This window comes from Euphorbia lathyris, chromosome 5 (genome assembly GCF_963576675.1).
Source record: "Euphorbia lathyris chromosome 5, ddEupLath1.1, whole genome shotgun sequence".
In the NCBI taxonomy this organism is placed as follows: domain Eukaryota; kingdom Viridiplantae; phylum Streptophyta; class Magnoliopsida; order Malpighiales; family Euphorbiaceae; genus Euphorbia; species Euphorbia lathyris.
In genome coordinates this window covers 10,112,450-10,184,538 of record NC_088914.1, presented here as the reverse complement: position 1 = coordinate 10,184,538, position 72,089 = coordinate 10,112,450, and the positions used below count along the sequence as shown (strand labels likewise).

Below are 72,089 nucleotides of genomic sequence, written 5' to 3'. Positions count from 1 at the left end.
AAAAAGTTCAATCCATAAAGACAGGGCCTCAGAATGGCAGAGAACCACATGCTTTACTAATAAAGATTTTCACATGGAGCATAGTTGAGCATATATGAGCAGTAGACCTTCTCAAACACCAATTTATTTTGACAGAGATCAAACATACTATGTCTTATAAGAAATATCAAATAACTTAACAAATACTAAGATTCTGTTCAGCATGTATATGAATATGACTCAGAAAAGGCAATAAGGAAGAAATTACCAATCCCTAATAATGTACACAACAAGGATCAGAATTAAGATGTGGCAATCATGTATACCTTAAACAGTAGCAGATCAGAAGCAATGGCTGATAGAAACACTCAAAACATTTGAAATGACTAATTCATGCGGTATAAGTTGATATTAAAGCTGTAGACAAAGTGCCCTATCATTGAAATACATCAGCATGTACTGCTAAGCTCAAACAAAGCACATATCAGCAGATGAAATAAAAGGTTGAGTAAGGACATATCAAAGCTTTATATATAAGAGAGATGGCAGAGAAACTATGTTTGATAGTTACGAAAGCTTGTGTAAGATCAGAGCATCTTATATAAATAGCAGAGCTATGAAACAGTGAAAAACCAAAAACAACTGATTTTAAAACACTCAGGTTTTTTCTTCAAAAAAAAAAAAAAAAAAAAAACATTCAGGTTTTATTAAACGGATTTGATGAACAGAAATCAAATTGTTTTACGATTTGAAACACCGTATGTGTAGTGCTGGAAAGACATAGCAGTCAGATGAATACCAAAACTTAGATGCCCTAACAGAGTATAGTGAATAAATCAGCACAGAGCATGGAAGCAAGGCATCGTTTTGCTACTTAAACCATATCAGTAGATGCACGAATGTCAATTTTGAGATTTGCATCCAAAACTCAGTCATGAAAACATAGACAGAGAAACCAGAGTAGAGCAGATATGACTGTGATACTGATAACTGCAGTTTTTGCTATTCAGTCCCGGAACTTTTTAACTTACGCAAACCGATCAAAAAACACATCAGTACATGTACACCAATTTTCTACAAATTGAACTTTGGAAAGCATGAATGAAAAGTCATAGAAAGAAATGATAGAAAAATCAGGAACCAGACTCTCATAACCACAGAATATATATTCAAAGTTCTAAACAGAGGTTATAAGCTTTATACCTAGACCCTGTAACACAATTCCAAGAACATGAGTTTTAAGAGCACAGAAAATTGGCCAGTCTTTTAGGTAACTCAAGATCAGAAAATGAAGCATAAGAAAATTGTAAAAGTAAAAACCACTTCAAAATTTTGTATTAGTCATTCAGCTATAATAATGAGAAAGAGAGACCTATACAGACTGAAGAGACCAACACTTGAGATGGACAGACATAGAGAGTGAGGGAGAAGAAAAAAAGAAAAAGAAAACTGTCTCCGGAACCTTACTTGTGTATCAATGGCAGAGGAATTAATCCTTCGGAATGGCTAACAATTGACGCCAAATGCACTTCCTGACATCAAATAATTTTGGCATAAAGTCCATTTATCCCCTTCAACTTTACACCCAAAATCAATTGGATCCCTATTATCCTTAAATCAGCAACTTAGTCCCTAAACTTTACCAAATCCACCTATTAGGCACAAGTTAACAGAAGTAAAAGAAACAGCAAAGTTAACGTTAAATGGCAGAAAGCCCGGAAGAGAAACAACAAACTATACAACAGAAACACACACATTGTGGCCAAGAAGCATGAAACAAAGGCAATCACAATCTCATTAGCAAAGGAACAACAGAAAAACAGATGAGGATGAACTGTTTCATCACTTATACAATCAAAGCAACAAGTTGAAACGGAAATAAATCTCAAATGGATGATAAAGCTAAATCCCAATCAAAAGATACAGTGAGAAATAAAATGACCCAATAATTACAAAAATCAGGAAGCAAATAAGCCTCACCATGATCAATAAAGAAATTATTAGTTAATTCTAACTGAAAACTTTTTATTTCCGTAGGGACTGCTCATCAATTAAACAAAAATATGCTACTTATGCTCTTCGATTAATCCATCAATTTCTCTAAAAAATTTAAATCTTGCCTGAGAAAAGTGCATCAAAACGGAAATTTCTTGCTCATGGCTCCTCTTTTGAATTTCCGCTCTTTGAATTGTGCTATCCATCATTAACTCTAGACTTTTTGTTTTGTTTTTTTCGAGTTTATTTGCCCTATCTATCAGAAATTTCTAGAAATCGCCAGATTTCCTGAAAGAAAATTGATGTGGACTGTTAATCTTGCAGCACTAAGTTCATCTAAACATAAAAATGACAACAGAGATGACACTGAGGTAGGAATTAGAGATTTCATCGGGTTTGGGTGGAGAAGAAAGAAACAATATCGAATTAGGGCTGAGGAAAGAAGGAAGATATCATTAAAGCTGAGAAATATTTACATGAAACTCAAGAATCGATTTTCAACTGTGAGCATATCGTCGAGCATAAAATGGGAAAGGTGAGAATTCAATCTAGTGGAAGAGTGGAAGAAATCTCAACGGTATCGGTTGAAAAGTCTGACACCCATAACGTTAATATCTGCTGTTTCTTTCAATTCCGTTAACTTGTGCCTAATTGGTGGTTTGGTAAAAGTTAGGGACTGATTTGATGATTTAAAGAGAATGAGGACCTAATTGATTTTAGATGTAAAGTTGGAGGGGATAAATGGGACTTATGCCAACAATTTTACAAGCATGTTAAGTGGTGTTCCATTCCTCTCCATCCATCAGAAAAACTGAATTTATAGATATATAGTAAACAAACCTGTCTCATGAGCACCATTCTCTGGCATTCTGGAACATCTTCAACCATGGGCTAGGGCCTTTCTTATCCACATTCCAGTGCATGGGATACCACGGGAATTGCCACATCAAGAAGCAACGTTCTGGATGAGGCATCATAGCAAGATGCCTGCCATCAGGGGAACAAATTGCTGCTACTCCTAAGGCAGAACCATTTAGATTGAAGGGGTAAGCTTCTGTTGGATACCCATCATCATCACAATATCTAACTGGGGCCAAATTCGAATGAATCACGCGATCAAGAACTCCATCATCAGGGAAGTATACTCTCCCCTCACCATGGGCAGCCCACACACCCAAAGTGCTACCTTCCATTCCTTTGAACATTAAGGCAGGCGAATCTTTTATTGTGACACTAGCAAAGCGGCATTCAAATCGACCAGACTCATTGTGGATAAACCTTGGTTGTGATGGGTCCCCTCCAGCCCCGTGCACCCCCCCAACTTGAGGGCCTGGCACCCATCCCAATAGTGCCATAAGCTGGCACCCATTGCAAACGCCAAGACTAAACGTGTCAGGCCGCCTGTAGAACTCCTGAAATTGATTTAGAAGGGGCTGATTGAATCTTGTGGAAGCAGCCCAGCCTTTTGCAGAACCAAGCACATCGGCATAGCTAAAACCTCCCACAAACACAATTCCACGGAATTCATGAAGAGAGAGAACTCCATTCATAAGGTCTGACATTGCGACATCCCATGGTTCAAAACCAGCAGCATGAAGTGCTGCAGCCATCTCTCTGTCTCCGTTGCTACCTTCCTCTCGAATCACTGCCACTTTTGGTTTCAGAGTTGCATTCATATATTTCTCATCTGTAATGGACGGAGTAAAGGATAGTTTCCACAAAGGTTCATGCCTAGACTTCAAACCTTCTTTCTCTAAGTCGACACATGAAGCCACTCTTTGGCGCTTTTCGAGCTCAAAACTAGTTTCCTCCCACATATCTCTAAGGACTGAAGTTTCCTCACTCACACGAGTTATCCCATCAACTCTTAATTCAGTTAGGGGTTCCGAAGTCACGTGTCCAACTATATCAGCAAAAACCCCTTCACCCTTGAGCTTATGTATGACAGTATCCAAGTTCTTTCTGCTAACCTCAAGAACAAGGCCAAGCTCTTCTGCAAAAAGTGTTTGGAAGAGGCTCTTCCCTTGTGATGCCAAATCCAAAACAATGCCACAGTTCCCAGCAAATGCCATCTCCAAAGCACAGACCAATAGTCCACCATCACTTATATCATGGCCAGAAGATATTAATTCATCACCAATTAGATTTTGTACACCATCAAAAACTCTTTTAAGGTAAGGAACATCCTCAAGATCTGGACAATCATCCCCAACCTGGCCAAAAGCCTGAGCAAGAGCAGATGCACCTAACCGTCTCTTCCCTTTTGCCAAATCAATGTGAAGCAATACACCGTCATCTCCCAACTTCAAATCTGGGGTTACTGTTTTTGTTATGTCAGGACAAGTGACGTAGACACTGATAACAAGATTGCCTGGGGCCTTGACAACTTCACCACCAGCATGAGCTGCCATTGAGAGACTATCCTTCCCTCCATCAATGGCAATGCCAAGTTCAATCATAGATTCAGAAAGAGCTATGGCAGCATCATACATGTCTGCCCCTTCCCCATCAAGCTTCGCAGCATACATCCAATTCCCACTAGCTTTTACATCAGAGAGCGAAGTAACCTTAGCCCAAACAAGGTTTGTCAACGCTTCTCCAACAGCCAATCTTGCCATTGCCTTGGGATTAAGCAGACCTTTGATAGGCTGCTCCCCAATAGCAGATGCACCACCGGTCAAGTCTGTATAAGTCTGAGCAATGACAGCAACATCAGCAAGTGGAATCTGAATAGGACCAACAGTTTGCTGCTGTGCTACAAGACCTGTAACACACCGATCCACTTTTGTTGTCAAGAAGCGTTTTGAACCTACAGATGTAAGTCTTAATACTCTCTTTAAAGCCTCCATCACTGTAATTCCTGGAGCAATGTCAAGTGGCTCTCGTGAATGAACCAAATGTTGGAATTCAAAGGTCTTCTGAGGCATATCCCCAAGTACTTTCTCTAGCTCAAGATCCACAATAGGAGGAGGAGTAGGAAGTCCACTTGAATGGCACTTGTCAATAGCTAAGCTATCAATCAAGACAATACGCCCTTCACCATCAATTGCCCCAATAACAGCCATTGACACCCTTTCTCTGTCACAAAGAGATTGCAATAGTTCACGGCTCTCAGGCTTCACCAAGATAGCATCTTGCTCCTGATATTCTGCACCCCAAATCTCCAAAGAAGACATTGTAGGATCACCAACTACAATTTTCCGGATATCAATCTCAGCTCCCTTTGGGTATATAATTTCCTTGACAACATTACAGTTCCCGCCAGCTCCTTGATCATGGATGCTAATGATTGGGTTTTTTTCTCCCATCTCAATGCAGGCACGGATAACACGGTAGAGTTTCTGGGCCATCTCAGCATCTCCACGTTGTACAGCATTAAAATCAAGCTCTGCATCATTCTGACCACTCACCATACTTGAGGCAGCCCCGCCACCCATTCCGATACGATATGCAGGACCCCCAATCTTCACAACTAACATACCAATGTCAGGTTCTCCTTTAGTTATATGGGTGTGATCAATCTGTCCAATACCTGCACTGAACATAATAGGCTTCAACCACTCCCGCCTTTCCCCACTTGGAAGTCGCATTCCAAAAGTTCTAGTATAACCCTGAATTAAGGGCTCCCCAAATTTGTTCCCATAATCTGATGCACCATTGCTAGCATCAATAAGAATCTGCAAAGGTGATGCCAAATTTGATGGATACGTGAAAGAATGATCTTCCCATGGAGCATAAGACCCCTCTATATTCAAATTTCCAACACAGTAACCAGCTGTAGCTGCAATGACAAATGAACCCCTACCTGTTGCATGGGTATCCCTAATTCTACCTCCAGCACCTGTCTCTGCCCCAGGATAAGGCGCCACAGCACATGGAAAATTATGGGTCTCCGCTGTAAATAAAATGTCGAGGTCACGACTCGCAACATTGAGAGGACATGTCAAACCAGGCTGAATTGGACGCAACTGATTTACAGGGAAGCCCTTGATTGCGCTAGAATTATCCTTAAATCCAATCACAGAATTATTTGGATTTGCCTGCAAAGTGCTTTTTACAATCTGCATCAGAGTTCTATTGACAGGCTTTCCATCAATAACAATTTTCCCAGTAAAAAACCAATGCCTACTATGCTCACTGTTGGATTGTGCAATGTCAAACAATTCCACAGTTGTTGGATTCCTCTTGATATCCTCCTTAAATAGCCTAGTGTAGTACTGAAAATCTTGTTCATCAAAAGCCAATCCCATCTCCTGATTAATCTCTTCCAAAGCTTTCCTCCCCCTTTCCATGACAGGTATATGCCGAACTTCCTCAGGAACCATACTAGTCTTGAAAGATGTCAGCTTGTGAATATAGACACACTCTGTCATTCTATCATGAACCATGGCAGCAAACTCTTTAATTTGATCTTCTTGTAGTGCTCCCTTACTATACAACAAGTATCTCCTAGACCGTTCCATCCGAGTCACTTCTGTTAACCCACAAGCAGAACAAATTGAGACAGCATTAGAGGACCAAGCTGTAGTAAAAGACAACCTTGGGCCAACTTCAACTATCACAGTCTCCATTCCTTCTTTTCTCTTCTTTTCAAGGAAGCTCTCAGTCCCCAAATTCTCAGGTTCATATGTTTCCTGCAAAAGCCATCTAAGAACTCCAAGTTTCTCATTTGGAATTTCTGATTGAAGCCCAATATTGAAACACTGCTCAGTCTGCAATCCAGCAATCTCATTTGAGATTTTGGTTTGAATAGACTTGAGTAGTTCAAGAGTTGCATTCTCTTGTATCAACGGCACACGATAAAAATGGACAATTTCTTGAGCAGGCTCTTCAATCAAACTAGGTTGTTCATGAACAGAGCTTGTCACACCCCCAGAAACAACAGCTCTAGGCTTTGATTGACAACTCAATGCAACACCTCTTCCAGCAGATACACCCAGTGGAGACCTATGATTTTGAAGTGTCCCCCATAGCAACTGATTTCTCCGAGTAGCTGGAAAATCTCTCCGTAAAAACAAACTTTGCCTAGGGGTGCCCTGTTCAAATGAAAATTCCAATTACAACTTACACACACATATAACATAAAATCTACAAGTTATAAACCAAATGGAAGCAATATGAAGGTCATAAGAAGAGGAATTTCATAGCACTGTTAACGGAAACACTCACTTGCAAGAATTGAGTGGCAGCTGAGAGTTCCAGGGTACCAGCCATTACTTGAACTTCTGCGATTCAGACTGAAATCAAAAACCAAAACATGTTAAAAGAGAGCTGAATGCAGATTGAAGGATGAACACAACAGAATAAAAAAAAAACGAAGACTTCAGTTCAGCCGGTTTTCAGTTATGTATATACAACAAAAGGTATGGCCCCGCTAAAAGCTTGGAGAGTGAGAGATCAATCGAAAATCAAAAGAAAGAAAACTTGTTTCCTCGTTATTGAATCAAAATGCAGATAATATATGAAATTAAATGCAAAAAACAACAGTAGTCACGGGGCAAAAGTTTAAATCCATAGTATCCACTTCAGTGAGTTCGATGACTACTTAAAAGGCTTAAAAAATCAGAAATATGAAATATGCAACAGCAAGCCACAGCCAATGTGAAGTTTCTAAGATTTTTAGCATGCCACTGATATTAGACCAAAGCACCAACTACGAAATTCAACTAACCATTTCTTTTGTGTGTGTAACTGAACATTTTAAAAGCAACACAATTTTAAAAATGAAGTATATCACGTTTCAAAAGGAATCAAAACTAGGAATGAGGAGAAACTTAAATACTAAATTAGAATTGAAATTCAAGAATTAAATTAACATAGTTGAATTGACAAACCGTGAGAGGATGAGATTGAGATTGTCGCCGTTGAGAGAGATGATCTGCTATGAACTATCTGCTATTCTGCTGCCAAGATGAGGAGGTGAGACAGTAAGAAATTTGATAAATTAAACCCCCTTATAATTCTGATTTTGGTAAAAAAAAATGTTGAAAAAAAAAAGAACTAACAGGTTAAACCAACGAAAAGATGGTTATTTCACGAAACGATCTCAAATGTTATTTCACAAAACAATTAATTCAACATATCAGAGATCAGTAAGCAACTTAGAAAAGAATGAAATAACTCCTATTCAAAGAACAGACTGTATATAGCACAGCAAGGCAAAGCAATACACCAAAAATTCAAGCAAACCAAGACGAATTTAACGATAAAATCAAAGAAAAAAAATTGAGCATAATAGGGCGAGCTTACTGGAGGACGAACAGCAAGAAGGACTGAAGGAGTTTGAAGTTTCAATTCGCTTTGGACGAGGCGAGCATAGCGTTTGGAAGAAGAACTTGCAAGCTTCAACAGTTCAACTCGTTTCGATGAGGGAATTTTGAAAAAAAAAATCTAGAATTAAAGAGGGAGATGGACTGCTGCAGACCGTCGGAGGTTATTGGCGCCGGCGAATTGGTGGCGTGAAGGAAAGAGTGGGGGTTTAGCAGTGTAGCTTGCGGAACAAAACCCTGCTCTTGGGTTTAGCTGTTTGCAGAGGTTAATTACATCCATGGTCCTCCAAGTATAAGTAATAGAATACTACTACCACAAAACTTATTTTTCTTAATATCAAATCATTTAATTTTGACTTAATGCATATTTACACCCTTAAACTTGACAAGTTTTGCCTATTGACAATTAAAAAAATATATGTCACCAAACTTAATATAATCAATTTATTCATCTAATCTCTTTTGAATTCTCACATTCGGTGTTTATACTAATATTTTTTATGGCAGTATATTATAGAATTTTAAAATAAAAAGTAGAATATTAGAATTTGAGTAATGAGAAAAAAGAAGGTTATGGTAAACTGCAAATTTTGATGATTTAAAGTAGAATTTATAAAATTACATATCAATATTGAAAGTTCATAACGCATATATAAACGATTACAAATACAGATTATCAAGTTACCTCTGCTAACACGGAAACTTGTTGAGTTGCTTGTAGTGGAAGAACGGAAACCACGATTTTTATATTACCGATCACGAATCAACTACGCTGAAGTGAGTTGGGAGAAGACACGATGGATCTACGAACTAAGAGCAATCGTTGAGAGAGAGGAAGATGGAGGCACAGAGGGGGGAGAAGGATGCTACTAAGTTTCTCCATTAGGATTATATTAAGAGGTGTGACTATCTATTTATATCCACCAATTAGGCCTTAATCCTAAATACTCATTTAACCTATATCTGCCATTTTTCTTACAGACGGATTATATTTGACCTATATATCAAATATTTCAAACATATATCACTCGCACGTAATGAAACATATTCCTTATCTCTTCTCATTCTCAATCTCATTCGCACTTGCTAATAGTTCGTGCGACCAGCATACACTCGAGAGCTCTAACGCTATACACTCGTTGGAGATATATAGCTACTTGATGGACATGTATCAAATCTATAATTATACACTCATGAGAGGTATATAGCCTTTTGATTGAACATTCATTGTTACATGTGTTGGTATGTCCTAGTTCTTAGGCTTTAGTTATAGACTATGTATTAAACATTATGTATATTGTTGGAATACATTGTATAAGTGTTATCTGAATAAAAAAAACATTAATTCATTCTATATATATCTTGTGCTGTAAACATGAATGAAGTATTTGTTGATTGTTAATCATAAACTTGTATGATGCATGTTCTATTAGTGGGAATGAATAAAAACAAATGTTTATACGCCCAGTGTCTGTGCAGTAGTGTTGAACATACAACTGCAATACAAGTAATGAATAAAATTAATAAATGGTTAGATCTGTCATCTGAGTTGATTATTTGTTAAATAGAATTGATGATCGATTGATTATTAAATTTAGGGATCGATTTTTCACAATAGATGTTAGTTTTGACTATTTTTACCAAAATCAGTTGATTGATATTTATTATGACATACTGAAGTTAATTCTAATAATCAGTTAGTCATTAATTATTAAAATTAATTATAGTTAGTGGCATTCCCCGTAGCACTCCCCGCACCATATATTCATATTTATCCTATTTAAGTTTGTACATTAGTTCTATAGTGTCGAGTCTAATGTCTCAAGTAAACTGAAGACAAACCCAAAGGCCCGCAACCCTAACTATTATTATTTTGTAGGTTTAATATATATATATATATATATATATATATATATATTAGGAATGTTCTCATGTTGTATATCCCAATTTGGTATTTTGTATCCCTCGTTTATCATTTTATTGTAAATACGTAATTAATTCGTTTGTTTGCTACTTTCTATTGTATTAACATACACATTAATCAATCAATCATAGTATCATATAAAATAAACCAAGTATAAAAGTGTGAGACATTTTTAATATTAGAGATGAGTGAGTGTCCCGAATCTATCTCTAGAGGATATAGTAGACGAGCGCTCTATCTATTATACTGATTTTCCTAGTATAGTAGATCGAGCAATGACTCATACAATTTAGCTATATGTTAATAACAACGATCATTTGTCTCACTCATGATATGATGCATTTTTTTGAAGGGTAGTGGATTCCATTCGAAAGTATTATGCGCTCACAGTTATTGGCAGTGGCCGATAATCTAAAGGTTTCTACATGTTGGATATTCATGTTAGATGGTATATTGTTTGCTCTAGTGCATCCATTCCGTTTAATGAGCACTATCGGTTAGAACATCCATCTCTACCTATTTTGAAGAAGTTATTTCCTCAGTTTCAAAGTTTAGTTAGGTTAGATTATGAATCTTGTTAGTTTTCTAAACATCATCACATGTATTTCTCTCTAAGAGTCAACATATCAGAGATCAGTAAGCAACTTAAAAAGAATGAAATAACTCCTATTCAAAGAACAGACTGAATATAGCACAACAAGGCAAAGCAATACACCAAAAATTCAAGCAAACCAAGACGAATTTAACGATAAAATCAAAGGAAAAAAATCGAGCATAATAGGGCGAGCTTACTGGAGGACGAACAACAAGAAGGACTGAAGGAGTTTGAAGTTTCAATTCCCTTTGGGCGAGGCGAGCATAGCGTTTGGAAGAAGAACTTGTAAGCTTCAACAGTTCAACTCGTTTCGATGAGGGAATTTTGAAAAAAAAAATCTAGAATTAAAGAGGGAGATGGACTGCTGCAGGCCGTCGGAGGTTATTAGCACCGACGAATTGGTGGCGTGAAGGAAAGAGTGGGGGTTTAGCAGTGTAGCTTGCAGAACAAAACCTTGCTCTTAGGTTTTGTTGTTTGCAGAGGTTAATTACATCCATGGTCCTCCAAGTATAAGTAATAGAACACTACTACCACACAACTTATTTTTCTTAATATCAAATCATTTAATTTTGGCTTAATACATATTTACATTCTTAAACTTAACAAGTTTTACCTATTGGCGATTAAAAAAATAATTAAAAAAAATATGTCACCAAACTCAATATAATCAATTTATTCATCTAATCTCTTTTGAATTCTCACATTCGGTGTTTATACTAATATTTTTTATGGCAGTATATTATAGAATTTTAAAATAAAAAATAGAATATTAGAATTTGAGTAATGAGAAAAAGGAAGGTTATGGTAAACTACAAATTTTGATGATTTAAAGTAGAATTTACAAAATTACATATCAATATTGAAGGTTCATAACACATATATAAACGATTACAAATACAGATTATCAAGTTACCTTTGTTAACATAGAAACTTGTTGAGTTGCTTGTAGTGGAAAAACGGAAACCACGATTTTTATATTACTGGTCACGAATCAACTACGCTAAGGTGAGTTGGGAGAAGACATGATAGATCCACGAACTAAGAGCAGTCGTTGAGAGAGAGGAAGATGGAGATACAGAGGGGGGAGAAGGATGCTACTGAGCCTCTTTCTGTAAGTTTCTCCATTAGGATTAGGTTAAGGGGTGTGGCTATCTATTTATATCCACCAATTAGGCCTTAATCCTAAATACTCATTTAACCTATATCTGCCCATTTTCCTTACGGATGGATTATATTTGACCTATATATCAAATATTTTCAACATATCTTACTCGCACGTAATAAAACATATTCCTTATCTCTTCTCATTCTCATTCTCATTCGCACTGGCTAATAGTTCATGCGACCAACATACACTCGAGAGCTCTAACGCTATACACTCGTTGGAGATATATAGCTACTTGATGGACATGTATCAAATCTATAAGTATACACTCGTGAGAGGTATATAGCCTTTTTATTGAACATTCATCGTTACATGTGTTAGTGTGTCCTAGTTCTTAGGCATTAGTTCTAGACTATGTATTAAACATTATGTATATTGTTGTAATACATTGTATAAGTGTTATTTGAATAAAGGCCATTAATTCATTCTATGTATATCTTGTGCTGTAAACATGAATGAAGTATCTGTTGATTGTTAATCATAAACTTGTCTGATGCATGTTCTATTAGTGGGAATGAATAAAAACAAATGTCTATACGTCCAGTGTCTGTGTAGTAGTGTTGAACATACAACTGCAATACGAGTAATGAATAAAATTAATAAATGGTTAGATCTGTCATCTGAGTTGATTATTTGTTAAATAGAATTGATGATCGATTGATTATTAAATTTAGGGATCGATTTTTCATAATAGATGTTAATTTTGACTATTTTTTACCAAAATCAGTTGATCGATATTTATTATGACATATTGAAGTTAATTCTAATAATCAGTTAGTCATTAATTATTAAAATTAATTATAGTTAGTGGCATTCCCCGTAGCACTCCCCACACCATATATTCATATTTATCCTATTTAAGTTTGTACATTAGTTCTATAGTGTCGAGTCTAATGTCTCAAGTAAACTGAAGACAGACCCAAAGGCCCGCAACCCTAACTATTATTATTTTGTAGGTTTAATATATACAGATGTGTAAGAAGATCTTAAAATAGGGGACAAATTTTCTAGTGTCGACGATTTTCTAAATTTTTTTCAAGATCATGCAAAATTGAAGGGTTTTGGAGTTGCAAAAAGATCAGCTCATAAAGGAAAAAAAAATGAAGAATACAATTATATAACAATTGCTTGTGACGAGGGCGAAATACACATGTTGAGAAGCACTCAAAGAGGATTAACTGTCATGTTCGAATAAATGCAATCAAGAGAGATTTAGGATATTGGGAGGTCTCAAAAGTAGTATCAACCCATAACCATGATTTGCATCCTGAGATGTCTTGCCTAATGGCTACTTATAGAAATGTGGGTATTCATTTGAGGAGGCAATTAGAAGCTAATGATATTGCAGGCATTCGGCCATGCAAGAATGTAAGAATGCTACAAATACAAGTTAGAGGACCATAAAATTTAGGATGTTTGAGTAAAGATTGTCGAAATGTTATTAAAAGCAGAAGAAGGTTGAGATTAGGCATAGGAGATTATGATGCAATTCGAAAACTATTTGTCATGATGCAATAAAAAGATAAAGATTTTTTCCATCTAATGGATGTTGATGATGATGGCAGTCTAACAAATGTTATGTGGATTCATCCTCGCGGCAGAGCTGCGTACGAAGAATTTCATGATGTGGTTAGTTTCGACACCACTTACTCGTTAACAGGTACAATATGCCATTTGCTACTTTTGTAGGAGTAAATCATCATGGCTAGTCTATTTTATTAGGATGTGCTTTGGTTACACATAAGGATATGAGATCATTTAAATGGATTTTTATGAACTGGCTTGAAGCAATAGGAAATGTGCATCCTTATGCTATTTTAATAGATCAATGTGAAAGTATTAAATCTGTTGTGAGGGAAGTCATGCCTAACACTATTCATAAATTTTGCTTATTGCATATTATGTCCAAAGTGAAACAAAAATTTGCCAATATTGCTCAATTTGATAAGGTGGTCAATGAGTTTAAGAATGTCGTTTATAGATATGTTTGAGAATAATTGGGATGAGTTCATAATAAGACATGGATTGGAAAATCATGATTGGTTGATATGTTTGTATAATTAGAGAGAAATTTGGGTCCCGGTGTATTTAAATAATCATTTTTGAGCGGGAATGGTGTCTACTCAAAGGAGTGAGGGAATGCATGCATTTTTTATGGTTATATTAATTGTATGAGTACCTTGAAACAGTTTGTTTAGCAATATGAGATATTTGTTGTTGGAACTAGAACTGGAAAAACAGCAAAAGATCGAACAAAAAGGAAATGGGCAGAGTCACGGACAATGTCGCTTTCTTTAAGACGTTCGCGGAACTTCTGGAAAATTGCAAGCAATGTAATTTCCGGTCGCCTCCAGGATAAAACAGGCCTCTGTAATACGAATTTGTATTGCAACCATACAATTTCATTTTTGTCTATACTCAGTAATTTGCTCAGTTTGCTCAGTATCGAAAAAATGAATGAATGAATGAATTCTGTAAGTAAGCCAGTCTCTCACACCTATTTATACTGGAGAAAAGAGCTGTTGAGCTCTGATTCAGTGGAGAAGAAGGTGGGAGAAAAATCAGGGAAGGTGGGTGAGACTGGGTTTGAGAGAGACACGTTCAGAAAATAGACGTTAAGAAAATAAACGTTAAGGAAAGACTAATTCAGAGATAGTATTTAATTAAATAAAAATTAAATACGAAATCAATAAAAAGAATAATAAAAAATATTATTAGTTTTTTCAATCAAAAATTATAGATTTTACACCACACCACACCAACCCAACCCGGCCCGGACGGACGGCGGAGGCGGCGCGTGTGTGGTGGTCAAGCAAGAGGTAGGTCCTCACCCTTTCACAAAAGTGGATACCCCTTGGGGCATACCCCAAGTGTGTGAGGACCTCCTTAATAAGTATCTCCACCAAGTGCTTTGAAAGCAATGTGGGATACTTTCCATCCTAAAACATAAAGACATGGGCTCATTTTCATAAATTAAAAATTGGGCCAAGCCTAACATTTGTTACTGACTAGATTCAGAAAGAGTTTATTGCAGATTTTGAGTCAAACGGTAAAGTGGTAAAATGCATATCACATTTTGATTGGGAAAGACAATTTCAGCATGCTTACATAAACTCAATTTTTAATCTAGTTCAATATGAGATCAAGCGTATTTGGTATTGTCATTTTACCATCTGATGAGGAGGAAGTGAGAACCCAAGTAAATGTTGATGATGTTGAGAAACTGACAATCTTATAAAGGTGCATCATTAGTAATTGGTATGAAAAGGAGTTTGTATATACCGTTGAATATAGAGCACGTGGACAATATTTGAGTTGTAACTGCAAGAAATTTGAGTTTAAAGGTATACTTTGTTGTCATATATTCAAAATAATGTCAATGAAAGAATTAAAAAGGTCAAGGAAAGATATATTCTTAAGAGGTGGAGAACATATGTTTTTAGAAGGCATTCAATAATTTTTTTAGATGAGGTTATCTACATATGATTATGGAATACAAGAAATATCAAGAAGTGGAGCTTGTTGTTCATGGTTGTATGGACTTATGTATGAACAATGTGCCGAAAAATGTAATATGTAAAAAGACGTTTGCAAGTCATGGTAAATGATTTGAAGAACTAGAATGATGATGGCAGATAATAATGAGGTTCGTGAGAATATATTAGAACATTCAAGTATAAACGAAAATATTGGTATTGAAGGAACTCCGATATTGGATCCAAGTGTTATTTGTCCTCGTGGAAGGCCAAGGACTAATCGCATTAGATCAATTGGTGAAAGAAGGTCTAGAAGAAGAAACACTAGAACAAATAGTGGTAGGATGCAAACACCACGTGGAAGCGATCGTGGTAGTGGTCATGAATGTTTTAAGATATGTTCGATTATCCTATCATTTAGAGACGTTCCAGTTTAATTATTTATTTATATATGTATATATAAATCTTCATTCCCTTAGCTGTCCTATTTATGACATTTTATATGATTTTTATATTTTCAGGAAATAGATTTGAATGTTCCAATTATAGAGACTTAAGACAGTCTAGCATATACAATTGTTCTAAAATGGGTGGAAGAATTCTAAGTTAGTTATTCATTGTTTATGTTCAATTGTTTCTTTATATAAATATTTGGTTATTTATCCAATATTGGCACTGAATTTTTGAGTATTGTATAACTTGCAGAATAATATTTCATCTACTACCGAAGAATCTGATACTACATTGGTGCTCCAAACTTAATTTGGCTCATTGTGTTTCATTTTATTTTGTTACAGAGGCTTTCACAAAATATGTTTTGCATACATAATGTTTAACATAAATATATTCAGTGTATGGATGATATTTTATGTTTGACATGACCAAATGTTTATGATTTATTTTGATGTACTAACCTTTTAGGGTCTTTATGAAAATTTAATCATCTTATAGGTCTTGGTTTAACATGATTGTAATTTTTTCTGATCTAAAATGAATATGTTATTTTTGTTTTGCTTTGTTATAACAAATTGAATAAACATAGTAGATATGTTGTTGGTAGTTGGTGTTTGTTCTTAGAAAGTTGAGTGTTTTGGATGAATGTCTTTTCTTTGTTGATAGTCTTGGACATAAACATTTTGTGGATGAAATTTTTGTGAACCTAGTTTTTATTGAATGTTTATATTGTTATTACTGATTTTTGTAAATTTATTATTTTATCCGTATATTTTGCCTCCACTAGCTGAAAATCTTGGATCCGTCCATGTTTTCTACCGGATTTATTTTGTAAAGAAATCGGTTTCATAATAAAAAGAAATAATTACTTTTAAAATAATTATAACTAGTAGACTAGCTACCGATTCCACTTTAAACTCTATTAAAAAGTATACAAACAATGATAGGTTTAAGTTTGTGTATGCATAGTATTTGGTTAAGTTTATGGAAAACTTGAAATGTTAAACGAAGCGATTGGCAAGGGACGCAAGGATTGAAAAGTCTCTCTTGGATCTCTAGCGCCGTTATAGAAATTTTGCTAGATAATTAATTTTATTTAAGCTAATGTGAATAAGTGAAAGACAGATTTCTGATTATTGGGGCAGATTTGACATTTACTTTGGAGGGACCGTACGAGAGCTTACGAACACGAAATCGAGCAAAGTAAAAGGCTAAAATCAAGTTGAGGGGGTTAGAATTAGTTCATATAAAAATCTGGGACAAAATGAGCAATAGGTGCTTCGAAACATAAAAATGAAAAACGGGAAAGATTGTAAGAAAAGCTGGAAACAGAAATTGCAAAAAAAATGATGTGCAAAGATTGGCTTGTAAAACGAGTTTTCGGATACAGAATCAGACGAATCAAAAGGTTAAATTCTTCAGAACGTCAACAAATGTCTAGAAGGTATGAATTAACAATTAAATAACAAGCAAAATATTATTTTTAAATTTTTGGTGAGAGTAGATTTAAAATTGATTTTGCTTAGAAATGTTAGGTTTAAATTTATATTATTTCGTACATTAGAGCTAAATTACAACTTTCAAAAATTAAATAGTGAAGTTTAAATTAAAATTATCAAAATATAAGGACTAGTTTTTTTAATTTTTTCATTGTATTAAAATTAAATTAAAGTCATCACAGTATTAGTACAATGATTATGGAATTCAATCTTGTTTACTTCAAACTTCTAACTAAGTGGTAGCTAATTTGGACGAATGAGAGAATACCAAAAAAAAAACAAAAAAAAGACAGAAGGTCTAATTCCAAATATGTGGCTCTGCATACATTAGGCTACAAACAATGTTTGTTTTTTGAGATTAGAAAAGTGTTTTAATTACTTGAAATATTAAATGAAAAATATACATACAGAAAGATTAAAAGATAAAAATTGTACCCACAAATTTGTGTAAACAACAAATTATTAGTATCAATTTTTTTCCTGCACAATCTATATATAATATAAAACAACAACGATATAGTTGAGGTGTTGACTCCTTGATTTTTATTGATTAATTATCATTAAATATCTAATTCAATTTTTGGACATGATCAAATATATAGATGTGATAAGTCTATATGATTTTTTTTATTATAATATAGATCCATATGATTTTTTTTATTATAACCAAATTTTTAATGTAATAAGCCCATAAAAACTAATAATCAAATTATTCTTAAATATCTAATCCAATGTTTTGGGCGTGAATCAAATTTTTAATATGATAGACCTCTTTTAATTGGGACTCTAATCTAATAATCAAATTATCATTAAATATCTAATTGAATGTTTTGGGCGTGAATCAAATTTTTAATATGATAAGCCTCTTTTAATTGGGACTCTAACTTCACAAGTTCTTCTCTAATTGGGACTCTAACTCCTCATCTTTTAATTAGTTTTTTTTCAATTTGCACATTCCGGTTCAACCTTTCTTTGAGGTAAACTCTAAATTTTCTCTCACCATAATCAAACTAAGTATGAACAGTTTGCTCGAATCAACTTGAATATATAGCTTTGTAATTTCTTGGCAATTTAATGTGACTATTATTTTGCGTTGTTAATTTTATGTGTTTTATTCTCTTTCAGATAAACTCTAGCTTTTCTCTCGGTCTCTCTCTTCCTTTCTAGTACACGGTATGTATAACAATATTGTATTTGATTTGTTATAATATTTAGCATGTAGTTTTTTAATTCTGATTTGTTATAATATTCAGTATATCGAACATATTAGAAAAACTTCAGAATCTATTTTTTTATTATGTTTCTTTATTTTGTTCAATTAATAAATTATTCTTACTTTTATTTTATAATTGTTAGATGGCTAGAACATACGATTTCCTTGAAAATATTACGGATACCAAAGATAAATGGAAAATAAAAGTTAGAATCATGAGACTATGGAAAGTGCCACCGAGATTCACCAATAAATATCATTCTATCGAGATGATATTATTAGATAAAAAGGTATTGAAATTTTATATTTTATATTTAATTTTTCATTTTAATTCATGAATTTTGATTCTTATTTTATTGAATATTTTGTAGGATACAACAATTGAGGCAAAAACTAAACCAGACTTATTTATGAAATTTGACAAAGTATTGGAAGAGCACAAACCATATGTTTTTTAGTACTTCAATGTTGTAAAAAATAATGGAGACTACAAAGCAACCAAACATTCATTTAAATTGAATTTTTTGTACAGGACATGTGTCGTGAACATGAGTGTACAACCATGAAAAAGAATTTGTTTGATTTCACGCAATTATGAATATTATGTCCAATTGTACCAATCAAGCATTTTTAGTTGGTAAATATGCAATTTATTAATATTATCTAATTATAGCTTTTGAAAACATTTATATTTTGGTGTAGATGTAATAGGAGAGGTAAAACAAATTCAAGATATTGTAGAAACTAAAGGAGATGAAAAGATCGGCTATAGACTGTCTTTTACATTGTTAGATGTTGGGTGAGTTAAAATATATATTTATCTCTTATATTTAATATTCTTTTTTGTTAATTCTATCATAAATATATTTTTCTCTACATGTAGAGAAAATCGAATCAATTGTACTATATGAGATGACTATGCTCTAGACTTAAAAGTCTATCTTACTACAGTTAATCCTCCATATGTGATCATTCTCCAGCATGCCAATATTAAAAAGTTTGGAGTTAAAATAATTTTATTATAGCTTATTAGTATAATTTTTGCGTTATATATGTTTCTATATATATATTTCGAAACCTAATTAAATAAGTTTGTTCTTAGATGTAGTAAATTCAATACTCTTTATCAGACAAGACTTCTACACATTGACCATATTGATGAGATTGTCATATTTAAACAAAGGTGGTTTTTTAGTTTTTCCAATTTAAATGTTTATTTTTATTCCCTTCCCATTTAACATTATCACTAACAAAATTTATTCGAAATTATTTTTTGAACATATTGAACAGCTTAAAGGCGGACAAATATGACTCATCCACAATAAGTCATTTTTCTACCAGCAATATCAGCACTACAATCAATGATTTCCAATTGTCCGGTGTAAGAAAAACTTTGAGCAATATATTGGATTCGACTGAGGTACACACCATAAATTAAATTTGTTTAGTTTTTATTTCAAACTATTATAGTTTTAATAATATATTTATAAATTTAAAAATGATAATTAAAAGTTCAATGTATTGATATATTAAAAAATTGTAGAAATTTTATCAAAAATTGACAGAAAATTGATAGACAAAAATTGATACCTGTCTAATTTACAAAAATTGATAATAAACACTTTCTCAATATAGATAAAACATTTCTTATTTAAACTAAATTATTATTGATTTTGCACCTAATTAATTTTAGGTTTTTCTGTGCAATTCATAAAAGAACAAATAAATATAATAATTCCTATTATAACAAGTGCATTAAATCTATGAGGAAAAATATCAATTAATATATAACAATTTAAATTTTGTTTTCATTACATGTAGGAGTGCGTTTGTTTTGTAGTGGCAACTGTGCATAACATTGAGACAACATACAGTTGGTATTATATATCATGCAGTAAATGCAGAAAGAAAGTTAAGGTAGAAGATGACAAATATTGGTGCGACAAATGCGGAACAGTCGTTAAATTCGTTATCCCGAGGTAAATTGGATATAAAAATACAAACAATTGAATTCTCTCTTAAAAATCTAATTTCTTTGCTAAGAAAAAAAGTAGAAATTAGACAAAAGCTACTATAATTTGTGCTATGCATATCTAATATCAAATAAATAAATTTATAGGTACAAGATTCAATTTCGTGTTGTTGATGATAGTTCAAGTGCTAGCTTTGTTTTGTTTGATCATGAGGCTGCCCAATTGATTGGAAAAAAAGTGCTTTAGATCTCATTTCGAGCCAAACAAATGAATTACGTATTATATTAGATTCTACTTTGAATAATCTATACTATATATAATTATAGAAGCAGAGAGAAAATTAGGAGAAAATTTTAAATGAGGTTTTGCTGATGTGGCAACATCCTATAGAAGCTCAACCTAAAATAAGTCTCACAAATGAGCAAAAAAAATAAAATAAATAACTTGCGTGTAAAATTTTAAATGAGGGTTTTGTTCATTTAATTACTTTATATATCTTAATTAATCTTAAATTTCTAAACGTTTCACCCAGTATCTGACTCTTAACTTTCTTCATCCTCTCTATAAAAACCCTTCACTAATGTGTCCCTCAAGTAGCCAGACAACAATATTCATCCTGCAATTTTGAGTTATGGTAAATCTTTTCTCTCTCTTGCTGCTCTCTCTTTTTTTTACTTTTTAGTTGAATTGGTTTTCTGCAGCAAATAAATTTTTATTTTAGTTTGTCTCCTCAAGCCAGTTCTAACCTACCTTATTCTCCATTTGCTAAATCAACGTGTAACTTATAATTCAATTGTTTTGATTTTTGGGATTGTTTGATTAATTGGGTTGGGTTTCTTTGATTTCATTAATTGCAATTAAAATTTTGAATATTGGGGATTGGATTTGCAGGTGAGAGTTATGATAAGCATTCTGCCCGCGATTCTGATAAGCATCTAGAGATCGAGTAGAGGTATAATCGTGACTTGCCATATTGTTGTGCTTATTTTTCAGAAATTGGATTAATTTGATTAGAGTAGTATGCAAACTAAAGATTAGGTTTGCTGACAAAGTTCTTTTTAATCCATGTCTATGAAACTATTTTTTTTTGTGGTAATGAATACTAGGGAGTGTTATATCAGATGGTGAATTTTTGTGAAATATTTGGTGTTGTCATAAATATTCAAACCTATTTGAGATATGAAAATGTAAAAAATCAAAATAAGGTTGTGGGGAAGTCAGAATAAGATAGCAATCATCTTGAGGTGGGTACTTAAATGCTTTCGGTAGTTATCCGCTCCACACTTGGCTACCCAACATTTATTGTGGGCACGATAATTGGTACATCAGAGGTGCGTCCTTCCGATAGGATCGTACTAAAATAACAATATAAATTTTTTAATTATGAATTATAAAATCAATCAAACAGTATTATATATCTCGCGCAACGCGCGGGTTTTCATCTAGTATAATCTAATTTTTGCTTCTCAATGGATTTAGGATGATGATCCTAAAATTTATCCGGAAGCCTTGAATATATTTTTTTGGGTAACAAATATGTTTTCAAGATTGAAGTCGCTAAATTCAATCTCAAAGAAGTATTCTCAACATATAGCATTGTTAAAATGTTCAACGACACTGGAATAATACAAGCATTCACCATAGATGGTGATGATAATATTGTGAGTCTAATCATCTATTCTATACTTTAAAGTTGAATGCTGATAACAGTGAAATTGGAACCTTTTAGCCAATTTTTTCCAATTGAGCCCTTATCATCTTCACTGTGTTTTCTATTTAATTGGTTTTATTGTCTATTTGGCATTTTTTTTCCTTATTTTCCAATTGAGTCCTCATAATCTTCCAATCTCATTTCAGTCAACTGGTTTTATGGTCTTTTTAAAAAAAAATTCAATTCAACAAACAACCTTTCCCCATGTTGTCCCTAGAGTTTCTAGAGAAATACTTCCCCAGTAATCTAAACGACATCGTTTTTCAAAGCCTCTTTCAGTAAATCAGAAGTTGGTGGGGTTTCATACTCTCTAATCCACTCATTCCCTATCAATTTAGAACGACTTCTCTGTCTTCTTTTCTCTACAAACCCTAAACTGTCGGTGCTCTATCTCTCTTTTCCCATTTTTTTCATCTGCCACCCACACTAGCTTTCATCATATATCTTCTTTGGTTTTCAATCAGATCTTATAACTGATGAAAAAGATGAAAAAGCAACTCCAAATATCAACGATGAAATCGTTTTGTATCAGGCATCGTTTCGGATCGCTTCCTTCTTCGTAACAGTAAGTTTTCTTCTTCTTCGATTAGAGTTGCTGTTTTTTCCAGGCGGTTTCTACATCCAGGAAGAGAACCCTGAGTTTCTAAAGGGTATGTGTGATATATATGCTTCTGATTTGTTGTAAAACTGTAAATGACTATTCACACATAAATGATGAGATGTTACTATGTAATGGCAGCTGCGGAATCAGATGTAGATAAAAATGCAAAAATAATAGTCGCCTGCTCATCTGGGAACTATGAAACCAACTCAAAAGCTACCAAAAGGTCATCAGTCAAGGTATTTACACTATTCGGTTTCAGTTAAATGTTTTCTTCAACATATTAACTTCATTACCTAGGCGTTACACAACCCAATATTTATTTAGACAACATTCATTTTCAATGAATCTTCTGTTTAGGCAGTTGCTAAATTTAGAGGTTTTTATTACTGTCATCGGTTGCTCATATTCAGATTGCTCATATTCGAAGAACGGGTATTTACGGTTCATGTATGGTTTTTTTTTCCTGATTTCATTTTCGTCTGTTACAGCTTACTTTCCTGATTTCATTTTCTTCTGTTTAGGCAGTTGCTAAATTTAGAGGTTTTTATTACTGTCATCGCTTGCTCATATTAGAAGAACGGGTATTTACGGTTCATGTATTGTTTTTTTTTTGCTGATTTCATTTTCGTCTGTTGCAGCTTACTTTCCAATAGCTTTCAATCGAAATCTATAAATGAAGAAGAAGATGCAGCAGTAACTCTGATTTGATGTCGAAAGCTTTGTTTTGATTTACCGGGTATCGTTTTCCGATGACTTCCTTCCTTGCAGCAGTAAATTCTCTCCTCCTATTAATGTAGCATTAAGTTTTTGTTCCCCCTGTTTCAGTATTCTAACTCACTCTTAATTTATTGTTCAGAATCGATTAACCCTCATGTTTAAGCAGTAACTCTAATTCTGATTCGAAGTCGAAAGCTTTGGTTTACCAGGCATCATTTCCCCGATCGTTTCCTTCTTTGCAACAGTAAGTCTTCCTCTCTTATTGCTGTACCGTAAATTTTTTTCCCTTGTTTTAGGTCCCTCTCTTGCCTTACAATTTTCTTCTTTACATGTTCCCTATGAGGTTTTAATCTTTTTACCTATAGTAATGGAGATTTGCTCAGCTTCTTCCTATCATTTTTTTGAAGATTCCTTAATCCATTCTATTACCTACTATTTTTTGAATTAAATAGATATCTTTAGTATTTAGATTGATCCTTTAAATTGATTTGTGATAGTAAGATAAAAATAAAGAATATTTCAAGCTAGGATCAGAATAGAAACAATGATCGAAAGTTTGGAATTTTGAGTACTATGGATAGAAACATCTTAACACTTCTCAATTTTGAATTCTTATGTATTTTGGTTTTTCTGTTTTATATGTAAAATAATGAACAATGACTGAAAGTTTTGAAACATCATTGGTTTACTTTAGAAGAATTAGCTATGGAACCCATTATCAAAAACATGGACGTGTTGAAGAATGATGTAGCGTTAATTTTTTGTTCCCCCTGTTTCAGTATTCTACTATCAAATCATAACATTCATTATTTTTTAGGATAAGGTACCAAAATAGGCCTACGTTTTTTAGTGAAGTATCAATTTAGGAAATCTATAATGGTAACTGCATATACTCTCTTAATTATGAACATCAAATAGAAGTATGGATGTAAACCTCTAAATCTTCATTTACAATCTTAAATATAGTTCATATTATTCTATAGTTTATAAACCTGATACCTTTTTCTTTTCTTTTCTTTTTATTACAGGATGTTAACCCGATGAATGAAAAACTTCAGCGGGAAATGTATGAGCTGAGAAAAACAATGCAAGCCTGCTTGGAAATGCAGACATAAATGCGCAGCTCCGTTGAGGAAGTAGCAGTACAACCAGAACCAAGTGAGCTAGATAATGAATTTCTGTTAAAAAAGATACATTTTTTACTGCTTTTGGCTGAAATTGTTATTATTTACTGAATGAGCAGCAAACTATTTGATAAAAAAGGAACTCCAATGCTGCATCTGCTATGATAAGCAAGCCGACACATTTTTGTATAGGTAAATTTCATAATTTTTCCTGAAGTAAAGCATTCATGGGAGGTCATATAATGTTGAATATGCAATTTTTACTCTAGAAGTTTTTAAGATTGTCAATTTGATTGATGAATAAGGTTATAGAGTTATTTAGGACAGCTATGTGTTTTATTAAATCACATGTTTTTTCTGAAATTAAAGATATTGTTCTTCAATTCTACTATCAACTCATAACATTCATTATTTTTTAGGATAAGGTACCAAAATAGGCCTATGTTTTTTAGTGAAGTATCAATTTAGGAAATTTATAATGGTAACTGCATATACTCTCTTAATTATGAACATCAAATAGAAGTATGGATGTAACCTCTAAATCTTTATTTACAATCTTAAATATAGTTCACATTATTCTATAGTTTATAAACCTGATGCCTTTTTCTTTTCTTTTCTTTTCTTTTTATTACAGGATGTTAACCCGATGAATGAAAAACTTCAGCGGAAAATGTATGAGCTGATAAAAACAATGCAAGCCTACTTGGAAATGCAGACATAAATGCGCAGCTCCGTTGAGGAAGTAGTAGTACAACCATAACCAGGTGAGCTAGATAATGAAATTCTGTTAAACACTTTCTCAATATAGATAAAACATTTCTTATTTAAACTAAATTATTATCGATTTTGCACCTTGTTTGGCTCTTTCGTGGGAAATTGCGGGCGTGCCAAATAATTATAGTATTATCAAACTATGGAGTGAAATTGAGTGCGCTTGCTAACTTCTAATTACCAAAACGATTGTAAGGAATAAAGAGACCGTAAAATTCCTATAAGATTCGATTATCAAAACGATACCGACCTTACAGAAAATGGTTGAACAACAAATAAAATAAAAATGTATTGGAAGCTTGAATGAACTTTGCACTTGAAAATTAAATCTAAGGAGACAATCGAGAATTGTAAAAATGCTGAAGTCTAGAGATAATTTGCTAGAGTTTTGGGTAGTTGTTGTTGAGTTGGTTGATTGGAGTTTGTTCATCGTGATTCCTTCCTTTTATAGATGTTGGAGGTAACTTCCTGCTTCTTTCCATTAATCCACGTTCTCCACCACATTGAGTAACCGCTCCACTTTGACTTCCACGATGAAATTGACGTTTTCTAACTTTCCTGCATTCTAATTGGCTCACAAAAATATACGTTAAAATATTAACTGGCCTTCTAATGTTCCTTTGATTTACCTTAGGTTCCCCTTGAGGTTCATCCTAGAAAATAGTTTTCCCCCGGTGTTCCCTATTGGAAAATCTATTTAAACGTAAGTTAGGCCAATTAATATATTAAAAATAATTAAAAGCCAAAAATTATTTATGGTCCAAACAATTGCCCCCCACAATCATGGATTTGAGAGACGAAAGTTTATGCTTGGTCCCTAACAAAATCTCGTAGACTCCGTAAAATTTTAAATGCATACAAAACAAATAAAAAATAAGTAAAAAATAAAAATAAAAAATAAGACAAAATTAAGAGAATTAATTGAAATAAAAAACTAAAGTTTTGCGCTTGAATTACACTTTTAAAAGAAAAGCTAAACCTAACGCAAAATTTTAAAAAATTCAATTTGATTGAAAAAAAAAGTAGATTTGAGTCTTATATTTTAATTAGGACCCTCACAAGAAAAAACTAATCCTAATCTGAACAATAAAATTAAAAAGAAAGAAAAAGAAATTATAGATATATGAATCTGATATTTGAACAAATCGAATTAGGCCAACAGAATAAAATAAATAAAATCAATTAGATACCAAGCCAGTTATCTACTGATTTTGAGAATTTCAATTCGACTCAAACACCATTTGACATAGGATAAAGACCGCTCCTCCGGAAAACATAAAGTAAAGTAAAATAAAATAAAATAAAATAATAACAAACTTAATTGAAATAGGAAAAAGCTCAAGTTAAATTAACCTACTTACCTGCGGCTCTTCTTCCTTCTTAGACGTTAACGAATCAGTTTTCAGATGAAGTTGATCCAGAGCAAGTTTTTTTTTCTTCTGATTAAAGGATTTGTACACTTTTCCTTCTTTTTAAATTGAAAAGAGACTGCAATTTTCCTCTTTGGCGGTGGACTGCTTCTCGAGAACTCATTGTCTTTGGCCAAAGCTATCTGAAGACTCTGTAATTTTTTTTTTTTTTTAGGTGGTGAACTGTGTCTCGAGAATTCATAACCTTGCTGTGAAAGCGTCTTCAATTACCAGAGTGATTTCATTGGGTGTATTTTTCATCTTGTTTCTGTATACAAGATCTTGATCTACTTATTATCGAAAACGACGTCAAGTGAGTTCTTCAACACCAAAAACTCTTCGAAACAGAACTGCCATTGAGGGACTCATCTTGAACTTCAGCCTCAGGCACTCAATTAATCATTCGCTACCCTTATTCTGCTGAATCGAGTTTTTTTTTTTTTTTTTTTTTTTTTTGTGCAAATTCAGTTGCTGATATTTTTTTTATTGCAGATACTTCCCTCTCGGCAGACTCTTCTCAATCAAATCAGTTCATGTTGCGACGAAACGCTTACCGGTAGCAAGGATTAAAGGCCGGATCAATCATTGATCGGTTTTCTTTAATCACGATGCTAACAAGTTCTTCGTGATTGCACTACCAACTCTTTGCTCGATTATACCTTTGATAGAAGTCTCTGAACATAAGTGCACAACCGATTCCTATTTTGATGAAGGATTTGAAGGCCTCAAGGATTAAAGGCCGGATCAATCATTGATCGGTTTCCTTTAATCAAGGTGCCAACAAGTTGCTTGTGATTGCATCACCAATTCAAGTTGTCAATGAAGCTGTTGTGGACATCGATGCACTACCAATCCCTATTTTGACGAAAGATTTGTTGATGCCAAGGATTAGAGGCCGGATCAGTCAACTGTCAACTGATCGGTTTCCTTTAATCACAATGTTACCAAGTTGTTCGTGTTGCACTACCAAGTATTGTTGATAAAGATTCCATCATTCAGTCTGCTTGCACGTTGGATTAGAGCTCTTGAACATAAGTCCATAACCAGTCCCTGTTCTGACGAAGGGTTTGCCGGTGCCAAGGAGTTGAGACCGAATTCGATCAATTGAAGTGCAACCCATTTCATCAAGGTGCTAACAAGTTGTTCGTGATTACATCACCAACTCAAGTTGTCAATGAAGCTGTTGCAGACATCGATGGACTACCAATCCCTATTCTGACGATGGATTTGCCGGTGCCAAAGAGCAGAAACCGAATCAATCAATTCAATGGAGAAAGAGAACTTGTCAATGAAGCTGTTGTAGACATCAGTGCACTACCAAGTATTGTTGATGAAGATTCCATCATTCAGTTCCATCATTCAGTCTTCTTGCACGTTGGATTGGAGTATGAACAAACCTGTCAATGAGGTTGCTGTTGTGGACATTGGTGCACTACCAATCCCTATTCTAACGATGGGCTTACCGGTGCCAAAGGGGTAGAGGCTGAATCAATCAACTGACCGATGCTCGTGACTGCATCACCAACTCAAGTTGTCAATGAAGCTGTTGTGGACATCGGTGCACTACCAATCCCTGCCTCTGACGATGGGTTTACCGGTGCCAAAGAGTAGAAGCTGAATCAATCAATTCAATGGAGAAAATCAACATGATTCCATCAAGGGAAAGGTAAATTCTCCTCAGAGAGATTTCTTTGTTAGATAGACTTGATAGACACTGCTTGATGAATAAATTGCGGCCTTACGGCCTGCTATTATTTTATTGCAAACAGAATAGCGGTTATAAGCCAGCTTTACAATTTTCAAATTAAAATTGCTTTGCATTACATCACATAATATCCTATGGCTGATGCTCCCTCAGTTCCCAAAGGGTGGGATAGAATTTCTTGAGGTACTTTCCATTGATGAACCTCTTATGTGGCTCCCCTTGCAAGCTGGCTAACCAATAAGAGTTTCCTTTTAGAACTTGGAAGACTTTGAATGGTCCTTCCCAATTTGGAGACCATTTTCCATATGCTCTATCTTTAGTCCCAACTGGTAAGATGAGTTTCCAAACCATGTCTCCTTCTTCAAAGGTCTTTTTCTTCACTCTCTTATTGTATGCTTTGGTTACTTTTTTTTTCTGGGCGATCATTCGATCAAGTGCTTACATTCTAGCTTCATCAGATCCTTCAAGTTCCATCATCATAGCCTCTGTGTATTCTGCTGGAGTGAGTTCATTTTGTCTGGCTACTCTGAGGGACGGCACTACTACCTCCATAGGAAGCACGGCATCATGTCCATATGTTAATGAGAAAGGACTGACGCCTGTGGCACTCCTTTTTTATGTTCTGTATGCCCATAAAGTTTCTGAAAGTAAGACGTGCCATTCCCTAGGGTTATCTTTGATCATCTTTTCAAGGATGTTGATGAGAACTTTGTTGGAGGCCTCAGTTTGACCATTAGCTTGTGGATAATGAGGAGTAGAGTGCAACAACTTGATTCCATAATCTTTCATGAAGTCCTTCATGTCATCTCCGGTGAACATGGTTCCTTGGTCTGTGGTAATTGACTGAGGGATCCCATACCTGTGAATGATGTTCTCCTTGATGAACTTCACAACATCTCTCTGGTCCACTTTCTTCATTGGTAAGGCCTCTACCCATTTTGTGAAGTAGTCTGTTGCCACGATCATAAAGTTGTGCCCTTTTGATGATGCAGGATAAATTTTCCCTATCAAATCAATTGCCCATCCTCTGAAGGGCCATGGCTTGACGACTGCGTACATCTCATCTGCAGGAATTCTTTGAATCTGCCCATATCTTTGGCATTGGCGGAATCCTTTTGCATAAGACATACAATCCTTCAGCATAGATGGCTAGAAGTACCCATGTCTCCTGATGAGCCACTTCATCTTGATGCCTGCCTGATGAGCTCCACATATTCCTTCGTGGACTTGTTTCATAACTTCCATGTTGTCTGGAAATCCTAAGCATTTCAGCAAAAGTCCATCTACATTTTTGCGGTACAAGTCACCTTCCATCAACAAGAAGTTCAATGCTCTAATCTTGAGGGAATAAGGTACTCGTCTTCCTGGGTTCGACAAATACTCCTTGATGGGACTCCTCCAGTCACTAGCTAGATTGACATATGTATTGAATGTCTCCACTTGAATTCCCCTCTCCATTATGGAAGGATGTCTGAGCTTTTTGATCATTATCAACTTATGGGTGAGTTCTTCTAACATTTTTAAACCAGAGGCTATTTGAGCTAGCTCAAATAGCCTCCCAATTCATCTCCCTGGGAACATGAAGAAAAGAGAAGTCATTGAATTCCTGCAGTAGTTGAACAGCGGCTGTATAATATGGAGCCAAGCTGAGACTAGTGCATTTGTATTCTCCTGATAGTTGCCTCAGCATGAGTTGGGAATCCCCTTGAATCAAGACATCATCTGCTCCTAACTCCCTCAAGATCTCCAGGCCAATGACCGTAGCTTCATATTCAGCCTGATTGTTCGTACATTTGAAATCCAGGTTGAAAGACATTGTTGTTTTGGTTCCCACGGGGGATATAATGACTACTCCTGCTCCTGCAGATGTCTCGGTGCTAGATCCATCAAATTTCAAAATCCAGCGGGATTTTTCAATACTGAAGATTGGTAGATCTTGATCTATTTCATCCTTCACGTCAAGACAAGGGTGATCTGTAAGGAAATCTGCAAGTGCTTGCCCCTTCACAGATTTTTGAGGATAGTACACCAGAGTAAACTCTGCCAAAGCCAGCGACCACTTTCCAATCCTCCCAGTTATGATCGGCTTATTCAACATGTACTTGATCAAGTCAGTTTGAGATACCACCAACACCCTTGCCCCAATCATATAATGACGCAGTTTGGTACAAGCAAAATACAATGTAAGGCAGAGTTTCTCAATTGGTGAATATTTTACCTCAGTTGCATTCAAGAATCTACTCAAATAATATATTGCCTGCTCATATCCTTTGGAATTGTTTTGTGCTAACAAGCATCCAATGGAATCATGAGCGGCAGATAGATAAAGTTTCAGAGGTACACCTGGCCTTGGCGGCATAAGTACATGAGGTTTGCATAGATACTCTTTGATACTCTGGAAGGCTTGCTGATGGTGTTCCTCCTATTTAAATTCATCTTCCTTCTTTAACCGCAGCAAATCAGAAAATGTCTTAGACTTTCCAGCCAAGTTGGAGATGAACCTCCTGAGATAATTCACTTGCCCCAAGAACCGCTGAAGCTCCTTTTTTGTTTGAGGGGATTTGGACTCCATGATCGCCTTGGCTTTGTTCTGATCTATCTCCACGCCTCTTTGGTGCACCAGGAACCCAAGGACGTTTCCAGCTTTCACCCTAAAAGCACACTTGAAGGGATTGAGTTTTAGTTGATGCTCCCTCATCCTTTGAAAACCACATCTCAAGTGATCTATGTGCTCCATTTCTTTTTTGGACTTTATGACGATGTCATCGATGTAAACCTCAAGATTCTTTCTAATCATATCATGGAAAATGGCATTCATTGCTCTTTGGTAGGTAGCACCTGCATTCTTCAAGCCAAAAGGCATGACCAGCCACTCAAATGTCCCAATAGCTCCTGGACATCGAAAGGCGGTCTTTGAAGTATCTTCTTCAGCAATGGCAATTTGATTATATCCTGCCACACAATCTAAAAAAGATAAAAGCTCATTGTTAGCTACCGCATCCACCAACATGTCTGCCATGGGCATCACATACACATCCTTCGGAGTTGCTGTATTAAGGTCTCTGAAGTCCACACAAACTCGTAGCTTGCCATTCTTCTTTACCACCGGTACAACATTAGATAACCATTGAGCATACCTGATGGGTCTTATGAATCCAGCTTTCAGCAACTTTTCAATTTCTTCCTTCACCTTCAATTATACCTCTTTGGACATTCTTCTGGGAGGTTGTTTATAAGGTTTGAATTCTGGCTCCATTGGCAGACGATGCTCCACCAACTTTCTACTGAGTCCAGGCATCTCATGATACTCCCATGCAAAGCAATCCTTGTACTCTTGCAACAATGCAATGAGTCTCTCTTTGATGTGTGGATCCAAAAGACTACTGATGTATGTACATCTTGGGTTGTCAGAAGTTCCCAAGTTCACTTCCTCCAATGGATCTCTGGCCAATGATCTGTCATCCTCTAGTGGTGAAGGAGTTGGTTTCAATTCATCTATCTGGATGACGTTTTCACTTTCTTCTTCCAGAGGCTCTTCTTCATAGATTACTTCAGCACCTAGAGCCTCCAGACCTTCTTCCTTCTGCAATTCCACCAACACCTGCTGCACTTGGGCTTTTTGTATGGCAGCAGCAGCTACTGCCATTTCTTTCTCATTATGCTTACTAATCATCGATTTCTTCGATGATCGGTTCTCCCAACGCTCCCCAAGCTTTGGATGGAACGATGGCTGATGGTTGGAGGATAGCTTTCCCTTTGTTCTGACATTGCTTCTTCCAGGTGATACTTTTGGGTCCTCCTCTCTTGCTTTCACCTCTGAACTCTATTGGACCCACAGCTCCATCATAGTACCTTGCCTCCACGGAATCAGCTTGAGTTGTAAATGGTTTCCCATCTGCCCAGACAACTTCTACTTCATTTCCTTTCCAAAAAAGCAAGAATTGATGGAGTGAGGACGGCACACACCAATTGGCATGAATCCAGTCTCTCCCTAGCAAGATTTGATAGCTTGCTGTTGAATCAACAACGAAGAATGCTGCCATAGGTGTGTTGCTTCCCACAGTAATATCTACTGGCAGAACTCCTAAGGTTTTGGTGGTTTCCCCTGTGAAAGCTGACACCATAACCTCTGTGGCAATTAGATCTTCTATTGACTTCCCCAAGGTCTTCATCATCCTAAATGGCATGATATTCACTGCAGAGCCATTATCGATCAGCACTTTTGATATTGGCTTGCCATTTAGACGTGCCTTGATGTAAAGAGGCCTGATATGTTTGGTCATGCTATCTGCAGGTTTCTCAAAAACCACTCTTTTTGGTTCTCATGGGCCACTCGATTGAATTGTGACCCCACTGGTGAATGAATCTCTCTTCTCAGGAATAGGTGAACTATTCTCCTCTTCAGCATGATGATCCCTTGAATTTCCTAGGAAATCAGCTGGCAATGTCACTGATGCTGTTGCACACCTGATAGGTATCACCATGTCACCTATTCACACATTCTGAATGATTTCCTCTGGCTCCTCTGAAACTATTAACTTTGGATCACCAGCTTGCACTTCTTCTTTTTCCACCAGTTCCCCTACTCCATCTTTCTCATCATGATGTCTTTCAGCAGCTGCTCTCTTACGTTGCATCCTTCTCTTCTGTGTTCTTGTAACAGGTTGGGGGAAATTTTTATGGCGCACCACGTGCCACTTACCAGAAGTTTCTGCTTGAGGCACCACAAAACGAGGTCTCCTCTGATTGGAAGTTGGGGAATACTTCTCTTGGTGAAATTCACTTCTTAGAGGTTTTTGATTCCTCTCAGTCTGAACTCTTCTTTCATAATGATTCCCTCCGATGCTCTTCACTTCTACTCGAATTTTTGACTTCTGCCCCCCTTGCTCCTTGATGTTAGCCTGAAGTTCATCAGGACCTCTGAGATACTCCTTAAGGATCCAAGTATGGCAACTTCTGCCTTTCTCCTTATTGGACTCTGTAAGTCTCAAACGAAGGTCTTCTTTTTTCCTATTGAGGACATCTCGCATATCTACTGCCACCATGTTCATAGTCACCACCGGTGGAAAAGGATCTTCATCAACCAACATTGTTTCTTTCTTCTCTGGGAACTTAAGAATTCCCTTATTGATTCTTTCCTGAACTGCATTCTTGAAGCCCCAACAATTGTTGGTTGCATGATTCCAGGAATCATGATACTTGCAATATGTCTTCCCTTTGGTTTCTTCTTTTGTTGGCATTTTATGACCTGCAGGCAAAGTAATAAACTTCTCCTTTAGGAGAAAGTCAAAGAGAGCATCACTCTTGGACACATCAAAGCTGAATTGTAGAGGTTTATTATTGAAAGATTTCTTTGCTGCATCATGTCCTCCGGTGGAGTGGAGTAAGGGGCAAACATGAGTCCCCGTACTTTTAAGATCTGCCACTGCAACCTCGTGGTATATTTCTTGGCAATAAGTTCCCATGGCACTCTTCTTTCTGTGACTCTCTTCCCTCAACAGATCTTCATACTCTGTCACCTTGGCAGCTAACTCATAAAAGTCTCTGAACTCCATTCCTTGGAACTTCTTCCTCAGCTCGATGTCAAGTCCTCTCTGGACCATCTTCACGTACTCCACCTCTAGGAGATAGACATTGCATCTGTTCCTCATCTTTTTGAAATGAGCAATGAACTGGTCTGCTCTTTCACCTCCCTTCTGAGTAAGCCTAGAAAGTTCTGCAACACACACTTCTGGCTCTGCTCGGAAGAATTGAATGTGAAATTGCCTCTCCATATCTTGCCAACCATGGATGGAGTCTCTAGGGAGAGTAGCATACCAAGTGAAGGCTAGTCCCGTCAGAGAATTTGGAAAAAGCCTCAACTTGAGATGGTTGAAGTTAGGGTAGTTGGCAAGTTCTCCACACTGGATCGTGAACCTTGCTACGTGCTCCAAAGTTGAAAAACCATCTTCCCCAGAGAATAGGGAGAAGTCAGGTACTCTGTATCCCCTTGGGTAAGGATTCTCCATGTCAATCGCATGAGGGTAAGGCTTGTGGAACTCAGGACGGCCAACTTGACGAAGGCCAGGCCCATACAGCTCTTGGACAACTTCTCTCACAGCCTCCATATTGAATGTTGGAACTTGTTGAGGCATGCCATTCTGATGGTGACCGTAAGGCATATGAAGAAATCCAGTGTTCCTTCCATTACCTCTATAATTGCCCCCCATGTCCCCAATGATATGGTGACCTCCTGCCTCCTCATGATACGAAGCTGTATGGGAGGTAGGATTAGTGTTTCCAAAATATTGAGAAACGGGTGACTTACCAGTATTTTCCCGGCCTGCTGAACTAGCGGCCTTCTGCAAGACAACTTCGTCCCTCAAGGGTGGAATTTGATACTTCTCAGCGCCGGACACCCCACGTCTCTCGTTGGACTCCGGGGAGCCTTGAGGAACATGGTTTTCTCCATTCTTGATTAACCCTGGTTCAGACAGCTTCTGGAGTATTCTATCCATCTTCAAATCTATGTCACTCCGTAGAGCTTCCATATTCTTCTCGATGGAACTGAAATGCCTCTCCAAGAATGGTGAATTTTGGATCTCTGTAGAGATCCATGATTCTCCTTTGGGGCTAGTAACCTTTTCCCCTTCGATTCGTCCCACCATCTGTGGAACATTGCCTGTTACCATGACCTCCTCTTCTTCAGAACTTGCAACTACAGGATCTTTGTTGCTCTTATCACTTTTCTTCGGCGGCATTGTGATTGGGTCCCACTGGGCGTGCCAATTTTTGTTTGGCTCTTTCGTGGGAAATTGCGGGCGTGCCAGATAATTATAGTATTATCAAACTATGGAGTGAAATTGAGTGCGCTTGCTAACTTCTAATTATCAAAACGATTGTAAGGAATAAAGAGACCGTAAAATTCCTAAGATTCGATTATCAAAACGATACCGACCTTACAGAAAATGGTTGAACAACAAATAAAATAAAAATGTACTGGAAGCTTGAATGAACTTTGCACTTGAAAATTAAATCTAAGGAAACAATCGAGAATTGTAAAAATGCTGAAGTCTAGAGATAATCTGCTAGAGTTTTGGGTAGTTGTTGTTGAGTTGGTTGATTGGGGTTTGTTCATCGTGATTCCTTCCTTTTATAGATGTTGGAGGTAACTTCCTGCTTCTTTCCATTAATCCACGTTCTCCACCACATTGAGTAACCGCTCCACTTTGACTTCCACGATGAAATTGACGCTTTCTAACTTTCCTGCATTCTAATTGGCTCACAAAAATATACGTTAAAATATTAACTGGCCTTCTAATGTTCCTTTGATTTACCTTAGGTTCCCCTTGAGGTTCATCCTAGAAAATAGTTTTCCCCCGGTGTTCCCTATTGGAAAATCTATTTAAACGTAAGTTAGGCCAATTAATATATTAAAAATAATTAAAAGCCAAAAATTATTTATGGTGCAAACATAATTAATTTTAGGTTTTTCTGTGCAATTCATAAAAGAATAAATAAATATAATAATTCATATTATAACAAGTCCATTAAATCTATGAGGAAAAATATCAATTAATATATAACAATTTAAATTTTGTTTTCATTACATGTAGGAGTGCGTTTGTTTTGTAATGGCAACTGTGCATAACATTGAGACAACATACAGTTGGTATTATATATCATGCAGTAAATGCAGAAAGAAAGTTAAGGTAGAAGATGACAAATATTGGTGCGGCAAATGCGGAACAGTCGTTAAATTCGTTATCCCGAGGTAAATTGGATATAAAAATACAAACAATTGAATTCTCTCTTAAAAATCTAATTTTCTTTGCTAAGAAAAAAGTAGAAATTAGAAAAAAGCTACTATAATTTGTACTATGCATATCTAATATCAAATAAAATAAATTTATAGGTACAAGATTCAATTTCGTGTTGTTGATGATAGTTCAAGTGCTAGCTTTGTTTTGTTTGATCATGAGGTTGCCCAATTGATTGGAAAAAAAGTGCTTTAGATCTCATTTCGAGCCAAACAAATGTATTACGTATTATATTAGATTCTACTTTGAATAATATAATCTAATTTTTGCTTCTCAATGGATTTAGGATGATGATCCTAAAATTTATCCGGAAGCCTTGAATATTTTTTTTGGGTAACAAATATGTTTTCAAGATTGAAGTCACTAAATTGAATCTCAAAGAAGTATTCTCAACATATAGCACTGTTAAAATGTCCAACGACACTGGAATAATACAAGCATTCACCATAGATGGTGATGATAATATTATGAGTCTAATTTTAAAGTTAAAAAGTGAAAATTTCAATTTAATTTCAATTCTTTTACTTATCAATAGGTTATTAGGTTGACATAATATTTCATTATTCGTCAAATTAACTATAATTTGTTTGTTGTGAATTAAGGAATCTGTTGTTGGTGTATGTGATGAAGAAAACAGTTCAGTAACACTAACTACTTCAAACAGCGCACTATTGACAGTGGAATAAACGATGAGATTATTTATGTTGAAGATGGATTTTCCACCAGTAAAATGTCCTTGAAAAAAATCAAAATTGAAAAGGATGCTTGATTGATTTAGTTTTGTTTTTTTTTTGTTTTTTTAAGAAATTCATTTAATTTTTCGGATGTTACTTTTTTTTACAATAGTTTTTATTTTCATCTTTAAGAAATATCATGAATAAATGAGTTTCTTTATTAAATAGTTGTATTCTCAAGCAATAGTTGAATAACCTATTATTATATTAAGATTCTTAAATCCTTATTATTTATAATTTACTAAACTTGATATTCATAAAAGAAAAACTAACTGTCAATGTTAAAAAGTTTATTTGCAAGAAGGCACATGATATTTTATAGGTCTAGGTGAAATAAGAGATAAGAAACTTTTAATAATAAAAAAAAGATAAGGACGAATTTTAGCTCCTAACGTTTTAAACGAAGTGCATATTTAACCCTAACATATAAAATAGTGCAAATTTAACTCTAATATTTATAAGAAAGATCAATTTTAATCATACTCGATAAAAAAAATTGAATTTGGTCAGTTTTCCATTCAAAATGAATTAAGTGTCACCGATGAAAACAATTGAGGAGCCAAATATTATCAAATAATATCATATGGATAAACGATAAAAAAAAATATCAGTATTGTTCACATTTCTTTAAACTCGTTGTTAGATCTAGACTGATTAAAATTCCAAAGATAATATTCAAAGGATCTCAAATACGATTTAATCATAAAAAAAAACTGTTAAATTCTGTTATAATTTTAAATAGAATTTAAAATCGGCTATGGGTTCCATCATAATATATGTTTGTATTTCTTTAAGGGTTAAGGTGCAAAAATACCCTAAAACGTTAGGGGTATTTTTGCACATTAACCCTCTCTTTAATTATTTGTACCCATAAAAAAGGCATAATATTCATTTGGATCCCTAAACTAAGACTTCAAAGTTAATTAGGACCTTAAACTATCAAAACTGTTAAATTGTGTTCCGATTTTAAATAAAGTTTAAAATTTTCTATGGATTTAATTACAAAACATTTGTATTTCTTTAATTAATTTTACGCAGAAAAAACAAATGAAATATTAGTGTGGTTTAGGATATAGATTCCTATAAGCAAATAACTAACTTTATTGATTTGATAATATCAAGAATATATCACTAATATTAGAAATAATATAAAATTATATTTCTAGAAGGAATCAAACACTTCTACGTTAATATACTTTTCAAGAATACATTTAATCTTCTATACCACTAATATTAGAAATAATATAAACATTATATTCCTAAAAAGAATCAAACACTTATATTTTTAATTATTTGTAAAATATGCTATAGATAATGACAAAGTATGATGATCAATACCCATTTAAATATGATGATGAATCAATTCCAAAATAACCAATAATATCATGAAATTAGAAGAATGGTAATTAATTAGTACTCTAACTCATTCAATCTCTCTCCTTACAATTACTTCTCCGATCGAGACTCTAACTCGTCCTTGTTAAATTCATTTGTTTTCTAAATTTTTTAAAACAATTTATTGTCTCTAGCTCAACATCTCTTTCAGGTATTTTTTAGGTTCTTTCTCAACCTCTCTCACGAACTATTTTGTTCATTCTAATTCAATCAAACTATCTCACTGCTCATACATGTCACTGATTCACTTACAAACACATCATGATTAAGATATCATCACTGTTAATGCATGATGAACAAAATGTTAGGGTTTGCTGAAATCGGTTTGAATGAGTTCGAAGTTTTTGGTAATTCAATTTGAGAGTGTTATTTTGCGTTGTTAATTTTGTTAGTGTTGTTCTCTTTCAAGTAAACTCTAGGATTTCTCTTGGTCTCTCTCCCTTTCTGGTACACGGTATGTATAACAATATTGCTCTAAATATTATAAACCTATCATGTATGCTGATTTTGTTTATTTATTTTTTTTAGAAAAATAGAGATATTTTTGTTGGGTCAAATTTGATGTAGAAACAGTGATCATCTCAACTCCAGAAACATAAAATCAATAGAAAAAATAGATAAAAATAAGGAGTTAGAGTTAGATGAGTTTTCACATTTTTCTATATTTAGTGGAGCAATTCATTATAAGAAGAGAGTTAAAAATTGGAAAACTGATATCTGTCCTATAATATATTATAATGATGTTAGGGTAAATTTAAGCTTTATTGGATATATATCATCTTCTGGTAAATTTTAGGAGCTTTATCACAATTTCACTTTTATTAGATTTTGAAGTTTCTAATGATGGGTTAGACATCAAATTTAAGTGTAACATTAAATTTTATATATGTAGCACATAGTTTTTGTAATTTTAGCTTCAATTTTAAGATTATCCATAGGTACATAATTTTCTCTCTGTTTATAATTTTATCCCATACCCCCGAATTCTAATTTTTTTATTTTTCTATTCATTGTAATCCAATACTAATGATACTATAATTTTTTGGCTTTTAGTTTTGACTTAAGCCTTCAGGATTCATTATCCGTTACTGTAAGATCCTTAATTCTATTTAATTCAAATGTATTCTTTATCTAGCTGATAATATTTATTCGATTATTATGTTACAAATTCATCAAACACTTTTTGAATTAAGTTTCTGATTGAATGATTTTTTTTATTAATAAGTTTTATTCTCAAGCAATAGCTATATAATGGTATATGCTCTAAGCCTAACCTGTTATTATATTAAGATTCTCAAATCTTTATTACTTATTAATTTAATGAACTCAATATCCATGAAAAAAACTATTTGTCAATGATAAAGTTCAGCTATAAAAATATATTATATTTTCAGAGTTTATTTGATCATGGGTTAATTTGATCTTTTCGATCAACCTTAATGTTTGAGTTGATACCTAAAGATTGATTTGGGCTAAATTGACCCTCTATATCAATTTTCATGGTCAATTTGAACTTTTATTAAAAAGAATGAATAAAGTGCCAATTTTAACTCCTAATATTTCAACAGAAGTGCAAACTATAAACAAAAAGAAAATTATGTACTAATGTGGATATCAAGAACGAAGTCACAAGGATCGAAATAAGGATTCGGGGGGTATGGGACAAAATTATAAAGAACGAATTCACAAGAACGAATTGTAAATTTAAGAGGCTTCAGACTGGTGATTTCGACATTGATTACAATGAATTGAGATCATAGGAGTTAATTTGCATGAAAAAATGGCGTAATAAGAGTTACATTAGATTTTTCATGTTCATTTTGTGGTGCACTAATGTGGTATCAAGAACTAATTCACAAGGATCAAAATAGTGCTACGCCTTTATTTTCACTTTATTGTGGTGTTGGTAAAGTCAAAATTCCATTTCTGAAAGATCCACCGGCTACGTTAAAAAAATCTACTATTTTGGGTTGATAATAGAAGTAATAATTTCTTAGAGTTATAATATGATGTTCTCATTTACCTCAATGGGTGGTAAGATCGATACATCTATGAATAATGAAAATGGTCCTTATGTATTTAGACTGCATGGCCAAAATTGTCATATGATTGGAAGTCTCATGCCAGAATCTGGATCAAATCCGAAGTTTGCACAACTGTATATTTATGATACAGAAAATGAGGTTTCAAACAGAGTCGGTGCTATAAGGTATCCTATCATATTATTTTTTATTTTCATAAATAATTTATGGTTTTATTCATCGAATAATATATAAGTGTATTTTTAAATATTTTTTTGATAGTTCACGAAGTACTATGACTAATTTTGATCATTCTATAATTCATGACTTGAAAGAAATGCTTGATGATAATAATGCTTTGGTTCAATCATTTAGATTGGCTAGAGATAGAATGTCTACTCAAGAATGTAGAGAATTGAAGTTAAGGTTGATTGGAGGCAGAAAATCGGATGGACGAAGGTACAATATGCCTACTACTTCAGAAGTAGTTGGTTTAATTGTTGGTGACATTGACAGTGCAAACAACTTAAGAGCCATAATCATTGAGACCAAGACTGGTATGCTGAAACGCATCAATGAGTTACATTCATCTTATCTCCCAATGCAATATCATTTGCTTTTCCCACGCGGTGAAAATGGTTTCAGAAAGGATATTTTGTTCAGTGAATAAAAAAAAGGAAAAAGGGAAACTATAAGTATGCGTCAATTTTTTTTTTGCTTTAGAATATAACAGATAAATAATGAACCAACAACTATTTTAAGTTCAAAGAAGTTATTTCAACAGTTTATAGTTGATGCTTATACAATGATTGAAGCAGAAGATCAGACACAACCAAAAGAATCTTAGCGCAGAATTATACAAAGGATTAACTGAAGCAGTATTGAGAGGGGAGGCAAATCCATCATCGGCTGGTGGTGCAAGGTGTGTTTTGTTGAAACTCATATTGCAAACATTTTTTTATACATGTAAATAATATAAGTCACACGCACCTTGATAATTTTATTATAATAAATTTGTGACAACTTTTGTTTTGTTTTGTTTTATTAAGGTATATGATAAAAACTATCAAGATGCGATGGTGATATGTAGATGGACTGGATATCCCGATATTTTCATCACTTTCACATGTAATTCTAAGTGGCCAGAAATACAGAGATTTGTTGATAAAACATGTCTCAGACCTGAGGACAGACCTGATATAATATCCAGAGTTTTCAAAATGAAGCTAGATAGGTTTGTTCGTGATATAAAAACAGGAAAAATATTTGGGAGGGTTAAAGCACGTATGTGTTCTCAACTTTTTTTCATAACAATATTTTCTAAGTGGATATTTTATATATACTATATTAATTTAATTTATTATTGTAATTATGTATACAATAGAGTTCCAGAAACGTGGTCTCCCTCATGCACATATATTGTTGTTTTTGCACCCAGAAGACAAACATCCATCTGGAAAAGATATTGATAAGATAATTTTAGCTGAGATTCTGGATGAAGAGGAGAATCCTAACTTATACGGGACTATGAAAAACTTCATAATACATGGTCCTTGTGGTGCTTCAAATAAAAATTCACCATGTATGAATGAAGGGAAATATTCAAAACGATTCCCTAACAATTTTATTGAGGAGACAACTGTTGATGAGGAAGGATATCCTTTGTATAGAAGAAGAGATAACAGAAGAACTGTTGAGAAAAATAAAATTCTTCTTGACAACAGATTTGTTGTTCCTTATAACACTCAATTGTTGTTGAAATATAACACACATATAAATGTTGAGTGGTGTAATCAACATAAGGCCATCAAATATTTGTTCAAGTACATAAATAAAGGAAATGATCGTATAACTACATCATTTTATCAGCTGAATGGATATGGTGATAATGGAGAACTTGATGAAGTGAAAATGTATTACGATTGCAGGTACATTTCTCCGTGTGAGGCAACTTGGAGAATATTTGGGTTTAATATTAATCATCGTGAGCCTGCAGTGGAAAGACTCAGCTTTCATCTTTTAGATGAGCAAAGTATTATATTTCATGATGATGACCCCATTGGTGATGTTGTAAAAAAAGGTGGCAAAGACAGTACTATGTTTCAACAATGGATGAAGGCAAATGAACAATATCCTGAGGCTAGAGAATTAACTTGTGTAGAATTTCCAAATAAGTTTGTGTGGAAAGAAGTTGAAGAGAATATTGAATCATCTAGAGCTAAAAAGAAGATAAAAAAATGGTGCCCAAGGCAGCGTGGTATGAGTGTTGGAAGAATATTTTATGTTCATCCCGGAGTTGGTGAATTGTACTATCTGAGCTAATCTCACATCGAAAGGATAGTTTTTTAAACATCCTAGAAGATATAAGCGTTTGGTGGGAAAAATGAACTCTCTTATATTGACTAGATCTGATATAATATATTTTGTCAGCTTTCTTAGCCAATTTATGTCTTCTCCTACCATTGATCACATGACTCTCTTAAACATATCTTATGTTAGGTGTTGTTTTATAAATTAAAAAATTAAATGCTGAAAAAATAAGTACTGAAATAAGTGTTAAAAGTATTAAATGATGTAACTGTTTGATAAATACTAAAAACAAGTGCTAAATTTAAAAATATTAGTTAACAATGTTGAAATTAAAATTTTAAGTTGAACTACAAAAATAATAATTTAAGTTAAATATTTGACTTACGATAATAAATGATTTTCTTAATTTAATTGAATAAGTTAAGTGATTAACAAAAAATAGTTCTCAAGTACACTTAAACAAAATAAGTGTATTATGCGATTTTTTTTTGTTATTAAACAGAGCTCTAATTAAAAGGGACTCAAAGACAATGAATACTTTAAAAGAATCATGGTCATACCTATATTGAATGTTTTTTCGATTCATTAAGAGATCGAAATGTTTATTCAATGCTGATTAGGTATGAGACATTAATGATTAGAGATCCACAATTATATTCATGAGAAGTTAGAATAGAACATTATTTTTACGGCCTACATCGAAACCAGTGAGGAGCTTGGAGATATCTTCACCAAAGCCTTGAATGAAGTATGGGTTGATTATATTTGTCATACATTGGACATGATTAATATCCATGCTACAGTCTATAGATTGATGGGGAGTGTGAACGCTATTAGCATGGATAAATGTGTGTGAATAGTGTTAGTGTGAATAGGCATTAATTAATATTAATATAAGTATTTCTTAGTATTGATAAAAAGTGCATTGTCTTAATTTTTGTGTCTCATTTTCTGGCCCTTTCATAAAAAAAGTTCATTTTGTTTTTTTTACGAAAGAGGTACGGAAGATTTTTCCGTAATATTAAGAGTAAAATTATTGTTAGTCGCTAACGTTACCTTTACATTTTATGCATGCCTTACTAGAATTATGACTTAATTATTTATTAATTTTATTGTAAAATAAGGTTTAATTCAATTATTTAAGGAAGAAATATTTGATCTGTCCTTATGGAATTCAGAATAGTGAAATAGGAAAAGATTTAACAATATCTCCTGTACTATTAAAAAAAACCCAATATACAAACCACAATACTCCATCCTTCACCGAATTCCAGTGCTTTTGGTAGAATATAGCTGGCGAGGCATTTATCCCAGGGCCTTGGATCCCCCATACTAAAAATCGCCAATTGGACATCCTTCTCATATATAGAATCAAAAGCCGCCCGATATAATTCTTCCGGAGGCCTAGAAAAGACCGACATAGTCACCACTCGCTGTCTAGGCCTACAATCGCAATTAAAGAGCCTTTGGTAGAACTCAACAACCAAAGTTTTTATTTCATTAACATCATACACCCAATTTCCCTGCTCATTTTTTATTGCTTCCACACGATTCTTCTGCCTTATGATAACAGTGGATAAATGAAAGTACCTATAGTTTCTATCTCCTTAGGTAATCCAATCTTTTATGGATTTTTGGAATCAAAAGAGTTCCTCCTGACATAAAGCCTTGCAGCACATCGTGAAAGCAGCACATGTTGTTATCCAGCCGAGTTTCAAGTTGCTTTTGGATACCAGCAATGCGGCTAAGTAAGAACCTCTTACGAACGGGAATGTTGACTTGTTCCATTTGATTGCTTCTTTCTTGAAATTATTAGCTACCTGAATAGTATCATTAGCTGGTTTCCACATCGATTTAACAAAATCCTTGAAAAGAGGATGAGTCTCTCTGGCCAAAAAATACTAAAAAGGTTTGGCTACGAAGAGAATGATTGCCTTCCAATCTAAAGAGAATCAAGTAGTGAAATAGGAAAAGATTTAGCATGTCATTACACTTTATACATACCTTACTAGAATTATGACTTAATTATTTATTAATTTGATGGTAAAATGAGATTTAAATCAATTATTTAAGACATAATACCAATTTGGATCCCTAAACTAAGATTCAAAATCAATTAGAACCTTAAACTATCAAAATCATCAACCAGATCCCTGAACTAACAAAAAATCATCAATTGAGTTCCCATTCTAAACAAAAATCTTCAATTGAGGTCTCATCGAAAATCATTCGGTTGAACAGTTTTACTCTCTTCCCTAAACCCATTTTGAACCAACACAGAGACTATTACAGTCTATATCAAATAGTCACAGTTTCTGAGTTTAGGATATGATGAGGACTCAATTGATGATTTTTGCTTAGTTCAGGGATCTAATTGATGATTTTGATAGTTTAAGATCTTAATTGACTTTGAAGCTTTAGTTTGGGGACCTAAATGGTATAATGGAAGAAATATTTGATTTGTATTCGGAACAGTGAAATAGGAAAAGATTCAAAATAGGAAATAAAAACGATCCCACAACCTTAAAACGCTTGCTCGCTGCGACGTTTTGACCCTCTTTCAGCCACTCTCTTTCTCTACGATTGAGGGTTGAATTTGGCATCTTCATTCCTCTCTTATCTCTCTCGAATCAGCGTCCGCCGCCTTTCCTCTTTCTCATCGGTAAGCCGTAATTTATTCGTCTATCTCCCAGTTGCTCCTCCTCGATTCCCAAATCGGGAAATTTATCACTGCATCAATTCAATTTTCTAGGGTTTTTCTGTGGGTTCCTGTATTTGTTCGCTTCTGTTTCCTGGCTTCTTCTCGCTCTATTTTACTTCTATAAATTATCGAGGAAATTTGGAGCTCAATACCACAATAATTGAGGATCTGGATTCAATTTATCGCTATGTGTGCTGCTTACTTTGGCTTTTGCTTACAGATCTAAAGTAGGTGTCGATTTTTTTGTCGTTATTTTTTTTTTTTTTGGAAAAATCGATAAGAACTGCCTCTTTAGGGTTTTATAAGGAAGGAATCTCAGGGTTCTGAATTGGTATTATTGTCTTACACTGTGACCTCGTTTCATTTATTGAAATATATGGCTGCTGGGAGACATGGGGGTTATCGCGATAATGAGTTTCGAGGGCGTGAGTCCGATGTCGAATATTCTAGGAGGGATTTTGCTTATTCCAAAGAGGAATATGATCGGATTGGTAATGGTAATAGGGAAAAGGAGCGTGGTCGAGTCCGTGACGTAAGAGATAAGGGTAAGGTTAGGCAGAAGGATATCAAGGAGAGGGAAGTGGTTAATGGTGGTCCTCGGTCCTCTTCTAGTAGAAGCGGTTCAAGTAGCAGTGGTGGTGGACCCAGAAGATGCGAGTTTACTGCTAAGGCTGCGGATAGGGAGCCCGGTGAATTGTCTAGCGAGAGTGGATCTGATGATGCTATTGAATCTGAATCACATGTTAAAAATATCGATGTCTCAAGAGTAGTAGAGAATGGAATTCAAACTCCTGTGGAGAAGAAGAGGAAGTTTTCTCCTATAGTTTGGGATAGGGAGGACAGAGAGGTGAGTAATTCTTCAATAAAAAGGAATTCTCCATCAGTGGCCACTCTCCCTCCACCACCACCCATCCCGAGGTCATACCGCCAGTCACCTAATGTTGTTCCAAATGGGAGTATGGGGATATCTCCCATTAAAAGTGGTAAAAGCCAGAGTTTACAGGTGTCTCCAATAAAGGGTCCAGTTATTGAACTTCCAGTAGAAATTTCTCCATCACAGTCTCCAGTAGAGTTGGCTCCTACACCTATAGAGGAGCAACAATTGGGTAATGATCATGGAGCTGATCTGATAGAAGATGACGATTATGTACCAACACGAAATATCTCTTCTTCTAGGTGGGCTGCCGGGAACAGCTCTCCTGGTGATGAAGGAGAAATTATTGAGGACCAGGAAATGCCTAAAAGAAGAAAAAAAATGCCTAATCAGGATTCCTTTGTTTTGGGAACTCGTACTAGGTCATTGACTCCTGACCTTGGAGACCTCAAGAGAGAAGGTTCTGATGTAGTTAGAGGGAGGTCATCAGAATCTGATGAGTGGGGAACGCGAGGTAGATCTTTAAGTGGGGATGATTATCCAGGTAATGATACAGACAGGGATGACTACATGGAGATTGATGCTGAACATGGTGAAAATGATGGTAGCAAGGACCATTCTGATTCAGACCCTGCAGATGAAAATAATTCTCCGGGAACGCCTGAACCTGCAGGTCCTCCCCCAAGAAGTGTTAACATGCTTCTGGGGTGTAGAAGTGTGGATGAGTTTGAGAGACTTAACAAGATAGATGAAGGCACTTATGGTGTTGTATATAGAGCTAGAGACAAGAAGACTGGGGAAATTGTAGCACTGAAGAAGGTGAAAATGGAGAAAGAACGAGAAGGCTTTCCACTAACATCTTTACGTGAAATAAATATACTTCTTTCGTTTCATCACCCTTCAATTGTTGATGTCAAAGAAGTTGTTGTAGGGAGTAACCTTGATAGCATTTTTATGGTGATGGAATACATGGAGCATGATCTCAAGGCCCTGATGGAGTCAATGAAGCAGCCATTTAGTCAGAGTGAAGTTAAATGCTTAATGCTCCAGTTGTTGGAGGGTGTCAAGTATCTTCATGACAACTGGGTTCTTCATCGAGATTTAAAGACATCAAATTTGCTTTTGAATAATAGGGGTGAGTTGAAGATCTGCGACTTCGGCTTGGCTCGTCAATATGGGAGTCCTTTGAAGCCATATACTCATTTGGTTGTTACTCTTTGGTACAGGTAAGCTGCACTTTTACTCTTCCATTTCTTTTATGGTGTTATACCCTTAGTGAATTTTGTATTTTTTGATTTACGGATGTTCAAGTGATTCTTTGCATGTTGGGGTTATAGATGATTGCATATTGATCCCCTTTTGGAATTTGGTGATTAGTTGTAGTTATGCTGTAAGTATATGAATACTGATGGCACTTTGCCTTGTAATCATTTTTAGGGAAAGATTGGTTTGCTTTTGTATATAGCAAACCTGGAAAATTACAAGGTCATCTTTTGGTCGATTTGTTTTATATTTTTAAAGTCTAAGGTTTCATTTAGGTTATACTACACATTGTTGAAGTATACATTTGTGCTTCAAGTTGATTGTTCATGTATTTGATATACTTTGTAGGGCACCTGAACTTCTTTTGGGAGCCAAACAGTATTCAACTGCGATTGACATGTGGTCTTTAGGTTGTATTATGGCTGAAATGTTGTCAAAAGAACCTCTTTTCAATGGGAAAACAGAGGTTGACCAACTTGATAAGGTAATTTGATTCTTGGCCAAAGTAAGAGGTAAAACTAAATTTTTGAACAAACCTGTTGAATCGATTTCTTAGATTCCAACAGTCTAAATTTGAGTGCTGTGTATTCATTCAATCATAAATCATACTTATTCCTTGTTGGTAATTTGTTCCTTTTTCTTCATTACAGATTTTTCGAATCCTTGGTACACCAAATGAGACAATCTGGCCTGGGTTCTCCAAATTACCTGGTGTCAAGGTCAACTTTGTTAAGCATCAGTAAGTATCATGTTTTCCAAACTTTAAGCTTAGTCAATGAAAATATCTGGTGATCTTATTTTTGGCACTGTTTTCCCAGGCTTCCAGCTGGGTGATTCTGGTCTGGCTATCTGGCCTCCATTGGTGACACTTTCTTTTACGAATCCATTTCTTGTTTATACTAAACAGATGACCTGTTCCTTTCAGGTATAACCTACTGCGTAAGAAATTTCCAGCAACATCCTTCACTGGATCACCTGTTCTCTCTGATGCTGGATTTGATTTATTAAACAAACTTCTAACCTATGACCCTGAGAAGGTAGGAAACGAACTTTGCTCCAGAACTTAGTTCCAGATTAGTATTTTCATATAGATACTGAAATGTGTCCATTCTTTTTTTTTATCAGCGCATAACTGCTGAAGCTGCTCTTAATCATGAGTGGTTTCGCGAGGTTCCTCTTCCCAAGTCAAAGGATTTTATGCCTACTTTTCCTGCTCAACATGCTCAAGACAGGTACTTTTTGAGACGAAGTAGCTTTAAGTCTAACTTCTTATGCAAGTAATTAATTATATTGATTATTGTAACTTTGGATTTCCATGCTTAGGCGTCTAAGAAGAATGATGAAGAGTCCAGATCCCTTAGAAGAGCAGCGCAGGAAGGAACTGCAACAAGGGGATTTAGGCATTGGCGGTTTGTTTGGCTAAACAACCTTGTCTCTTGATGAAGCACGAGGTTTGTTTAGGTGAGAGAGATCCATCAAAATGGATTGGGGAACATGTTTCTTAGATAATCATTCCTACTTTTTGTAGCAGGCACCTGTCGTGCTTTGGGTGGGGAAATTATTTGTCACTACCACCTGGCTATCATGCAGGTTAACTTTGATCTCCAGTTACTGTCAACGTATCAAAACGCTTTTGTTACACTGTTTGCAATGCAAGGTGTGGCACAAAGGCTTTTTATCTTTAAAAAAATCAGTTAGAGCTGAAACTTGTGTAACATATTTTCTTTGGTACATTGTAAACAAAATTATTAAAGTTGGTTTGAAGTTTAGAGCAGTATGGATTTACTTTCTAGTATCAATTCTCTGTATTTTTTTTTCTTAATATTAACATTGTGTTTGCAAGAGGCGATTGGTGTGAAGTGGAGGAGATGTTCTTAGCTTTTCGTTGACAAAGAAATATACAGTAGCAATGGTACGCTTAAGGTAATTTACAGATTTTAAATCTGTGGAATGTTATCCCAGATCAGGATTATTGTTTCCATAAGTGAAGGGCCATGTTATTCATGTGAGCAGTTTGGTGGTAGACGGTTTTGAAGTTGTATAGTATATTTTGCATGGTGCTTTGATTTTTCTACTCAATTTTTCATACAATTTTTGTCATATCTGGTAAAAGAATGAGGTTTAATGTTTTCTTCAACACAAGTTGATAGAGACAATGTTATCTTACAAACATGGTCGCACTCCAAAAAAAAACATGCAGTTGCACTATTGCCAAATAATCGAAAGCATTTCCTTTTAGTGTGTAATTACAACATGCACCTATTTATTGTCGATGTTACTGATTCTTCAGCCAATAAATTTATTTAAGAGTAGCAACTTTAGGAGATCTGTTTAACCTGACATCCTCAATTATGCTGCTTGCATATTTTTGGATATAGTAGCTGTCAAGGAAATCTTTTGTGCGTCAAGGAATTGGTTGTTGAAGAATGGTTTGCAGTTGGGATGTGGATATTGACCACATTTCATCTGATATGACAACATTAAGGAGAATGCTCATGATTTTTGGATTGATTGGAGGTTAGTTTGGCAGTAGCACATAATGAACACTCTTGTCCATAATTTTAATTTGAACTAATTCTACAGAATGTCTAAAACATCAACTCAAGGATTAAATAATGGTGGGTTAAATTATAGACCACATTTGGTTTTGGATCATAGCATCCATTTAGAGCATAGTTTTGTTTTCTTCTCCACAATACTTCTGTAATTTATGTCTTGTAGATTAATTTGCATGCAAAGAAGTGCAGCCATCACTAATACTTACAGGGTTATCAGCCTTTTTTACTTGATTTATGTGCTTGGATTGTGATTTCAAATTGTTCCACTTAGCTTCTGTAATTTAATACATCGAACATTTATTTACATTAAAAAAGATGTGCAGCCATCACTAATGAGTAGTGGGTTATATTAACATCTTTTACTTAATCTATGCGCTTGGATTGTGAGTAAAATTGCTCGTTACGGTTACTGGACAATGATAAGTTAGTACGAGTCCATAGTGCCCTCTTCATATGGTATGCTAAATGGATCCAAGGGTTGTGATTGGGCAGTTGGAAAAGAGTGACCAAGACAGATTCTGTGTTTTGTTTTGCATGATGTTATATTGATGATTTGATTTTTTGGTGGGAAACAATTAAGAACTTATATAGTTATAATGAGATCAGTTTTGTGATTTTGTTTCCAAAAAATTTCGCATGGTTTCATGAACTTGAACCTTCTCACCAGTTTGTTTTATATTTTGATACACACTAGACACAAGGAAAATTTCAGCTCTTCTTGTTCTTTGAAGCTTAAGCCACCCAGATGCTTTTTATGACATTGTCTGTGGATGTCACTGCAGTATCAAGCAAGCAGGTTATGGAGGTTACCTGCATCCTGGATTATATAGAACTTTCAGTTATTTGTCTTCAGGCTCTCTAGAGGTAAAATACAAACCCTAGTTTGTCCATGTGTCCCATGTTTAATTTGATGCAACTCCAATATTGCTAATTTCAGTTTGCGAGTTTTGGTGCTGGATTTATTCTCAACTGACCTTGCACTAGAGCTTTTTATATATTAGGCTTCTATTAATTTCACAGATATTAATTTGCTACTTGCAGTCACTGTGGCCGTACCTTGTAATTGAATTTTTTGTGTGCTATTTTCCTTGCATTATTGTGGTCATCTTGTTATATGGCGGTTATGGGTCTTCTGGATTTGGGAGATTTTAGCAATGGTTGGAACTTCCTGTCGTTAGGCTGTGTTCACAACATCTGTGCCTGAAATCAGAATTTTAACTGCATAAATTGATTGATATTTATTAATTTTATTCATCTAGCAATTGGGTTCATTTTTACTTGCAACTTAGGATCCAAATGGACTGCATCGTCATAGTTAAGACAGTTAAACATGCATTGAAGACTTTTGGTTTGCTATTGTATGTATGTATCTGTTGCTTTCTATGTTGAGAAAAATATCCCGGTTTAATATATAATTACACACTTATCACTTTTTGCCGTTGACACCCTGAACTTGGACTTGTATCACACCTGAACCTGTCAATTTTCAGCATAGTTGTATTTAATTCCGCCTCTGCTCTTTTAGGATCTCGATAGTTGCGTGGGGTATCTTATTATGTCTCAACCGGGCTTACTTTATTCCAATGCTCCTCTTGTTGCTGTAAATTATTTTAGTTGGAATTTCTTTGCAAGTATTGTTGTATTTTCTGCTAAGCAATTATTGTTTACAATCTTTCTTTGTTTGGCTTATTTTTTTGTTCCTCTTTTTTCTTTTTCTTCCTTTGGAGAACAGTTGGCAATTGAGACCAATTACTGTTCATTAGATTCATTCATGTGATTGCTTGCATCATAGACGTGGCTGATGGCTACCAGAACGAATCCTCAGGCAATTTGTTAATGACCTATGTTGGTTTTCAAAGAGGCCAAAGGGTTTGTATGTAATAACACGATGTTCTGAGGAGCCTGTTAGTTATTTACCGCCATCATTATAACTAGTTTACATCCGGACTTCAAAAAACGAAATAGCTCAACGCTCCTACAAGTAGCAAAATTCAGCAACATCAACTTTGTTCATTTATATTTTGCCTACTGTTTATTATTTCTTCAGTTGGTCCTGTATTTTGGTTTGAGCTGTTTCTTTGTTTTTTTGTTTTACCATTTTAAATCTCTCCGTTAGCTAAAATATAGAGTTGATGGATTCAAACAAATTAAAATTTTCTGAGCGAGTTGTTAAATATGGTGAAAAATGTAAGCATAGGGGCTAAATGAGTTCACATCAAAGTACAATGGCCAAATTGATGAAATTTATTCTAGTACAGGGCATATTTATGCTTGTTTTTGACGTAAAAGTGTCATGAATTTTTTTTTATCGGAATTTTATATTTTGTTTTTCTTTATGCCGTAAATATAGCTTGAAAAAGTTAATAATTTATCAGTTAATATAATAAAGTAAAATCAGCTGGGAGATGCAAGTAAATTAGAAAGGCAACAATTGTAATATATTTATAACACTCAATAGCCAATTACCCACTAGTTATTCATGGTTTGCATTTATGATTTATGTACTCAATAGCCAATTAGACACCTGTTATTCTAGTCGAAGTTTAAAATATCAACTTCTCAAGACATTACTCTGTATGCAAAATTGTATATCATCCATTACCTTGTTGACTTGAGATAAGTCATTTTTTTGTGATTACTTATATGTCACAAATTTAATTAGCATTTTTAATAGTTTTTAAAAACCGTGTTAGTATCACTTTAAATATTTTAGATATAATTAATGTTTGGAAGGCCTAACGTGACTTAAATAATAGGTCAAATCAACTTTTTCAAATTTTTGGTAATATATGGCTAAATTGGATGGATTATTTTGAATGTTTTAACCAATCTGCATTTAAATTTGACCATTTTTCTCTTAAGATTAATATTTAAGTATTTAATTAAATTAATAAGTGATTACCATTTAAAAAAGTCGAAATAAATATTAATTAATAATTTTAAGTATAGACTTTTGATTCATCCAAGGGTTACATATATAGTGAACTATCATCCAATCAAGCATACATTTCTGTTTCACATTTCCCAGCAAAATGGAAACCATAATCCAATCCAGAGCATCTGGTTACCCAAACAAATGAGACCTAAAAATAGGGGATGGCAGCATGTAGGTATTATTTTTAAATTATTTGTATCCGTCTCATTACCAGTATATTTCTTGAATCCATATCTATTTCATTTAAATTGTAGTACTCGTGGATCTCTTGTAAGAGGTCTCTTTATATGCTCTAGCTACCTGCTAGCTTTGCTCCAACATTTACTTCTGCGAGATCCATTCTCGAACTGCAACTAGAAATGTAAGAGCACCCCTAGTGGTTGGGTACTCATACACCCTCCACATCATCAAATAACATTATTACAAAACACCCTCCATATTAAAACACTCTCTTTATAAAACCTATTCTAATGGTTAGATACTTTCTCTTATTTTAGTGGGACCCACACGTCATAACATATTATTTTTTACTTTAATCCAATTTTTTTATATTATGAATATTTATTAATATTAGTTTATTTAATAATATTGAATGTTAATTTGAGTAAATATTAATAATTTAATTGATCTTTTTAATTGATTTAAAAAAATTAAATTACATATTTGAATAAAAATTATAAATATAAAAAGTACATTTGAAAAAAAATAAACATAATGCGTTAGATTAAAATGATAATTAAATAGTCAGGTCGGTGATTCCGAAACGTTCCCAAATGTGCTCTACTAGATCCAATTTGAGCTGACCGTGCATTGCTCTATCGCGGATCTCTGTATCCATTGCAAGATATTGCGTGAAATCCCGAATATGTCCACTTTGAACGTCTTCAGGAAGTGTTTCTGGACAAGTTTCTTCAGGAAAATCTATCGAGTACCTGCCACGCTCATTTTCAACAATCATATTGTGTAGTATGATACAAACATCCATAATGTCATGAATTTTTCTTTTACTCCAACTTCGTGCTGGTCCGTGCACTATTGCAAAACGGGCTTGAAGTACCCCGAAAGCTCGTTCAACATCTTTCCTTGCACTCTCATGTCTTGCTTTATAGCAGAGTCGCTTAGGTTCATGGGCATGTGGAAAGCTTTTTACTAAAGCAGCCCATTTGGGATATATACCATCTGTTAGGTAGTATCCCAATTTGTATGTGCGATTGTTAACATTGAACTGTATTGATGGAGCTCTTCCAGCTAGTGTCTCATTGAACAAAGTTGACCTGTTCAAACATTGAGGTCATTATTCGCCCCAGCAACACCAAAATATTCGAAACCTTCTGCGAAACCGGTCCTCCGAATAAACTGGATTAGGAGAAAAGTAGTCACTGAAAAGTCGTTCGACAGCTTCTTCACGACCACGTCTCACATATTTCCTCCGTCGAGGTTCTGATTGCTGGACATGTTGTTCAATTATATTAAGATCCTCTAGATCATCTTCCTCCATCATTTCCACCATCCTTTGGCCTTGTGCCAAAAATTCTTCGCTATTATCGGAAGACATTTTAATTCGAAATTGCGAAAGTATTGAATTTTTTTATATAACATTTCAAACTCAAACCTTATATATAGTTTTTATTTTTAATATATTACCGTTAAAATATTACCGTTTTTTTGTATTGATGTAAAGAAAAAGCTTTTTGTAATGTATTATTTTAAATATTTGAATATATATTGAAAAGAAATAAAAACGAAGACCAAATGCAAAAGCTTTTATATATTATATTATTAAATTTCTATGCTTTTGCCTATCCAAATTCACAGCTATCAAAGAAAAAGGTGAGCAACGCGCAATTTAGCAACTGAAGGTGACACCCTCTTCTCCCTGTGCGACACATCAGCGCGTTGTCTCCTCTCCCTATTAAAATGCCTTTTTGTTTCATACTCTTTCAAATTCGAGAATACTGTCTAAATTTGGATACCATCCAAATCTAGATACTTGATATTTTCTCCACCCTAATGGTTAGATACACACTTCCATTCTTTTTTATTTGCAGATCAGTCCTCTTACAAACCATTAGAGGTGCTCTAACAAAAAACTCTGCCTTTATTGCAGGCTCTGTTGCGAGCTTTGGTACTTGAATTGACACGGATGTTAGAACAAGCTCTAACTGAATTTCAATAAACGAACAACACATAAAATAAATAAAATATAAATTTAATAAATTATCTACAAATTTAATAAATACAACTTAAACATTTTAAACCATTCAATTTATCAAGAAATTAAAACACACTAAAGATAAAAATAAAAAATTTATTTTGATACAATGATAATCTTAGTTTTCCCTTCATTTGATGTCCACATTCATCAATGTTCAAGAGAATAAAATCTGTGTGTAATTACATGGATGATACCAGGTATCCTATGGGATAATTTTATACCGTTACAAGTAATTTTTTGGATCCCATACCATTTTAGATAGAATTCAGGTAATTCCATTAGAGTCGGATAGTGTCAGATACTCGAAAAACTCGTACCCGTTGCCATCCCTAAGAATTAAACATGTTCATGGATTGGGCTCGTGTCAGGTTACATGTAATTATATTATACAAAACCAATCCAATCTACACTATATTTGTACGGGGTTTCGGTAGGGCTCTATGGAGCCAATAGAACTAATTTTTAAACCAAATCCAACTTAACTCATCCAATTAATATATTGAAAAAATTACAAAACAGGTCAAATGGGAGAGCCATTTACATATTTAGACCAATTACTCAATCCATTACATATCTAGACTATTTTTTTTGTAACATTTCCAAAATACCCTCCATATATATATGACACTTGGAAATTTCTTACTCTTTCTTCTTTCTCCCTTTTGTCTGACTTCGCATTTTTCACAATTTGCGAAGTCTGCGAAGATAATATTGCTTGAGAATATAAAATTTATTTCGCATATTTCGCAATTTGCGAAGCTTGCGAAGGTAAGACTACTTAAGAACATGAAATTTACTTCGCAATATGCGAAGCCTGTGAAGGTAATACTAATTCGCAGAACGACTTTTACTTTGCAGATTTCACAATATGCGAAGTAAAAGTCATGTTCTTAAGCAATATTATCTTCGCAGCATTCGCAAATTGCAAAAAACGCGAAGTGGTATATAACATTCAAATCATAACAACAAGATTACAACAATAATTCTAACATTAAAATCATAACATTATCAAAATTTACAAGATTGCAACAATAAGTCTAACATTAAAATCATAACATTATCAAAATTTACAATAAGATTGCAACAATAATTCAAACCCTAAACCCTAAATCTCAAAAGCAGAAGGAACTAGAAGCAAGAAAAATATGGGTGCTTCCAGGCTTTACAGAAGCAAGAAAAATCGGCGGAATCGATGACCTTTTGGGATGATAACGGTGATTTTTCTTTTCTTTCCCTACAACCCAGAACACAATCTCCCTTACATCCCATAACACCGCCTAGTGTGATTGATGCTGTTGTATTCAAGCTAAATGGATACTTGAATTTGATGTTTTTTTATTCAACCACATTCACAAAAATTAAGTCGTGTTAGCAAGCTTGCGAAGAAAAATTTAACAAAAAAAGGGACGATTTTAATTCGTAGAAAATGATTATACGAAGTCTGCAAATAAAAAATTAACCCAGAAAAACGATTTTACTTCGCAGAAAGCGATTGTGCGAAGTCTGCGAAGAGAAAAAATTATGTTAAAAATGATGAAGATGAAGATGAAACACTAGATACTTACATTATTTTTGCCTTTTACCATTGAAATCGACAATAACCATATGATAAACGCAGAAAAACACGTATAATAACGTCAAAAAATGATGCTTTTGATTCGTAAAAGAAGAAAGAAACCAAGAGATAAAAAGAAATAAGAAGATGAAGAAACGTGACTTAATTTTCTAGAAACAGGGAGATGAAGAAAAAGGAGTGGTGAAACTCTTAACCTAGTGGTTGAGAGCTTCCCTATGACTAGGGAGATCACGAGCTCTTAGCAGAACTGAATCAATGAAAAGACAAATAAATATACCTGTTTGATAGCTGGATCCTTCATCTGGTTTCTTACTTGTTCTTGCATATCAGCACTTGAGCTAGGAAAGTTTGCATGAGAAGAACTACTTGAGGCCGGAAAGAGACCATTGATAAGGCCTACTACTTCCACTACTAGCATTACTGCTATCAACATAAACGAAATTTAATGGTGATACTGAAGAATTGAAATTTAGTGCCATAATATTAAAATAGGCATTTTGTAATTTACCCAACAAAAACTGAGTCAAAGTCAAATAGTAACTAATTGGCAATTTCTAACCTATATTGATGATCTAATTTCACTCATCACTGATGATCTCAAAGTTCTTCAAGCCTCGGTAGCCATGATTCGTGCTGTGCTACGAGATGCGGAGGAGCAACAAACAGAAAGGGAATCAATCAGCCTTTGGCTCAATAAACTCAAAGATGTAGCATTTGAATCTGAAGACGTCTTCGATGAATTAGCCTACGAGATTCTTCAATTCAAGGTACTCAGCTCCAATCCTGTAATTAGATGCACTCTTTTTGTTCAAAAACTCGCATTTCATCTCAAATTGATCCACAAGTTAAGAATAGCAATGAATTGCTTGATAAAATTAGAAATGAAGCTATAGAGTTTGGACTTCAAATCATATCTAGTTATAGAACAATGCCTCAGTTCCACTTAGATCGAATAACAGACTCAGTCCTTTGATAATCCAGTTCTTGTTGGGAGGGAAATTGATGTCTCGAAAATTCTTAATTTGTTAACAAGTTCTTAGAAGATTTTGGTGATATTATAAATTTAAACAATAGTTATGAGAGTATAAATTGCATTGACCATTGATAGTTTATGATATTATAAATTGCATGATTCAAACCAACCAACTTTGACCACCGCTATAAATGATCTATGATATAGTATTCTGTAACACCTCAAGTCCATAGCCATCTTCTTCTTCCTATTTCCTTCTTTTGATCTTTCCGTTTAAAATGGATAAGATTGTCTTGAGTTTTGTGGTGGAGGAAACCCTGGCCAAGGTGGATTCATTCATCACTGATGAAACCGTACGTGCTTGGAATCTCGGGGGTGCGCGTAGACGGCTTCTGGAATTGCTGTCCGAAATTCGTGATCTGTTACTATCTGCAGAGGAGAAACAGATGGGAAATCATATGAGATTAAAGGAAGTTGCTTATGGCGCACAAGATATCCTTGATGAGTTAGCCTTTGAGATTCTACGTCCAAAGATCACCGGTTTTAATTTTCTTAAAAACCTCATATTTAGTCTGAAATTAGCCCACAAAGTTAAAATTGTGAATCAGTCACTTGATAAGTTTAAGAATGAAATTCGATTTCCCCTTCAATTCTTATATGAATCTGATGGTAGAATAATCCCTCGTCATAGAGTAATAGACTCAGTCCTTGACAATTATCCAGTTGTTGGGAGGGAGGATGATGCCTCCAAAATTGTAAACTTGCTGACTCACTCTTCTGATCAACAAGTTCTCACTGTTGTTCCCATTGTGGGAATGGGTGGTCTCGGCAAGACTTCTTTGGCTAAATTGGTGTGTCGACAAGTCATGGCATTGAGCCTTTTTGATTTTAAAATGTGGGTCTGTGTTTCTGAGAATTCTGATGAACAAAATGTTTTGGGTCAAATGTTGCGATCTTCCAATGCAACAATGGGGGTCTTAAGCTTAACCAACAAAGATGCAATGCTACAACAACTTGAGAAAGAGTTGGCGAGGAAAAAATTTCTTCTTGTTCTTGATGATGTTTGTGAAGATGTTTCTAGGTGGTGGGATGATTTTAGAACTTGGTTGTTAAAAAATTGTACAAACAATGGAAATGTTGTTCTTGTTACAACTCGTAGTGAAGAAGTTGCATCCATTGTTGAGACTTCATCTCAGCATAGGCATACACTTGGTTTCTTGTCTGATGACGAGTGCTGGTTCATTTTGAAGGAAAGGGCTCTTAGAAATGTACCAGCACATGAACTAGTCCTATTTAATTTAGAGGTCATAGGAAGGGAGATTGCAAAACAATGCAAGGGAGTGCCATTGGCTGCAAAAGTTTTAAGTGGGACCTTGCGATTTTACAGGGATGAGGGAGCATGGTTGAGAATTAGAGATAGTTTATTTTTGAAAGCAATGAACAATGAGGAGAATGTTGAATTTATATTAAAACTTAGTTTTGATCACTTTCCCTCATATTTGAAGGCATGTTTAGCAATTTGTTCAGTTTTCCCAAAAGGATTTTCGATTATAAAAGAAGATTTGATTCAGCTATGGATGGCTGAGAGATTTGCTAACTCATGTGATATGGGCAACGAGTATTTTCATGCCTTACTTGCGAATTCCTTCTTCCACGATGCGGAAAGTGATGACGATGGCAATGTTATAAAGTGCAAAATGCATAATCTTGTGCATGATCTTGCTTTGTCACTAGCAAAATCTGAAATGCGCATTCATTATCTATATGCAGATTATCAATCTTCAAGAACTTCAGAGTCTCTTCCTAAGAATAAGGCCAAATACTTGAGTACAATCATCCTTAACGGTGCTCCCTTCCAGAGGTCTTGGAATTCAAAAAGCTTGCGGACGCTATACTTGAACGATATTGACATGGAAAGTTTGTCATCATCACTTAGCAAGTTGAAACATTTCAAATATCTTCATGTTTCAAATACAAAAACTAGTCCGTTGCCTAAATCTATCGTTGAGATCTACATGCTTCAAATTTTGACTCTCTCAAATTGTAGCTGTGAACAACTTCCATTCCTTGGAAATCTTCCTTTTCTTAAATTTCTTAAGATAAGTCATATGGAAAGAGTGAAGTGCATAGGTAATGAGTCAGATGAAGGAAATAGCAGTCGACATGAGTTGAGGCTTTTTCCAGCATTGAAATCATTGTCTCTAAGTTGGATGGAGAATTTAACTGAATGGATTCCTCCATCTCATGGTAACAGGGTTGTTATATTTCCTCTCCTTGAAAATCTGTCTATTCAATGTTGTGCTAAATTAACAGGTTTTCCGATGAGAGATCTGTCGGCACTTGTGAAGATGGAAATCAAAGAATGTGAGGAATTAAGGTTCATATTTGATGAACAAAAGTCCTTTCCCTCTGTTAAAACTCTATCCATTGTAGGATGTCCAAAATTGACTTATCTTCGAAACTGGCTTCTGTCCAATGATTCTTACGAGGAATTCAGAGTAAGAAGATGTGAATGGCTGAGGTTCATTCCAGAAGATTTGGGGATGCAAAGATCTTTAATCTCCTTACAGATATATTGCTGTAAAGGATTGCGATTTTTCTCAGAGGAGATATTATGCAAACTCACTCAATTGAGGAAATTAAGCATTGGTGCATTCTCAGAGAAGCTGGATGATTTCCGTTATTTGAATCGAATCAAAGACCTTAGACGTCTTGAGGAGTTAGAAATATGGGGATCTGATGTTTTCGGTCGCAAAATGTCTGTTCTGCCAAATCAACTTCAAAAGCTTGCTAGACTGCAATCATTGAAGATAAAAGGGTTCACAGCAATGGAAGCATTGCCAGAGTGGTTGGGCGATCTTCAATCTCTTGAAACCATTTCTCTTAACTATTGTTGGCAGCTCCAACATCAATCAACAGCTGCAATGATACAACGGCTCTTCAAATTACGCCGTGTCTACATTTATGGCTGTCATACTCTTGAGGATCATAAATCCCATTGGATGGAGTTTTCAGGTATAACAACACCTAGCATCCTTTTTCCATAGTTATTAGATTGAATTTGTTGTATATTGTTTTGAATAGTTTCTGTTAGGCTCTATATATGTATGACATATAAAGGGGTGACAATTAGGGTTATTGTGTTGAGATCGTGTTATGTTATTTATATGTTCCATATGATTATACATAATATAAATGTAAAAAAAGTGATAATAGTGTCATTCATCTCGTATTAATTCGGTTGTTTCTGTAAACCGTGTTATTGTGTAAGAGATTGTCACCCCGTTGAATCTTGTCGTTAAGCTTTCCATAAATTAGATGGGTTTTTAGAAATGGACATTAATAATTATAAGCTGCACCCAGTTTCCTTGTGATTTATTTCAGTGTTATTAAAGGTTTAATTTGCTAGTAATTCATACTGACTTTGGCTAACATTGATCTCACTAGAGTGACAAAGGGAGTGCCTGCTCTCACTCATTGTCAATTCCATGCATGGTTATCTTTTTTCATTTTTATGGCTTAATATATCGGGAGCCTCTGAATTTGGTCTAAAATATTAATTAGCTCTATGAACTTATAAAGTGGTCTTGTTAGCATCTTGAGCTTGCTTAAGGGTCTGTTTGGATAAAGGTTTGACAATGTTCATTAAAGGGAGGGAAAGTGGGGGGAGGGGAGGGGAGATTATTTAGTGAGCCTCTAAATTCCACCAATTTGGTGGGACAAGGTTAGATAAATAAACTCCATTTAATGAACCTCCTCTAATCCCAAAAAACCTAAAGTAACATGATCAATAGATAACCATAAACAAGTTAACGGGGTTAATAGGTCACTGTGAACAACTTCAAGTGATCAATATTTAGGGGTTCAGGGAACTATCAGTTTTTTAGGCCAAACTTAGAGGCTCCTAATATGTTAAGCCTTTTGTTTTTGGCTTAATACATCAGGCCCCTGAACATTAAGCAAATTTAGGGGTTGGCTTTTTTAGGCCAAGTTCAGAGGCTCCTAATTTGTTAAGCCTTTTGTTTTTGGCTTAATACTTCAGGCCCCCTGAACATGGTCACAAAAACTGCTTGGTTCTCTGAACTTCATTAGCCCCTAAGTGTACGTGGTAAAACAAAGAGAGATTTCGTCAATTTAAAATGTGTATCACTTTAAGCAAGTTTTTAGTAGCTAATAAATCATTATAACCACTTCAGGAGGCAATATATCATTTTAAGCAAGTTTAGGAAGTCGATAAGTCATTATAAATAAGTTCAGGGAACTAACAAAACACCCTTAAAATTCAGTTGCCAATCAATTTTTTAAGGAGCTTTTTTTCCCCTTTATTAGGCTATGATGTATAACATGGCATGCAGCATGGACATCTAATTGTTGGTGTGCCCTATTTCATAGGCATTGGTTCTTATAAAATGTATTTGTGTCACATTAATAAAGGTATTAATCTAGTTCATTTATATCTTGTGCTATAATATGAATAGAGAATCCATTGATTGACAATCATAAAACCATATCCCAAGTCTATTCTATCATGGGAATGATTAGGACCACAGACTTGTATATTCGACGACTGTATGGTAGTATTTGATACTAGCCATAGCACTTGATAAGTCAGTTGTGAATATGGGTACATGTTGTATACATGTGACTGGATCGATCCGCCCGAAAAAACTACATGGTGGTTGTGTCATTAATTTTCTTAAGTAGGTCTCTAACTGTCTTCAGACCAGATTTCATTATAATATCAATGTGGGATCCGGTTCACTTTGACATACGCCTAACAGGTCTGTAACATGATGCCAAATACGGGTATGATTGGGTGAACAGGTGAACACATTGGCATTGATAGTGAAGTGATGGAATTACCGCTCACATAATAGTGAGATGATATCACAGGCCACTTGATAAGTGAGATTGATAAGCGTGTGGCCACACCCTGATAAGTAGTTTACTTATCGGATTCATTAATCTACTTAAGATCAAGAAATATCATAAATAACAGAGAGGATGACAGCCGCCATGCCTCTAGTTTATAATATCGATATCGAATGGTAAAAGAAGTTAAGAGATAACTACAGGGTCTCTGCATCTTTAGACTGCTGAAACTCTGTCTTGGTTAGGGGCAGTAATGGTTTGCTAGAACCCACTTACTGTCTGTGGGCCGTGAGCCCACTGCTAGCTAAGGACAGTCCCATAGGATCGTGCACATTGAACATCTGAGTTAGAACTTATAGAATGGTACACTGGAGGGATGTGATTAATTAATTGATTGACAGTAAAATGTCAAGGTAATTAATTGGTGGTTAATTAATTGATTAATTGATACTTTGTATCAATGTAATTGATTAATAAATTTAGGCATTGAGTATTTAATTGGTTAATTAGTTTACGGGGTGTAATTAATTAATTTGTAAATTAATGAAATTGCATTCGTAAATAATTAATCAAACTAATACGTCAATTTATTAATTAGTGTTGTTTATTTAATTGGGGTAATTAAATTTAATCTAATTATAACTAATTGCATAGAATAAATACTATTGGTATTTATTTAAGTGATTATGTTAGGATTAGATTAGTTTTGTAATTAACCAATTAACCCTAATAACTACACTATATATAATAAAAGCCTAAAACCTAAAACAATCTAATTTGACCACTATTCATATTCGGCGGCATAGAAGAAAATCAATTATTGATTTTCGACGGAACTACAATTTGAAGATAGTGGAATAGTTGGCAAATTTCATTATCTCTCCAGTTCTTCATCCGTTCTTCGGCTAGCACCGGTTCTAGCTCAATAGCTGTTCGTGCACCTGACTACGGAGATCTTACTAGCTTGTGGATTCTTCAGCCGTCCCTAGAAGAGACAGTCCGGGTATGTTTATATCCTAAACGGATCAAAAGGTTTTATTCAATCAATGGTTAACGGACAAAGATCAAACTAAAGGGATTAGAAATAAATTTTGAACCGCAATTCCGCTGCGCTACAATTGATTAACTGTCAATAATCCCTAACACTAATTTCGTTCAAAATGATAGTTAGGTGGCTCGACTCAATTTGAAGTTTTTCTTACTATGAAAGTTCGAAGAGCTTTGAGTTTACCCTTAATACATATCCAACTCCTTTAACTTGCATCCAAATGCCTATTGACCCCTAAACTTTCAAAATAACTTCTTCACCCCCCTTAACTTACTTAAATTACTACAGCTAACCTCTTATTTCCACGTGACTGTACCACACACTGTTATTTTAAACAAGTAAGGTCGTGTTAAACAAATTATGGTGGCAGAAAAGTCTTTTAAAGCAAGTTAAGGTAGTAGAAATTCGTTTTGAAAGGCGTTTGAGTGCAATTTAAAGGGATTGGGTATATATTGAGCCTTGAGTTTACCCTGCAAGAAGTTGCCCAATTTAAAAGTACATTTTTCACTCTTAACATGTTTAATTTCTTAAGGATTTTAATGGAATCCGGTGTATTATGATGTTATTTTGCTCTTACTTAGAAGATCTATTATGATGTTATTTTGCTTGCTCCTAGAAGATCTATGATGTCGGAATGAGGTTTTCAAGTGTATAGTTCTGCACATTTTTTTGGAGTTCATCTGTACTGATTATCTGCTTAAACCATATTGTTTGCTCTGTTGAATCGTATATACACATTGCCCGAATCTCGTTAAATCTTTTATTTATTAGATAAGATAAGTGTCAATGTGCCTTCTTCAACTTGGAGTGAAATTAATCATGTGAGTCGAGTTGAAGGCCAAATTAACCATTTATCTATTTTCTTGATAATTGATTGCTACCCATTTTTGCTGCATACTATTTCTGAAGTAGCCATATGATTGTAGCAGTAAAAGTGCAAGTCCATAACCATCTTCTTACTGCTGCTTCCTTTATTTTTTTTTTCTTTCCCTCTAGAATGGCTAGGGTGGATTCACTTAACCATACTTGCTTGGATTCACTTAATACTGACTTAGTGGCTTTGGCTAACATTGATCTCACTGGAAGTGACAGAGGGAGTGGAGTGGGTTGAAATATAGCGAGCATTAATGAGTCGCTAGTTGCTATGGTATCCAAAGACTTTACTTTGCTTCCATGAACTTATTTTTTTGAAGGGGCACTCTTTAGGAGGCGTGAATGGACCAGACGTATGATTTTGTGAGAGAGATGCTTCAATTTTTGGATGAAACAATTTTGTAGTTGTTGTGAGATTTGTAGAGATTTTGCTGGAGATACATATTTGTTTGACATAATTGCCTATTTTTGTAATGGTGCTATTTGAGCAAGTTTTTTCAGGTCTTGTACCTTTCAGGTAAACAAACCCTCAGAGTTAGGGGTGTATATTGGTTCGGTTTAAATCGTATACCGAACTGAACCAATGGAATTTGGTTTTTCGATTCGTTTTTTTTACACTTCGGTTCAGCATCGGTTTTAGTTTTAGGTACATTTCGGTGTTCGGTTCGGTTCAGTTTGATAACAAATGTATAAAAACCGCACCACACCGAATTACACATATTCTACATTACTTTGTATATACACATATATTAGATGTTACAAGTTTAGTTTTTCTTAATATTGTTGAGATAATAAGCCAATATATATATATATTTTGAAAGTATTTGTTTTTTTGTTGTTGAGATAAATTTAATATGTAAATATAGTAATTTTTATGTGTTGTTTTTTATTTTTTAAATAATTTGGTTTAAAACCGAACCGAACTGAATATTTCGGTTTTACATACCATCTGGTTCGGTGTCAATGTCAATTATTTTAGTAATTTTGGTATTCGGTTATTTCGGTTCAGTTTGGTTCAATTCGGTTTTGAGCAGATGCACACTCGTACTCAGAGCAGTGAGTTCTTCTCTTCTGTTTCTGCATACAATTATGCTTCTCTTTTGAATCTTTGCAATCTCTCAACATGTACATACCCCTCTTGTTGTTCTATGTTTCTCAAATTTGGTGTCTATTTCCATGGAAAATTTTAGGGTACTCATGGAATAATGCTCCCGACCAATTAGTTCAGGACACATGTATATATATTTTTTCTTTCCACCAATCATGGCTATGTAGTGGTATTCAAAACGAATTTTATTGATCAGAAGTATTACTCTTAGCGTGTGTACTGTAAAATTTCTTCTATTTCCACTACTTAAAGTCCACACAGCCTGACACTATAAACAGACAGGAATATTCCTATGGATTTTAATGGCCAAGTGAATTTGGTAATTCACCGTTAGATGTAGACTTATTAAATCTAAACCGCAGGATGTTTCGAATCTCCACTTTAGGATTCTAATAAGTTTAGATCTAACGGTGAATGACCATATATTGTATGGTTATTAAGATCCATGTGATCAAAACCGACAAACACATACCTTGTATTCTTTAGATATTGCCATGTCTTAGAGTTAAAAATATGAAAATCTGGTCATCTAATGTTGAAATGTATTTCTTTACCAAATCAATTTCATTCCAAAAAAAAGTTAACAATCAACATAACCTTTGGATAAAAAAGAGTGATTCATTTTATCTTCGTTTGCAGTTAGATTTTTTAACATTTTAAAAACAACTATGTATATTTAACTTATTATAGGAAAAGTCGCAAAAACCTTATTTTGAATTGTATAAAGTTTAATTTCAAATGTATATAAAATAGTAACAACCTTATTCATGAAAGGCTGGACCGTTTTGTGCGCACGGTGGAGTGGGATGCTTTGTTTCCACAGTCACTGGTCCACCACGTAGCCCGGGTAAGCTCAGATCATGCTTCTATTTTATTAGATTCTAAGGGTGTTAGCAAATATGGTATGAGGCCTTTCCGGTTCGAGTAATTTTGGTCCAAAGAACCTCAATGCAAAGAGATAATTCAGGAGGTATGGGAATCCAAAACAGATGGTGTCCAACATCATGTCGCAGGGAAATTGGAGGCATGTGCCAAGAAGCTGAAAAGGTGGAACCGTGAATCTTTTGGGAATCTTAGACAGATGATTCATCAATGCAGCGATCGAATTGCATCTCTACAAGTCCTCTCAGGTGACATCCGTGCGAAAAAAAAGAAATTGATGCCCTCTCAAAAAAAATGCTCTCACTCGAAGATAAAAATGAAATGAAGTGGAGGCAGAGGTCTCGAGCTATGTGGCTGGCGGAGGGGGACAAAAATACCAAGTTCTTCCATGCTAAAGCAAATGCTAGGAGAAAATCCAACTCCAAGCTGAAGAACTCCAATGGGGACTGGTGCGAGAAGGAAGAAGATATTGAGGAAGTCATCGTACAATACTACGAAGATCTGTTCGCCTCTACCAACCAAAATGGTGCTGAAGCAGCTATTGATGCCCTTGACGCCCGATTATCTCCAGAACAGAAAGACGACCTCGCCCTACCATTCACCAAAGAGGAGGTGAAAGCTGCCCTTGACCAAATGCACACCCCTCAAGGCTCCAGGTCCTGATGGAATGCCGGTGTTGTTCTTCTCCACTTATTGGGACATTGTTGGTGAAGAGGTCACATCCCTAGTACTTAACATGATTTTCCTCATAATCTCAATCATACTTTTATCACCCTTATCCCAAAAGTCCGTTCCCCAAGTACTATGAAAGACCTACGTCCAATCAGTTTATGTAATGAGATCTATAAGTTAGTGTCCAAAACTTTAGCAAACCGTCTCAAACCCATCCTTGATTCCATAATTAACCAAACACAGAGTGCTTTCGTACCCGGGCGCTTGATCACTGATAACGCACTTATCGCGTTTGAAATGTTTCACTGCATGAAATATCGAATTAGAGGGCGTGAAGGATATTGTGCTTTAAAGTTAGACATGAGCAAAGCATATGATAGGGTTGAGTGGTCCTTTCTAGTGTTAGCAATGCAGAAAATGGGTTTTCCTGGAAGTTTCATCGGGATAATTAAGAAGTGTCTCTCCTCAATGTCCTTTTCTTTCCTTATAAATGGGGTTCCAAAGGGTTTCTAAAACCTAGTCGGGGTCTCCGGCAAGGAGATCCAATATCACCCTATTTGTTTCTTATCTGTGCGGAAGGATTATCAGCATTGATTAGGAAGGCTGAGATGGAGGGAGCATTGCATGGTATTCGTCTTAGTCCAAATTGCCCTAGGGTATCCCACCTTTTTTTTGCAGATGATTCCCTGATCTTTTTTAAATCTAACAAGGATGAATGCAGGGTCATTAAAAGCATCATAGGCACATATGAAGTTTCCTCAGGTCAGAAGGTTAATTTTGAGAAGTCAGAGATCAACTTCAGTGCTAACATGACGACCCAAACAAAAGACGGGCTCCGGGAGATTCTCGGGGTTAATGAAGTGGAGGCACTGCCAAAATACCTTGGGATGCCGACTGTAATTGGAAAATCGAAGAAGGCTATCTTCAACTTCCTTCGAGATCGGGTGTTGAAAAGAGTAGGGGGATGGAGTGAACGTTGCCTCTCTCGTGCCGGTAAGGAAGTCCTGATAAAAGCAGTGATCCAAGCTATACCCCAGTACTTGATGAGCTGTTTTTTGTTACCAAAAACCTTTTGTGATGAACTGCAGTCCCTTATAGCCAATCTATAGTGGGGGAAACAGAACGAAAAAAAGCGGATCCATTGGACTAGTTGGACCAAACTTTGTGCCCCCAAAGAGGAAGAGGGGCTCGGGTTCCAGCACCTGTACTCAACAAACCAAGCTTTACTGGCTAAACAGGTATGGAGAATTATAAACAGACCTGAATCGCTTTGTGCCTCAATCTTCAGAAACAAATATTTGAAGCAGGAGACTATCTTTGCGGTCTCAAGTAAACGGACTGATAGTTATGTTTGGAGGAGCCTACTAAGTGTCCGTAAAATACTTGAGGAAGGTGGCGTGTGGAGAGTGGGAACCAGGGAACAAATTAAGGTGTTATCATCCCGATGGGTGCCGGGGCTCCCTTACCTAAGGCCACTTTCACTCCGTAACCCATGTCCGACGGAATTTGTGTTTCCACCCGAATGATGCAGCTTGGATCCTTCGTATCCCTCTCTCACGCTCAAACTCTATTGATAACTTATTCTGGCAGGAATCTAGGCATGGACAATATGAAGTTAGAATTGGCTATCAATCTGCAGTAAGATGCAATCGTCTGTTGGATGACTTAGCTACTACGTCAGGGACACCAGTATCGATTTGGAGAAGCTTGTGGAAAATCAATGTGCCCCCAAAAGTTAGGCACTTCATGTGGGGCGTTTGTAGAAATTCCTTACCTTCTATTGACAATTTGTTTAAACGCAAAGCAGCACGAAATGAATGCTTATTCTGTGGCCTACCTGATGGCTCACTGCTGCACATCTTCAAGAGCTGTCAACATAGCAGGAACAGATGGAAAACAATTGGCCTTGGGATAAAAATCGACAAATTTAGAGCCACATCTACCCTTGACTGGGTTGTTCAGGTATATCAAAGTATGAGTTGCAAAGATTTTGGCACCTTCTGTGCTTTCCTTTGGATGACTTGGTTCTCTCACAACAAGGTCCTCCACGGTGAAAACCTTCTATCTGAGACTAGCTTTGTTACTGGGGTTAACGGCACTATTTTGGACACTAATCCACCAAACCAGAAGGCTCCACAACAACTGGAACAGAGACGCTGGAGTCCTCCCCCATCTGATTGCCTGAAACTTAACTGTGATGCCTCCTTTGCAGGGAATAATCAAACATCAGTTGTTGGCTTCATCGTTCGTAATTCCAAAGGGATGGTGGTGATGGGAGGTTCGTGCCCGGTGGGGCAGTGCTGGTCGGCTGAGTATGCCGAGCTATTGGCAATTCTCAACGGGGTCAATTTTACAAAGCTTTGTGGTCCGGTTCGACTAATTGTGGCCTTAGACTGTAAAACAGCCATCGAAGCAGTTATCAGACAATGCAACTTGAGCTATATCGATACTATTGCTGCTGAGATCAGATCCCAACTGAAGTATTTTGCTGCTACAACTGTTATTCATGAATATAGAGAACAAAATAGGGTAGCCCATGAAATTGCCAAATGGGGAGGCTGTTTTAACTCTCCACAGATTTTCTTTGAGGAGTTTCCTCTTTCCTTTTCATCTTGTATTAATGCTGAACTTTCTCCTGTTTAATGCAAGGTTACCGTGTTCCTTTCAAAAAAAAAAAAGCAACATTCTTTTTATTTTTATTTTTTGGGTCGATAAAGAAAAGCTAAATGCTTAAGAAACAACAAAATGAATTAGGAATAAAGACCAAATTTAATCTGTGTCAAAAAAAGACCAAATTTAATACTGATGTTTTAAGAGAAGTGTAGATTTAATCTTAATGTATGAAATAGTGCAAATTTAACCTAATATTTCCAAACAAGATTAATTTTAGCTATACGTTATTGAAAATTAGAAAATCTGGGTTGACTAGTAAAATTATAAAAATTATATTAAAATGCTACATATAAGTTAATCACAAATTTGGATAAATTACATCCATGGCCACTGAACTTTACCTATTTTCACATTATGGCCACTGAATTTCATTTCTTCCCGGTATGGCCACTGAACTTTACATTTTTTAACACCGGTGACAACTCAATTTTAACTAACCTCTCAAAATGACCGTTAACGATCGTTAACGACATCAAAATGAAAATATTCAAGAATTAAAGTTGTTCAGAACGACATTTACCATGAAACCACATTTTTTATTTTCCAAAATCACATTTTTTGGAGTTTTCTCTCTCTAAAAATTTATTTTCTCTCTCCTAACCAAACAATACCCAAATGACCTCAAAACGAAAGTTTTCAAAAATTAAAGTTCCTTAGAATATTATTAACGCTTTGGATTTTTTATTTTTAGCCGTCAAGGGTCATTTTGAGACGTTAAGTGGTCACATGTGTTAAAAAGTGTAAAGTTCAGTGGCCATACCGGGAAGAAATGAAGTTCAGTGGCCATAATGTGAAAATGGGTAAAGTTCAGTGGCCATGGGTGTAATTTACCCTCACAAATTTTGTTTGTTAAACTATCTAAACTATTTGCTGTGTTGTTAATATAGTTACAAAAAAAGCAATAAAAAATTATGAAACTGCTTTAATTTATCGATACATTTTGGTATCTGTGATCTGACAGTCAAACCAGTTTTTTCAAATTTTTCACACAAGGTTAAAGTTGCTCTTGTTTAGAAACATTATGATCAAATTTATGCAATTTCATACGTTAGGACTAAATCTACATTTAAGTTTTTTTATATATATACTTGTGATGATCTAATGGAAGAAATTATGTGAGTTTGTCAACTGGCCATTTAACTTTTATTTTTTTATTTTATGATAAGTAATGATTTTATTTATGGATTATAATTAATCTCAGATGTATCTCTATGAAAATTAGGAGCTTATTCAGTAAAAAGAAAAGGACAAGAGCCTAAAAAATGCTTTTCTTTATTCAACTTATAATTTTAAACTGATACTATTGTTATTATTGATAAAGATATTGATATAATTTTGTCAAAGAAAACAACGTCGTTTAAGTCTTCTTTTTCATTTGCTCAAAATCCAGCCCTATTTTTGCTTGATCTTACAAATTTCAACTAATCGATTCGGTGCTATTTTTCTATTCTCTGCTCTGCCCCTTTTCTTCTTACCGACACCTTCGTCTACGCTACCTACAGCCGTCCACCGTCCGCCAGGACCGGTACTTCAGTGGCCGCCACTGTATGCCATTAGTAGGGAACTTTTTTCAATGTGTTTCAACGCATTCGTCAGTCCCTGAGGAAGGCCCAGACGTCCAATTTCAACGACATCTGAGGTTAGCTTGAATTTTGAAACTTGATTCGTCATGCTCCTTTGATGGATTTATGCTTGGTTTTCGTTCATTAGGTATCACTGGTTGCATCAATTGTATAATGTATTCACTGGGAAGGAAAGATCACGTCCAATGTACCCTTAAAAAGATTAATGAATTTTTTTACTATAAATTTTTTAATATTGGGTTTTCTAATGCTAAAGGTGTAAAAACCACAGTAATAGTATCCCTAAAAAATGTAAAATGGATAAACATAAAGTGTTGGGAGTGGGTTGAAATATAGTGAAACCAGAGAATTAATAATCAGGAAGTGTAGAGATTTTGTTGAAATATAGTGAAAGCAGAGCATTAATCAACAGATATTGTAAAATGGATAAACAGAAAGTAAA

General features: G+C 35.0%; 4 protein-coding genes and 1 long non-coding RNA gene across 24 annotated transcripts in view; 3 read left to right on the top strand and 2 right to left on the bottom strand.

Moving 5' to 3' along the window:
* Positions 1-8,493, bottom strand: part of LOC136230921 (probable phosphoribosylformylglycinamidine synthase, chloroplastic/mitochondrial) — a 10,638-nt gene extending 2,145 nt beyond the window's left edge. For 2 of the 9 annotated variants that reach the window (XR_010689597.1, XR_010689600.1), the window contains exons 1-5: positions 8,224-8,493; positions 7,809-7,877; positions 7,144-7,211; positions 2,815-7,010; positions 2,100-2,262 (exon numbers count right to left, since the gene is read on the bottom strand). Coding sequence is in view for 2 of the 9 variants with exons in the window: in XM_066020132.1 (XP_065876204.1) it covers positions 2,820-7,010; positions 7,144-7,188 (4,236 nt within the window). In the remaining 7 variants the exon portion in view is untranslated. Of the gene's footprint in view, positions 1,512-1,751; positions 2,263-2,814; positions 7,011-7,143; positions 7,212-7,808; positions 7,878-8,223 lie in introns of those variants that run through there. The other 7 variants (XR_010689599.1, XR_010689601.1, XR_010689602.1 and 4 more) reach the window with 5 other exon arrangements.
* A 36,861-nt stretch (positions 8,494-45,354) lies between these two features.
* On the top strand, positions 45,355-52,394 carry LOC136229438 (cyclin-dependent kinase G-2). Of its 9 annotated transcripts, none has more exons than XR_010689110.1 (10): positions 45,356-47,642; positions 48,028-48,163; positions 48,330-48,418; positions 48,605-48,716; positions 48,805-48,911; positions 49,003-49,130; positions 49,211-49,336; positions 49,523-49,602; positions 51,020-51,101; positions 51,970-52,394. XR_010689110.1 is itself a non-coding variant. In XM_066018227.1 (7 exons), exons 1-6 carry the CDS (start codon positions 45,919-45,921, stop codon positions 49,100-49,102), a joined length of 2,268 nt encoding a protein of 755 aa, XP_065874299.1. In that variant the 5' UTR covers positions 45,356-45,918; the 3' UTR covers positions 49,103-49,130; positions 49,211-49,478. The 9 variants fall into 9 exon arrangements, 3 of the variants coding, with proteins under 3 accessions (XP_065874299.1, XP_065874298.1, XP_065874297.1); XR_010689108.1 differs by having other exon boundaries at positions 49,003-49,140; XR_010689107.1 differs by adding an exon at positions 50,058-50,196 and having other exon boundaries at positions 49,003-49,336.
* A 4,096-nt stretch (positions 52,395-56,490) lies between these two features.
* Positions 56,491-57,656, bottom strand: LOC136229636 (uncharacterized). The gene is made up of 3 exons (XR_010689188.1): positions 57,523-57,656; positions 57,241-57,383; positions 56,491-56,704 (listed from the first exon to the last, which is right to left on the bottom strand). It is a non-coding gene; the product is annotated as an uncharacterized lncRNA (long non-coding RNA).
* LOC136229635 (putative disease resistance protein RGA3) lies at positions 57,314-65,544 on the top strand. 4 transcript variants are annotated; one of them, XR_010689186.1, is made up of 2 exons: positions 57,314-57,730; positions 65,050-65,544. XR_010689186.1 is itself a non-coding variant. In XM_066018554.1 (2 exons), exons 1-2 carry the CDS (start codon positions 58,215-58,217, stop codon positions 65,094-65,096), a joined length of 2,784 nt encoding a protein of 927 aa, XP_065874626.1. In that variant the 5' UTR covers positions 57,949-58,214; the 3' UTR covers positions 65,097-65,544. The 4 variants fall into 4 exon arrangements, 2 of the variants coding, with proteins under 2 accessions (XP_065874626.1, XP_065874625.1); XR_010689187.1 differs by having other exon boundaries at positions 57,623-57,730; positions 62,266-65,544; XM_066018554.1 differs by lacking the exon at positions 57,314-57,730 and adding an exon at positions 57,949-60,951.
* Positions 65,545-71,441: 5,897 nt separating this feature from the next.
* LOC136229567 (uncharacterized) overlaps positions 71,442-72,089 on the top strand; it is a 2,539-nt gene continuing 1,891 nt past the window's right edge. The window contains exon 1 of the mRNA XM_066018441.1: positions 71,442-71,703. The gene's annotated coding sequence lies outside the window, so the exon portion shown is untranslated. The remainder of the gene's footprint in view (positions 71,704-72,089) is intronic.

Bases quoted from the DNA above. Each gene is read 5' to 3' on its own strand.
- LOC136229438 (XM_066018227.1), top strand. From the start codon at position 45,919: ATGGCTGCTGGGAGACATGGGGGTTATCGCGATAATGAGTTTCGAGGG. The intron at 48,164-48,329 runs GTAATTTGATTC...TCTTCATTACAG, and splicing joins AGGTTGACCAACTTGATAAG to ATTTTTCGAATCCTTGGTAC. The intron at 48,912-49,002 runs GTACTTTTTGAG...TTCCATGCTTAG, and splicing joins GCTCAACATGCTCAAGACAG to GCGTCTAAGAAGAATGATGA.
- LOC136229635 (XM_066018553.1), top strand. From the start codon at position 58,215: ATGGATAAGATTGTCTTGAGTTTTGTGGTGGAGGAAACCCTGGCCAAG. The intron at 60,952-64,852 runs GTATAACAACAC...CTTTCCCTCTAG, and splicing joins CCATTGGATGGAGTTTTCAG to AATGGCTAGGGTGGATTCAC.